The sequence below is a fragment of the Oryctolagus cuniculus genome, chromosome 15 (assembly GCF_964237555.1).
Source record: "Oryctolagus cuniculus chromosome 15, mOryCun1.1, whole genome shotgun sequence".
Lineage (NCBI taxonomy): Eukaryota > Metazoa > Chordata > Mammalia > Lagomorpha > Leporidae > Oryctolagus > Oryctolagus cuniculus.
In genome coordinates this window covers 81,098,455-81,170,543 of record NC_091446.1, presented here as the reverse complement: position 1 = coordinate 81,170,543, position 72,089 = coordinate 81,098,455, and the positions used below count along the sequence as shown (strand labels likewise).

Below are 72,089 nucleotides of genomic sequence, written 5' to 3'. Positions count from 1 at the left end.
TGTTGATTGCTGCTTTTTATTATTTCTCTCTTTTTGTTTCCCTGCTTTGGATTTAATTTCCTCAGGTGAGTACTTAAATCATTAGTTTGAAACCTCTGATTTCCCCCCAGTATAAATATTTAATACTGTACATTTTTTTCTAAGCACAATTTTAGCTGCATCCACAAATTTTCCATTCAATTGAAAATATTTAATAATTTTCTGTTTTAGTTTTTGAGTTTGAAGCTGTTCAGAATGTCTTTTCTTGTATTTGTCTTATCTAGTCTTTACTCCTCTTTCCTCTGTTTCCCATCTTTTGGCTTAAAGTTTTCTATGTCTTCATTTTATTTCATTACTGGCTTCTGCTGCTGCTGCTCTTCCCCTTCCTCTCACATACTTCTTCTTAGTGGTTGCTGTAGGCGTCACAATAGTTTATCATGGTCTATTTTCAAATAATACCATTCCACTTCACATACAGTATCATAACCTTCCAACAGTGCATCCCACATAGACCGTATGCTATGATGTCATTTTACTTGTACATATGCTGTAAGTACAGCAGTATAATTGTTGCTGTTTTTGCTTTCGGCAGTTATCTTTTTAAACTCTTGTTCTCACGGCTTTTGAAAAAACTTTACTATGTAGCCTTTATTTTTTTGAAACAATTTTAAATTTATAGACAAACTGAATGGATAGCACAGATAATTCCTATACATTCCCTCATCCTCAAGGTTTGTCTTATTACTAATATTTTACATTAATTTGGTGCATTTGTTAAAAATAATGAAGCAATGGCTGTCCGTTATTATTAACTACAGTTCAGAGTTTACACTAGGTTCACTTTTGTATTGTACATTTCTGTGAATTTTGCCAAAATCTGTAATGTCATATATTCACCTTTACAGTGTCATACAGAGTAGCTTTATTGTGCTAAAAATTCTCATGCCTCCACTTGTCTCTCTCTCTCTTTTTCTCTCTCTTTTAAGATTTATTTATTATTTGTAAGGCAGAGTTACAGAGAGGCAGAGGCAGAGGCAGAGAGAGAGGTCTTCCATCTGCTGGTTCACTCCCCAAGTGGTCGCAACAGCTGGAGCTGGGCTGATCCAAAGCTAGGAGCCAGAGCTTCCTTCAGGCCCCAACCTGGGGTGCAAGTCCTTGGGCCATCCTCTCTACTGCTTTCCCAGACCATAGCAGAGAGCTGGGTAGGAAGTGGAGCAGCCGGGACTAGAACCGGTGCCCATATGGGATGCCGGCACCGCAGGCGGGGGATTAATTTACTGTGCCATGGTGCCGGTCCCATGTAATTTATTCTTGTATATTCAATATTGAATCCCTAGCATCTAGTTAAGCATAGATGTGGAATTTGAAGAATAGAGTGCCCACTGAGTGACAGTGACAGTGATTGGATGAATAATAATATGTCAGAGTTATGAAAACTCCAGTGGTCTAATAGACAATCTCTTGCCTTTTGTGTTTGACCAGGTGAACAACAGTTGTGTGCTGGCACCCAGGATACTGAGTAAGCCCTCTGCTTGTTGACAGCAGGACACGAAGGCTCAGTATCTGCAGAAGCAGTTTCCCCGTGTCTAATTCAGGCTGGGGGACAGCATGTCTTCACCTGAGGATGTCAGAAGAGAACCTGGTGCGTTCGTCTCCAGTGTCTACCTAGCGGTGTGGGAGTAGGGAGCTGGGGCAGTGCCTTCAGTCTGTTACTGTGCTTAGGGCCACTTGTGGATCTGCTCTCCTGAGGAGGCTGAGCCTCGGGGTCTGGGACCTGGAAGCCTCTGTTCTGGGTTCTGTAGAGTCCGCAGGATGAGACTGCAGGGTTTGACTTTATCTCTTTCAAATAACACCTTTTTCCATGATTATAAATATAACAGGTTTACTGTGAAGAGAACGTAAAGAAGACAGTAAGACTAGAAATGACCTGATAGTCTGCCACACAGCTCTGCCTGTTTCCATACGTTTCTTAGCTGTGACCTTAGGGCGCACACACCTGCAAAGCTTTCGGTGCACGTTGCTGGCGCGGTGTCCTGGTGAGGGGCGAGCTGCCTTGCAGACGCCCTAGCGTGGTCATCGTGGAGTCTCAGCGTAGTAGCCTTCACTGCAGCACACCTCTTCTCAGCTCCTCTCTCCCCTCTGCTCTGCCCTCTGGGTCGGTAGTGCTGGCCCCCTCTACAGTGTCCTCCCTTCCTTTATTGAGGCACAAACTTAATAAATAAAAAGCAGGTGTATTTAAGGTATGCAACTTGATGTTTTGGTACATGCATCTACATTGTGAGACAGTCATCACAGTCCATCTGATTAACATATCCAATACGTCACATAGTTGCCTTTTTCTTTCTTCTTTTTGTGATGAAAACACTGGAGATCTGTCCTATTAGCAAATTTTAAATATGCAATTGTGAAATTTAGGTACCAAGTTGTATGCTAAGTCTCCAGACATTTGCTCTTGCATAACTATACTTTGTAGCTTTGACCAATTCCCCCCTAGGCCTTGGCAGCTACTGTTCTATTGTCCGCTTTTGTAAATATCACCATTTTAGATTCCACATGTAAGTTAGATCATTCAGTGTTTATTTTTCTGTGTCTGGCTTATTTCACTTAGCATAATGTCCTCCAGGTTCATCCATGTTGTCATAATGGCAGGATTTCCTTCTTTGTTATGGCAGAATAATAACCTCTCAGAAAAAAAGAAGAAAAGACTAGAAAAACATGATCTTATACATAGGGGAATAAAAAGGTTCCACTAAGAGACAATCGAAGCTCATAAGAGACTTTGGTAAAGTTGCAGGATATAAAATCATATTTTTGCAAAACTTGAAGAAAAAGAAGGAGAGGGATTGAGGGAGGGAGAGAGGAAGTATGGTTATCTTCTTAGCATTATACCTGTGAGGGGCCGGCATTGTGGTATAGCAGGTAAAGCCACTGGCGACTATTTACTATCTTTTCAAAGATTTATTTGAAAATCAGAGTTACACAGAGAGAAGGAGAGGCAGGGAGAGCGAGGTCTTCCATCTGCTGGTTTACTCCCCAGTTGGCCGCAGTGGTCGGAGCTGTGGCGACCAAAGCCAGGTGCCTGGAGCTTCTTTCAGGTCTTCCATGAGGTTACAGGGGCCCAAAGACTTGGGTCATCTTCTGCTTTCCCAGGCCTTAGCAGAGAGCTGGATCGGAAGTGGAGCTTCTGGATCTTGAACCAGTGCCCATATTGGGTGCCGGCACTGCAGGCGGTGGTTTGCTTGCTGCGTCACAGGCCTGGCCCCTGTCTTTTCAAATTGATTTTGTAATATGCCATGTCACACAATTTTTAAATCATGATATTTAAGGCTGTCATGGTATGGAAAACAGTACTCTGAGTGTTTCAGTTCTGAGATCAGAGAAAGATGTCTCCTGTGGCTTTTTGTGTGTGTGTGTGTGTGTGTGTGTGTGCTATAATCTATTTAAATTTCAAACTAAATGCACATAGGGTAAAACTTCAAAGAAATGTGTGAGAATGATAAGAATGATAAACATTTCTTTCAGGATAGTGCTTGTCTCAGTGGGAGGTGAGCACACAGAGATACTGACTAAATTTTATATCACAGTTTTATCAAGGATAGGCAGTTTTATCTATTAAGGATTCCTGTGGCTTCTTATCTGATTCTGTGCTGTGAAATTAATAAAATTATTAGCAACAATCATTAATAATCTTAGCCTTGAATTTCCCTTGGATGATGCATATAACCTTTAAAAAGCCTGAAGCAACCTTCCATATAGATTAATATTATTTATGAAATGTAAATAATATAAAAATTAAGGTGAGCCTTTGGTAATAACACACTTAGTAGAAAAGTAGACCCTGAGGCACAGAACTGTATTCTGTATATTCTGGTGCATAGGTTCTGCAGGCTGTGTGTATTCAGGATGTATCTGATGAGCACCTTCTCGAATAACATGGTGATAATACGCAACCTGAGTAGTACGGTTGCAAAGGCCCCAGATCAACTTCCTGTGCATACTCTTTGAAAGCAGGATCATCTTTGCTGTGTGTGTTCAGAACTGTGGGGAACAGAGATGAATATGCTAGGCGATACAGAGGAGGTGACTGACACACAGGAAGCAGGCAGACTCCCGCAGGCGGCCTGGCCTTCCTCACGGAACTCCACCTTTCCTGCGGTGTGGTCCTTCCACCTCCTCAGTTCTTTCCTTCTCTTTGTCCAGGAAAACATGATGGCAGACACGCGGGTGCAGACGACCTGAATTTGCCTTCTTCCAGTCAGAAAAGGACTCCTGACTCACAGGTAACACTCACAGGAGAGGATCTCTGCCAACCGATGGTAGCTAGCACCTAGCCACTCACCGAACTCTGTGGGGAGTAGGGGTTTATCTTGTTCTTCTCACCACAGTGATTTCTCAGTCACTTGACGGCTGACAGTCACCAAAGTAGAAGATTGAAAGTCTTAGAAGTTTGAAGAAAGCTTCTTTCAAGGCTGCTCTGAAATTTTACTTTTTTTTTTTGATGTCTGTTTTGTTTTGTGTAACTAATTCAGATAGAAAATAAATTTCACATGAACTCTGAAGCACCTTTAGATGTGTTGATGATGAATGTTTTCATTGATAGAGACGATCTGATGCAGTGTTTCCAAACCCTGGGAAAGTAGATGGCTGTGAAAAACCTGGCTAAAGCCTCCTAACACACCTGCCCTTTGGAGGCGCTGCCAGAATTACAGCACAAAAAGGGAAATGCATTTTAATTTTGTGGGGTCCTTGGATATGTATTTATTTATTTATTTGACAGGTAGAGTCATAGACAGTAAGAGAGAGAGACAGAGAGAAAGGTCTTCCTTCCATTGGTTCACTCTCCAGATGGCTGCTATGGCTGGAACTGCGCCGATCCAGCCAGGAGCCAGGTGCCTCCTCCTGGTCTCCCATGTGGGTGCAGGCGCCCAAGCACTTGGGCCATCCTCCACTGCCTTCCCAGGCCACAGCAGAGAGCTGGACTGGAAGAGGAGCAACCGGGACTAGAACCCGGAGCCCATATGGGATGCCGGTGCCGCAGGTGGAGGATTAAACTAGTGAGCCACGGTGCTGGCCCAGTCCTTGGATTTTTTTCTTTCATCTTGTGAACTAGAGGTTTGAGACTTCCATACTGCTGCTGTCATTACACACACTTCCTGTGAGTTCCAGCAGTAATGGAGATAAAAAAAAAAAGTACCTTCACTTTCCTAACTCAACTGCCACCTCACTCAAGGCTGGCAGGATTGCTGCTTTTATATTATTACATTTTAAAAAAGTTATTAATTCAATTTTTTTTTGACAGGCAGAGTGGACAGTGAGAGAGAGAGACAGAGAGAAAGGTCTTCCTTTTCCGTTGGTTCACCCCACAATGGCTGCTGTGGCCAGCACACCGCGCTGATCCGAAGCCGGGATCTAGGTGCTTCTCCTGGTCTCCCATGCGGGTGCAGGGCCCAAGGACCTGGACCATCCTCCACTGCACTCCCGGGCCACAGCAGAGAGCTGGACTGGAAGAGGAGCAACGGGGACAGAATCTGGCGCCCCAACCAGGACTAGAACCCGGTGTGCCAGCACCACAGGCGAAGATTAGCCTAGTGAGCCGCAGTGCCGGCCTATTAATTTAATTTTAAAGATTTTATTTTATTTGAAAGGCAGAGAAAGGGAAAGAGTGAGAGAAAAAGACATGTTTCATCCACTGGTTCACTCCCCAAGTGACTGCAGTGGCCAGGAGCCAGGAAATCTATCCGGGTCTCCCACATGGGTGGCAAGGACACAGCACTTAGGCCGTCTTCTGCTGCTTTCCCAGGCACGTTAGCAGGGATCTAGATTTGGAAGCAGAGCAGCTGGAAATAGAATTGGCATTCTCCTAGGAGATGCGGGTGTCACAAGTGGTGACTTAACCTGCTGCACCTCAACACCAGCCCCTAAGAGTGCTGCTTTTTAGAAACAAAACTGTAGCTTGATTATTTTCTCCTGCAGCATTCTGTCCATTCTGTTAGGTGTAAAGAGGACTTCATGGTCAGCATCACACCCTTGGGTGGGATTCTCTGACTGTTGGTGCAGTATTGGGTTCTCAGTCCATTGTTCGATACATTATATTTTTCTCATCATAATGCTTTTCCACTTGAATACAAGGATCTGAAAGTCAGGAGCTTCGCAGAATGTCCCGAGTGGATATATATATATCTCCACTTTATCTGTCTCTACTTGACTCCTTTCTAGAACTGAGTGCATTTTGTCATTTAATTTCTGTGTTTAGTTTTTGCTGAATTTTATGATTTGGCCTATTTAAGATGAGTCTTGACATTTTTACTTTCCTTGTATCTTAGAATATTCCTGGTTGGTTTTTGGAGTGTGTTTGAAAAATTAGCTGATTGTATCAGGATTTGCTTTTCTTGCATTTCTTGAACAGTTTGATATTGTGGCTACTTCATGTCATTTCAGCTGATACTGTCCTCAGGAATTTCCTAGACTCATAGATTTGTAGGTGCTTAGACTGGAAGACAGTTAAATATATTTTTTTAAAAAAATTAACACTCATTTTATGAGTGAAGAAACTGAGATCCAGAAAGCTAAATATTTGTTTATGATCCCACAGTTCTTCAGCTACAAAGGGAGAAAAGAAACCATTCCCTCTCTCTTTGTAGTACTGTTTTCATTTTGTCCTCACAAGTCCTTGGTATATGCAGTGTAGAAAAACTAACTTAGGCGTCTCTGAAGAAAATTCTCCAAGCTTTTAAAATTTGACATTAATTCGATTCAGTGAGCAATCTCCAGAAGACCTGGCATCTTGATAATTTATTGTATTTCTCCTTGTTACTTCTTGGTATTGTTAGCCAGATCACATGTCATTCAGTCAGATGTTTTACAGTGCTAAGCGAGCCTTCAATTTGAATTGCAGTCATCCTGAACCATTTGTGTCTTTGGAAACTATAATCAAATTGATTTGAAGCATGACTTGAAAGATGTCAGGTTTAAATTGTTTTAGGACTTCTTGCTCACGTGAAGACACTTTTTCTAAGTAATTGAGTTGTACTCAAATGACTTGTATATTTTTTAAGATTTATTTATTTGTTTGAAAGGCATAATTATAGAAACATAGAGGGACAGACAGAGAGATCTTCCATCTGCTATTTCACTCCCCAAATGGCCACACAGCTCGAGCTGAGCCAGTTTGAAACCAGGAGCCAGGAGCTTCTGGCTCTCCCACATGGGTGGCTGGGGTCCAAGGACTTGGGCCATCTTCCACTGCTTTCTCAGGCATATTAGAAGGGAGCAGGATCAGAAACGGAGCAGCTAGGACTTGAACCAGTGTCCATATGGGCCGCTGGCATCGCGGATGGTGGCTTTACACATTACACCACCACAATGCCACAAAGTTGGCCCCACATATGACTTTTTTTTTTAGCATGTCTTGTAGGAGAGGAGAGGGATGATGTTGGTATGATAGCACTGTCCCACTTCTTTTCCTCCATCACAGTTCTTTTCCACAAGCTTGCCATTCCAGTTTTAATTATCCTGAAATTAAGTTTTACAGATTTGTTTTGTCAGTCATAAATTGATTTTCAGGATTAGGTCAACTCTGTAGAGCTCATTTCATCTAATTTTGTTGGTTAGCTATGTAATTTAATGAGAAGAAATCTTAGGAGGGCATTTTTCCTGTGATATTTCAAAATAAGACAATTTAATAGATATGCACTAAACAAATTCAAAGAGAGCTGATGTAGCTATGGTAATAGCAACAGAGACTTAACACACAGAATGCATTAGACACTAAGAGGTTGCTATATAATGCTAAACCTTTAGTTCATAAGGAAGGTAAATTAAACATTTCACATGTATAAGCATCAAATAATAGCTCCAAAGTTTATGAAACAGTACAGTAGTCCTCTTCATGGGGATACATCCCAAGACCCCCAGTGGATGCTTCAATCCACAGATTCTTCTAAATCTTATATAGACAGTCTCTGACTTAATGATGATTTGACTGACAGTTTTTTAACTTTAGGATGATGCAGAGTAATGTGCATTCAGTGGAAACTGGACTTTGAATTCTGAATTTTCATCTTTTTTGGGGGCTAAAAATATTCAGCACGAAGCTTTCTTGTGATGCTGCCATGTAATCCTGAGGATAAACAGCTTGATTTTCAACTTATGATTATTTTCAACATATGTTGGGCTTATGAGGACTTACCCTGTTGTAAGTCAAGGAGCATTTGTATTTACCATTTTTTTCTTATACATACATGCTTCTGATAAAATTTTTTTTGACAGGCAGAGTGGACAGTGAGAGAGAGAGACAGAGAGAAAGGTCTTCCTTTTCCATTGGTTTACCCCTGCCAATGGCTGCTGTGGCTGGCGCGCTGTGGCCGGCGCACCACGCTGATCTGAAGCCAGGAGCCAGGGGCCTCCCCTGGTCTCCCATGCGGGTGCAGGGCCCAAGGACCTGGGCCATCCTCCACTGCACTCCCGGGTCACAGCAGAGAGCTGGACTGGAAGAGGAGCAACCGGGACAGAATCCGGCGCCCCGACCAGGACTAGAACCCGGTGTGCTGGCGCTGCAGGAGGAGGATTAGCTTATTGAGCAGCGGCGCCGGCCCTGATAAAATTGAGAATATTTCTTAAAGATTTATTTATTTTGGAAGTCAGAGTTACAGAGAAAAAGGGATAGACAGAAAGAGATCTTCCATCTGCTGGTTCACTACCCAGATGGTCTCAGTAGCCTGCACTGGGCTGGACTGAAGCCAGGAGCTTCATCTGGTTCTCTGGTGTGAGTGGCAGGGGCCCGAACGCTTGCTTTTCTCAGCTATTAGCAGGGAGCTGGATCAAAAGTGGAGCAGCTGAGACAATGTTTTTAATGCATAGCTGTATCATATTAATGCGTAATTAGACAAACAATACATCATTTATTCCTAATTCAAATGAAAAATTCATTTAATTTCTGTAGAAAATTCCCAAAGTCCTTTTTGTGTGCATGAGGTTTGATCAGATAATTCAAAAACTTATTTGGAAAAACAGAAGGCTAACAATAGGCAAGACAGTATTAGCAAAAGAAGGAAAATGTGTATATGTGATAGAAGGGTGACTAGCAATGCATGTTATCAAGACCTCTTATAAAGCTTTAATAATTAAGAAAATGTAGAAGTAATATAGGAATTGGCAAATAAGATCAATGAAAGAACATAGAAAGTCTAGAGAAAGAGTGATGCATCTATGGGAAGTTTATGGCAGATAGCATTGCATATCAGTGGTGATAGAATAGTCTGTTCAGTTAATGGTGCTGGTCTAACTGGCTATTCCATTAGGAAAAATACAACTGTGTTACTACCTAGAAGTAAAGGATAACAAACTCTTTCCTGCTTTATAAGAAACCTCTTGTTTCTCTGAAAGCTAGATGAGTGTGGAATATCAGCTGTGTTGCCAGCATCGGTTATGACAAAAATAATTTCAGGATTGGAAATCCTGTGACAAGGATGATAGGTGTCAAATTGAGAGTATAGGTGAGGTGTTCTTTGAATGTGGGAAAGTCCCATGCTGCAGTCCTTAGAGATTAAATTCAAGGACTGTTATGGAAGATACTGGTTCTTGTGCACATGAGACCTGTAAGCCAGGGAGACTCCTGAACCCACTCTTGTGGTTTCCCTGCCTTGCTCTTAGCTGACCTTGTTGGCAGTAGGACGCCTGATGTTTATGCCTAAGGCTGTCCTGCTGATTTGTTGTGCCATCTCTTCTTACCCTTCCACAAAGTTTACCTGGTACCAGGTATAACCTGTTGGATCTTGTGAATGGCAAGGTGAATGGAAGATCATTGTTGGTGGTTGAGTAATGGGCCAGGTACCCTGTACCCTGAAATTGATTCTAGATGGATTAAATCCCCAAATGTGAAAAGCAAAACTTAGATTTTAGAAAAATTTATGTGAGAAGTGTGTTTTCTTACTCAACAAATGAAAATATTTTTAAAAAATTACTAACATGGCTGGCGCCGCGGCTCAATTGGCTAATCCTCCACCTGCGGCGCCAGTACACCGGATTCTAGTCCCGGTCGGGGCACTGGATTCTGTCCCGGTTGCCCCTTTTTCAGTCCAGCTCTCTGCTGTGGCCAGGGAGTGCAGTGGAGGATGGCCCAAGTCCTTGGGCCCTGCACCCTCATGGGAGACCAGGAGGAGCACCTGGCTCCTGGCTTCAGATCAGTGTGGTGCGCCGGCCGCAGCAGCCATTGGAGGGTGAACCAACAGTAAAGGAAGACCTTTCTGTCTGTCTCTCTCACTGTCCACTCTGCCTGTCAAAAAAAAAAAAAAAAAAAAATTACTAACGTAAAACTTTTACATTTAACAATTTATATAATTTGTTTATTTGAAAGAGAAAGAGACACAGAAAGACAGACATACAGACTGAGAGAAATATCCAGCAGCTTGTTCACTCCTAAATGCTTGCAACAGCTGGAGCTGAGCCAGGCTGAAGCCAGGAGCTTGGAACTAAATTGAGGTTTCCCAAATGGATGGTAGGGACCCAACTACTGGGCGCATTATTCACTGCCTCTCAGAATGTGTAACAGCAGGAAGTTGAAATTGGGAGGGGAGCTGGGACTTGAACATGGACCTAAGATATGGAATGCGGGCATCTCAAGCAGCATCTCAACTATTATGCCAAACACCTGTCCCCTGCTTGTACCTTGTGGTGGGATACAGTGCAATATTTTAACATATGTACACAGCATAAACTGATCAAATCAGTTAGTTGGCAATTGCATCTCCTTATTTCTTTTTATAATGTTTGGAGCCTGTGAACTCCTCTTTTAGTTCTTCATACAGTATGCAATAAATTACTGTGAGTTAAAGGTGCTCCATTGTGCTGGTGGAATACTAGTGTGTATTACTTCTCTCTAACAGTGTTTTGGTATCTGTTATCAAATCACTCTCAATCCCTCTTTACCTCACCCGTCCCAGCTTCTAATAATCATTACTCTAAGTTCAGATTGACAGGGTTCTTTCTTTTTATTTCTACATAGAGGATCTTCAAATAATTATATTTTACATATTATTCAAAATGACAATTATTCTTTGTCCATTAGGATTACTTATTTATGTATTTATTTGAGAGGCAGAGAGACAGACAGGCACACAGAGAGCACTCCCACCCACTGGTCCACTTCCCAAATTCCCACAAACTGAGGCAGGGCCATGCCAAAAATGAGCCAGGAACTCCATCTGGTCCTCCCATGTGGGTGTTAAGGGCTCAGCCACTTGAGTCAACACTGCTGCCTCCTATAATTTGCAGTAGCAGGAAGTTGGAGTTGGGGGTGGAGCCAGGACTTGAACTTGGCACTTCCATATGAGGATGTGGATGTCTTAACTGACAGCCTAATGACTAGGCCAATTACTTGCCTCATGTCTAACAGAATTTAATACATTTTATGAGAGTCATATTGCTAAATGTGTATTTCAGGAAATGTATATTTATATTCGGCTAAAAACTTAAGTTACATATTTTGGCTTGTTTGGTGAAACTTGTACATTTGGTAGGAGTGCCAGGTAGCTGTTTCTATCTTTCTATTAACATTTATTTTTTGTTTTATTTCTTAATATAAACACAGTACACACATAGTTTATTTCTCACAGTTATCCTGACAAATGAACATTATTCAGGAATGTACTGTATAAAGGTAAGAAGAAAGATACAAAATATTTTAAATAATATACAGAAATATTGCAGTATTAAAAATGCATGTGCACTCGTTCACTGTGTAGACTATGTTTATTTATTTTTAAAGATTTATTTATTTTATTTGAAAGGCAGAGTTAGAGAGAGGCAGAGTCAGAGTCAGAGAGAGAGAGAGAGGGAGGGAGGGAGGGAGAGAGGTCTTCCATCTGCTGGTTCACCCCCCAGATGGGACTTGAGCTGACGCCCACATGGGATATCCGTACTGCCAGCGGCGGCTTTAACCTGCCGCCGCAGCTCTGGCCCCTAGACTCATTTAAACAGTTGTTTAAATAGTAATAAAAGTATAATCTTTTGGATCTTTTGCAGACTACAAAAGATTTGGATTTTAGTTCCTTTATTGAAAATCTTATTGGGGCTGATGCTGTGGCATAGTGGGTAAAGCCACCACCTGCAGTGCCGGCATCCCATATGGGCGCCAGTTGGAGTCCTGGCTGCTCCACTTCTGATCCAGCTCTCTGCTACGGCCTGGGAAGGCAGTTTGAGAGGACCCAAGTCTTGGGCCCCTGCACCTGTGAGGGAGACCTGAAAGAAACTCCTGTCTCCTTGCTTTGGATTAGTGCAGCTCCGGCCATTGCAGCCACCTGGGGAGTGTACCAGTGGATGGAAGACCTCTCTTTCTCTCTTTCTCTCTCTCCCCCTCTGCATTTCTGTAACGCTGTCTTTCAAATACATAAATAAATCTTTATAAAAAATAGGAAACTACTGAAAACAGTCAACCTTTAAAAAATCTTATTATTCTTTTCAAGAAGCTATAGAAATCATATTTCTTCTAACTATTTTTCTGAAGTCATGGCTGTAATTTGTTTCTTTTCTTATGTCTTTAGGTTTTAGAAAATAAAGTTTCCTGAGAACAGTTAAAAGCCTGTCATCAGAATTGTGAATGTCATCTTCAAGAGACTTCAGAAAGGCACAACTAAGATGCTTATGTAATGAGTTTTCTGCTTATTCATATTCAGAACTGGCCTTGTGAATAAAGACAGATGGCCCTCAAATGTTTGATAGTTGTCATGGTATGTCTCTTTGTAAACCTGATTTAGCTTTCTTAGAAATATGATGTGTTTATGATCTCATAAATAGCATTAACACATGAAAAATATATTCTTGAGGGAGTGCATTTCTTTATCATCTCAAGAGTTACACAGCTTCAAATTCTTTTTGTAAAGGCAATGTACTTAAAGTAGCATAAAATTTAGTATGTTGCTAAATCTTATTAGAAATTTAGTTTATTTCCAGCAAGAAAATTATGTACTAGAAATAATAGGTCTGTTAGTATAGTGAATTCTTAGTAGTACATGTGAAAAAATAAATTTAAAGAATATTTAAAAAGTGAAAATTCTTTTGACTGGCGGAGTGGACAGTGAGAGAGAGAGAGACAGAGAGAAAGGTCTTCCTTTTCCGTTGGTTCACCCCCCAGTGGCCGCTGTGGCCAGCGCCCTGTGGCTGGCGCACCACGCCGATCCGAAGCCAGGAGCCAGGTGCTTCTCCTGGTCTCGCATGTGGGTGCAGGGCCCAAGGACTTGGGCCATCCTCCACTGCCTTCCCGGGCCACAGCAGAGAGCTGGCCTGGAAGAGGGGCAACCGGGACAGAATCCGGCGCCCCGACTGGGACTAGAACCCGGTGTGCTGGTGCTGCAGGCGGAAAATTAGCCTATTGAGCTGTGGCGCCGGCCTAAAAAGTGAAATTTTTTAGGAAAACAAACATCAGTTTTTTGTGCCTATAAAATGTTTAAGTTTAGGTGTTATATACAGAAACATATCAAATAAAGAAACATTTTATTGAACCATATATCCTTTGGAGACTTATCAGCAATGTTAGTATAGTCACTGGAATAACACCATTTAATAATTTCCCTATTTTTTTTTTAAAGATTTATTTTCTTTATTCGAAAGAGTTACAGAGAGAGGTAGAGACAGAGAGAGAGGTCTTCCATCAGCTGGCTTACTCCCCAGATGGCTGCAATGGCCAGAGCTGCGCCGATCCGAAGCCAGGAGCCAGGAGCTTCTTCCGAATCTCCCATGTGGGTGCAGGGACCCAAGGACTTGGGCCATCCTCTACTGCTTTCCCAGACCATAGCAGAGAGCTGGATTGGAAGAGGAGCAGCCGGGACTAGAACCGGTGCCCACATGGGATGCCCAGCTTCAGGCCAGGGCTTCAACCAGCTGCGCTGCAGCGCTAGCCCCAGTAATGTCCCTGTTTAAAACGTGTGCATGTGCACTTATATATGTCTATATGTATAAAACATATATACAATTTTCAGAAGTGCATTAAGTGAACAAGTACTAAACTAATACTTATTAAAAAAGGCATCTTGTGATTCTATTACATACCAAGCACTCTCTATTACTAGAAAATATCACATAGCTTTTGTTCTGGGGTCCACACTTCATGTAGGGAAGTAGATACATTAAAGACAAATTGAAGTACAATGTAATAAATGTTATTGTGGAGTCAAAATGCAAATATTGTAGATAGAGAAGACAGAGAGCTATGTGAGTACACAAGGGGAGTTTCTCCCAAGAAAAGGTACTTTGGTTGGATTTAGAACTTAAATAAATGGAAACCAGCAGGTAAAAAAGTAGAGAAGAAAATTTCAGTCTAGGGGAAGAAGTTTGAACAGAAGTAAGGACTCGTGAAAATGTCTTACTGATGCGAGAAACACTGTGTGTCAGGAGTTGTAGGTATGTGTGAGCCAGAGTGCCAGGAAGCGGGAGAAGGTGAGAGGCAGAGCCGACAGTACAGTGTGGAGCAGGTGTGAAGGAACTCGGTGTCTGTGCAACTGAGTGCACATTTTATTCAGATTCAGTCTGGTAAAATGAAAACGAAGCACAGGATTCCCTCCCTCCCTCACTCCCTCACTCCTTCTCTCTCTCTCTCTCTTTTCTTTCTTTTTCTATTTTTCTTTTTTTCTATTTTTATCTAGAAGGAGCATTACTGGTAGCAAAAAGACTAGCTTGAAGTAGAAGGATATAGAAGCGAATTAAATGTTTACAATAATCTAAGAAAAGATGAGGAAAAAAGAGGAATCTGGAATTGCCCACAGAAACAAAGGAAAAACGCATTTGTTTTGCTAATAAAGCATAAAGTGCTTGTAGGGAAGTCACTCAGGTGATGCTGAAAACGTTGGCTGGGCCAGATTGCTAGCATCCTAAACTCTGGACAGTAGGGAACCTCAAGTTACCCTAAAGTTGGTCTTGAATTACCCTGTAGCAGGAGGAACTAAATTTGTATTTTAGAAAAAATTTTCCTGGATATTGAAGATTAGATCCAAAAGTCAAATTAAGAGGGATTTGCTGAATGGGTTGTTAATGGAAGTGTAATAAGAGCCAAGCAGATAGCATAGGTAAGTAAATTGAATAGTGAAAAGTTGGAAAGGAAACAGTATGGGCTAATATTTTAAAATCTATTAGCAATTGTTAGCTACAGACAGAGCTAAAAGTGTTTCCTGTTTTCCAGATGAGATAATTGAGTATTTGTATGAAATGAAAAGACCATAGATAAGGAGAATTGTATATTTAAGAAAAGATAGGTTAGAGAACAATCCCCAAGTGGAGGTAGATGGTACAGAGAGGAGAGTGTGGAAGAATTAATTCTGAACTGGGAAGAAGTAGAGTAATGCAGACTGTTGATGCACCTAAACACATGTTTTAAGAGTAAATCCTGGCTTGCATTTTCTAGATGGGGCAGAGAATAGATAAGGACCACTTTGAGGGTAGTGGCTTGGAATTAGCTGTGGTGTGAGAATGGTGTGGGAAACTGACAAGGAACCTCTCAGTGTTTTCCAATGGCCGTCTGCTGATATTAGAAACCCCAGTGACTCCAGTACTTCCCTCTCACAGGCTAGGTAAAGGAGGAGAAAAGTCACTGTGAATCTATCGAAGGTAACTAATTTGTAAGTCAGGAAAAGGTGAAAGGAGATAGAGATGTGATCAGATATTGAAATTTTGAAATTATCTCAAAAGTGGGATAGTACCAGTCAAAAAAATAGGAAGAGAGCAAGGCTGAACTGAAATGGAGGTTCAATGGCAATTGAATAATTAATAGAGATTGTTAGAGATTTCTTTCAAAATGTATATATTCTTCAAAACCATCTATACACTTTTTTTTCTAGTCAGATGATTATAACACGTAGTGTGCCAGTGGCTTCTGTGACAAAAACATGTCGAGCAGTGATGATGATAGAGCCTGCAGGGCCATCCCAGACTGTGTCCCCTGTCTTGGCGGTGTGACATCACCCTATGTGTAGTAGCATATTATGAGAAAGGCCCTATTTCAGTGATATGCACAAACATTGCTAATGCAAGGGAAAGAAAAGGCTAGGAAAAATTCTAAAAATGGGAAAATGAGGAAGTGTTTTTCTTCTTCATTCTATTTGTTGAACTCTGCTTAGTGTAGGGATAATCTTATAAGTATAAAGTTAACTGAAAATAGATCTTTATAAAAATTAAGAATGGGAATAGGAGAGGGAGGAGGAAGACTAGGAGCATGGGCGGGACGGAAGGTAGTGTGGGAAGTAGCACTGTGTTCCTGAATCTGTATATAGGAGAAACATGACATTTGTATACCTTAAATAAAACTTAAAAGGAATGATAGAAAAGAAGTAATTGGTACAGTCCTGGTGTTGCAAGGTACCTTGGGGTCATCACCCAAATCTCCCAGAGTGGGAGTAGAATTCTGGGGGCTGCTGCACCCAGAAGGTAAGGGGAAACCCCTGGTCAGGTAGAGTGAGTTAGTATAGTCCCGGGGCTAACGCGCTGCAGGGGATTTGTCCTCTGCCCCACGAGTTGGTCTGACTCTGATCGCCTCTGGTAGCCGTGGTGCAGAGATCAGTTGTGCACCATTTCACAGCTGAGCCCATGCTCTGCTGGGGTGCAAGAGGGGATGGAGGCAATGTGGCTTCCCTGCTCAGAGCCAAGATGTCACTCAGACACTAGTCAGCTCCCCAGGTTGAAGTTACAGTCTGTGCGGCTGCGGCTGGCAGCCCCTCACAGCAACGTTATCCTACCTTCACTTGGTAAAGAGGCCAGTGTTAATGAACCTTAACCTCTGCCTTTAGGGTGACAGGAAATTCGCTGCCTTTTGGCTGGATTTTTAATCGGTGATAGAAGAAATGTGTCTGGGTACAAGTTTGCGCCTTTCCTGCCAAAGCTGCCACTCCCCTCTCCAAGTATATCCCAGGAGGAAGGATATCTCAAATCCTTCACTCTTTCTCCAGTGCTGCTCTTAGCCTGTGATGAAGTCCTTATACACATTACGTTTTCATTAGTTACTTTTCCCCTTCATTAAATTCAGCTTCATCTGCCTGCTTTCCTTCTCAAAATACCTGATTTAATTAGATATTGATTATATTATTGTGTACTTTTTTTTAGACTTTTATTTAGTAAATATAAATTTCCAAAGTACAGTTTATGGATTACAATGGCTTCCCCCCATAACTTCCCTCCCATTCGCACCCCTCCCATCTCCCGCTCCCTCTCACATTGCATTCACATCAATTCATTTTCAATTATTTTTATATACAGAGGATCAATTTAGTATATATTCAGTAAAGATTTTATCAGTTTGCACCCACACAGAACATAAAGTGTAAAATGCTGTTTGAGTACTAGTTATAGCATTCATTCACATTGGACAACACATTAAGGACAGAGATCCCACATGAGGAGTAAGTACACAGTGACTCCTGTTGTTGACTTAACAATTTGACACTCTTGTTTATGGCGTCAGTAATCTCCCTAGGCTCTAGTCATGAGTTGCCAAGGCTATGGAAGCCTTTTGATTTAATTAGATATTGATTAAATTATCATGTACTTTTGAAACTTAATTTTGGTTTTCTTTGTTCTTCAGACTTATTGTTCACCACATACTGTTGTTTTACCATCTCATTTTTGAACTCTTAAAGTAATTCCATTTCTTAGTGTTTTCTCTACAGATGTTGTATACAAGGTGATTTTAGGTTGTCTCCTATTTCATAACAGGTTGATAAACATGTATGTCTGTCTTTTTCTTCAATTTTGATTGAGCATGAAGGGGTTCCTTCTGATTTCCAATCAAATCTGGGGTCTTCTATATAAGCTACATTTGAAAGGTTGCATTTTGCCTGAGGAAAATGGTGACTATGCTGAAGGAGTATGGGAAAAGCTGCATAAAGCTCAAAGGTTGTAGAAGAAATATGGTGTGGCAAATACAGATTCCTTTACCCAACATGGACCACTCCCTTCCCCTAGGGTACCTTCCTGTATGGCCTAGGCAAGAAAAGTCACATTTCCAAAACTTGCTTGTAGCTAGTGTGCCCTTGGCACTCATTCAAATTCGCTTAGCCAAGATACAAGTATGTAGAGAGGCTCCGGTTTTGCTTGTACATACGGTAGCAGATGTGGCATTCCTAGTCCTCATTATAGCTAAAGTGTAGTATGTTACTAGAGCCAAAGGTTGTGGTGGTGACTTTCTAGTTCTTACATTTTTGCTAAAGTGGTGTTATCCAGGAGCCCACCGAGGCACAGGCAGCACTTCTTTTGGCAGACCACTTTGTATTGTTTGCTCTTGGATCCTTACGGGAAGTGCACCTGCTCTTCAGGCTGGCCCGAAGAGGATGCCAGCATCGAATAGCTAGATCCAAACACTTTCTGTAATCTGGATGGTATGATTGCCTTGATCTCAGCTGAGCCTGATGCTGAATAGAATTCTTGGACCAAGAATTTTTTCTTCAAGAAGAAGAAGTCTAAATCAAAGTGATGTTAACATATAGGAAATATGTTTTCCCCTATAATGAAAGTTGTTTTTTTTTTTTTTTTTTGACAGGCAGAGTGGACAGTGAGAGAGAGAGACAGACAGAAAGGTCTTCCTTTGCCGTTGGTTCACCTTCCAATGGCCACCACGGCCGGCACGCTGCAGTCAGCGCACTACACTGATCCAAAGGCAGGAGCCAGGTGCTTCTCCTGGTCTCCCATGGGGTGCAGGGCCCAAGCACTTGGGTCATCCTCCACTGCACTCCCTGGCCACAGCAGAGAGCTGGCCTGGAAGAGGGGCAACTGGGACAGAATCCGGCGCCCCAACCGGGACTAGAACCCGGTGTGCCGGCGCCGCTAGGCGGAGGATTAGCCTAGTGAGCTGTGGCGCCGGACGAAAGTTCTTAAGTAGGTGAGATTCCAAGTTCACTATGATGAGCTACTTAATGGTATCATCAAGAACATAGTTTGGAGGTGGGAATTCAGCTTAAACACCTGTTAATATATATTCCACCTCGGAATACCTGGGTTCCATACCAAGTTCAAGCTGCAGACTCCAACATCCTGCTAATGGAGTTCCTGGGAGGCAGCAGAGATACCTCGAGATTGGGTTCCTGTTGCCTGTGTGGAAGAGCTGGATTGTGTTAGCCTCCTCCTTCAGCCTCATGAGTTCTAGCCCTGTGCACATTTGGGGAGTGAGCCTGTGGATGGGAGCACGCTCTGCAGCTGTCTCTCTGCTCGTCAAATACACAAGATTTTAAAAAATTCTTTATGTTTTCATATTCACTATGCTCAACTCATCAACTCATTTATTTTATTGTCACAAGAGAGCATCTTGTGATAATTAGGACCTTTCGCTTTGTTTATGTCTTGATAGAGGGACAGGGTAGACGAGAGGCTGTCTTCTCTTTCCCAAAAGCCATGCATGAACTTGTTTCCCATGCACCCAAATCACCTGTTTGTGAACTGTTCTTTGGCAAGGCTATTGCTGTGGATAATTGTGAGTGACTTTCATTAACCATCAGAGTAGAACCACTGCTGGGGACTTGACAGCAGTGTCTTCTAGTCACTCTCCTTTGTCTTTCCTCTCTTTTTTCCAGGAAAGCTGGAGCACAGTGGGCAGCTCTAAGGTTTTTTATTTTGCTGTTGGGATCAAAGATGGTCAAAAAGACTTCTACACTTAGAATTCCATCTCCTCTTTGGGGCTGCTTAGACCTTCTCTCACACTAAGGTTAGAAATATGTGCGGGAAATTCTAGAATTTCTGACTGCCCCAGTCAACAGGCTCTCACTCCCACCCCTGCCACAAGTTTCTGAATAGAGTGAGAGGTCCAGACAGGTTGCCTAGGGATATGCAAATTGTTAGAAAATTCTGTCTGTTTTTATAATTGTTTAATTGCTTCTTGTATTTTTTTGCTATTGACTTAATTTTTGTACATATTTGTTTTTGGAAAGAGATTTTTAAGAAGTTTAACTTGAACATTTGACATCAGAATTCTGAAACTTTACAGATATTCTCTTAGTACTGACTTTCCAAAGTTACTGCATTTTGGCCAATAGGTATGATGAGAAAATTTAAAATATTGAAACCCAGATTGTCAATAGGAACTAAAAGATCATCATTTAAAAAATGCTATATCTGTTATTAACTGGAATATGTTCTCTTATTATTGATTATGAATATCCCTATGTATATATTATTCAGTCTTATTAATTACAGTATACAGATCCTCTCTGTCCTGGGGTATAGGGGTGTGTGTGTGTGTGTGTGTGTGTGTGTATGTTTGATCAGTGTTAGAATAAGATGTGTGGTGGCATTTGGTCTCAGGAAGGGCAAAAGTTCTTTCTTTTTTCCTGATCCGGTCTTGTACATTCTTGCCGTGGCATAATTATCCATCCATATATCAAATTCACATTTTAAAACAGAACACTTCTCACTCTACCACATCTGTTGTGTTTACACACTGAAGATTTTCACCAAGAATAGTAGACTTCATGTAATTCCCAAAGTACAGAACTGTGATTTTTTTGAAACAAAGGTAGTCTCTTTTATAGTAGTAAATTCTTGGAAAAGTAAACTTCCTTTGACCATCAAATGGCTGTGCCATCACTAAGGATAGAACAATAAATTCTCCCTTCACATACATGCAAGTCACTTACACATGTGAATTTTTCTTTTTGTTAGAGATACACAAAATTGTTTCTGAATGGGAGCTAGCTCAGTTGGCTAAGGTTCGACCATTAATATCTAGTTTTAATGGACAAACAACCATCAAGGATTGTTTGAAAATGCTTGAGAAAAAAGTAGCAGAGTATGATATCATCAAGAAGTTTACAGTAAATATTTTGTTCTTAACAAAAGTCTATATGGTTTCTATTTCTATTTTTTAAGTGATTTTCTTTGGTCTTTTTTTAATTGAGTGCATTGGTTTCATTTTCAAATATTATATATTTTTAAAGTTACAGGTGTACATGGTTACAAAAAATCATAATTATGAAAGAGTATAAGATCGGTAGAAAACCCCCCCCCCCAACCTCTTTCTCTTTCTTTCTCTTTTGACTTTACAGCTCCTTTCTACTGATAAGTTTATCGTGGAATCTTTCAGAAAATTGTTGGCATGTATTTTATTTACTATTCTACCTTGCAAAATTTTTTTCCACATAAGATAAAATTTTCCAAATATATTGTCGGCATATCTCATTCTTTTTAAATGTTGCATGGTACTTAATTATAATTAAAATACCTTAATGTTTTTAAATACTATCTATATTGGACATTTAGATTGCTCTCATCTTTACTATTATAAAGATGTTTTCTTCAACGATGAGTCTGATGTTTATCTAATAATCTCAAAGCATCATGTGACAACCTCTCCCAATTACCAAGCTATATTTTAGCTAATTTATTACTGTTTTCTCTCACTAGACTTAAGGCAGAGTTGACAAAGTCAAAGTGAAACACAGCAGCTACTATCAGTGAATAAATGCCTTTATGTTTAGTAGATTCATTCAGATCTAAAATAACTTTATGATTCTAAAAGCAATAAGAACCTTCCCAAGATGGTCAAAAGAATTTTTCTGCTCTTTTCTGTGGGGAGAGTTGAGAGATGTGCATTGATGGATTCTTATGAAAATCAGGGAGATGAACTCCTGTTGGACATCTTAAGAGTCAATACCAGCAATTCAGAGCTATTCCTGAAGATCCTGGTTATGCACTTTCTATCCTTATTTGTACAATAGTTCTCCAGGATACTGAAAGCAAGTTGCCTTTAAAAACAGCCTCTTGGGAATGTAAGAGGATTGTACCTTAATATAGGGTACATATAACATTTGATATGGCTTGAACTTTTTATTCTGTATACAAAAAGTTGACAGCTAAAGAGAAACAAATAAGTAAATCTAAATGATGAAAATTAATCATGTACAGCTTTTTGCTTTTCTAAAAAAGTAAACTGTAATCCATCCAAACACTAATGCCCACTGATCTAATCTCCCTCAATATCAGTCTATTTAAGTGACAGTCATAGAAAGGTTCTTTGATTTATCCTCCACATATTTCTAGAATTTATAGAGCAGATTCTTGGAGACTCATCAAGAAAGGGAGAGAAATCATTTATTTCTCTTTCACTACAAATGCTGAACACTAAATGGGTGAATTCACACATCTCAGAACACTGCAGATATTGGTAGTCTTCACTTTACGTGGCTCCAATATACACAGATATCAGTTACTGTGTCTCCTTAAATAACACCAGCTCTGAAACAACTATACAAATTTCAGTTATCATGATATATTAACTGTGAACAGTTGCATGAAGTTAACAAACACTACTACTAACTCTTTATTCCACAAATAAAGTATGCAGATAAAAATGTGCATCATAAGCTTTGAGTAAATGTGTCCCTTCCTTCAAGGTATGTTGGTGATTGGTCACTGCACCTGTTACCCAGTTCATGCACAGACAGCAAAGCATACAGCTGTGTTACCTCTTGTCTTCCAGTAATAAGCACACATGACATTTTACAAAAGTGGGTAATCAAAAGAGAGTTGGCTATTAGAGATGAAACTTCAGCAAAGAAACAAAAAGTGACATTCAAATTGAATGTAAATGGAATAATAGAAGAAATAGCTGAGTGGGGACATGTTGACACTGCTGCTCTTCTAGTGCAGCCAAAGGGAATTGTTGAAAGGGAACTTTTCAACATTAATGAAGAAAGAGGTTGAAACAAAAAGGATGAAGGGCAACCTAGGGGAACTTCAGATTAAACAAATTTTGAAGCTGTGTCATGTCAATGTAGGTGCAAAGAATAAAATGGCAGAAATTGATCCCAGTTTAGAAAGGAGTATGACAGTTAGCCAAGGCATCGAAAAAGTGCTCACTCTATACTATAAATTATATAAAGAAAAAAACACTGCTCAAATTATTCTTGGTAAGCTTTTTTTTTTTTAAAATAAAGTATATGCCTTATTTCTAATGTCTTCAATTACAGTGTTCTAAAAATATACTGGTCTTACTGTTTTTTTATTTCTGTAACTATTTAAAACTAGCAGTAAGGGAGCTTTTAACACTGACAATTTAAAAAATAATTTATTCAAGAGGGAGGGAGGGAGATGGGGGAGAGAGGGAGAGGGAGAGGGAGATTCCCTTCTGCAGATTCAGTCCCCAAATGTCTGCATCAACTGGGGCTGAACCACTGTCCCACTGTCGGTGGCAGGGACTCAGCTACTTAAGCCATTGCCTACTGCCTTCCAAGGTGTGCATTATTTAGGAAGCTGGTATCTGGAATGGATCTTGGACTTGAAGTGATGCTACAGTATGAGATGTGGGCATCTCAACTGCCATCTTAACCACTCTACCACCCCAGCTTTGACAGTTTTTAAGGGCCATGAAGCAATCTATTTTCCAGGGTGGGTGTTTGGTGCGGCAATTAGGATTCCATTTGGACCACTCTTATATCAGACTGGCTGAGTTTGAATCCTGGCTCCACTCTTGACTCCAACTTCCCGCTAATGTGCACCATGAGAGGCAGTGAGTAATGGCCTAAGTATTAGGGTCTCTGCTGCACATGTGGGAGATTGACATAAAGTTCTAGACTCCTGCCTTCAACTTGGCCCAGTTCAACTGTTGTGGGCATTTGAAAAGTAAACTAGTGGATACACAGTCTCTGTCTTCTGTCCAATCTCTCTCTCTCTCTGTCTCTCTCTTTGTCTCTCTCTGTGCCATAAATACATAAAAATAATAATAATTCAGTAACAATAATTTTCTTGTTGATTATTAAGATCCTCTTGCAGAATTTTGGATTGCAAAACCATATTTGGGTCAGCACTTCTGGAAAAAGAAAGAATGGCCTTTCTTATGTAGTCCAGGAATTTACAATTGTTAAGACAAAATCTTGCATTTCTTTAGCACCTCACAACTTAAAAAGCACTTTAAAATAATAAAGGGGTGGGACTACACTATATGTGAGGCTGTCGGCTCCTGGCCCAAAATGTTTTTTGTACTGTTTGTTTCTGGATCAGGATTTACTCAAATTAGTAATAATAGTGACTAGATATCAAGCTTTCTACTTTTCAGAGCATGTTTACATATATCTCATTGAGTATTCTTTGTAATCACAAGAAGATGTCAAGGAAGATGGTATTTGAACTTCAGGATTCAAGACAAAACTGGGATCCATTTTCAATTGGATTTATACACTTATGATCAATTCTATATTAAGTAAAGAGTTCAATGTTAATTGGAATTTTAAATAGAATCAAGATCCTGAAGCAAGCGATGAAACATGGTTTTACCAATACTAATTCGAAGACAAAATACCATCAAAACAATGATTGCTAAGAGGTGGAAGTGGTTCAGTCAAAGTAAAAGCACATCAGTCAAGAACAAAGATCATGGCAACAGGTTTTTGGGATGTTCAAGGAAATTTGCTTGTTCACTTACTGAAAGGCTGAAGAATCCATTTGCTTCTTAGGAGGTGCTTTTGACAAAAGTTTGCCAAAACTTTAACAGAAAAACACCTGGCAATGCTTCACCAAAGAGTCATTCTCCTCTGTGACAGTTATTCTGCTCATTCTTCTCATCATACATGGGCAACTGTGGGGAGCAACTCGGACTAGACTAAGTTACTGGAATTAAGACTTATTCTATGCATCTGCTCTCCCACAATATGGCGCTGGGAGAGGAGGAAACAGCTTCTACACAGCTGCCTCCAGTTCAACCAATAAACTGTAGGACATGCTCCTGATTGGAGGAGAGCAGCGTACTCGGCGTGTGGGTAGCAGAGTTGGGATTGGTGGAAGAGGACTATAAAGGAGGAGTGAGACAACATGCACCAGGAACATCTAAGGGGAACATCTATCTGAAGGAACACCTGTGCAGCCCCCGAGAGGGCCGGCCGGCGGTGTGCCGCTCCCCCGCGGAAGTGGGGAAAGCGGCAGGGGGAACCGCCCTTCCACGGAGGTGGAAGGGACGGTAGCCAACCCGGGAAGAACCAGCAGCAAACCCAGGGAGGGCCGAGCAGACAAAAGAACAGCGCAGGGTCCTGTGTCGTTCCTCCACGAAGACGGGGAGCGACAGGCAACCTTACAGGAGTTAACAGGAAATCACTGGGCATCCACCTTAGCGTTCTGATTTTCTCACTTCTTTTTGTTTCAGAATCTTAAAAAATTCCTTAATGGCTACCCTTTGTCCCAGCCACAAATGTACAAAAGACTGCAATTGACATGGTTAAATTCCCAGGAACCTTAGTTCTTGAAGAGATAGACTAAATGACTGGTATCATTGCTTACAAAAGTGTCCTTAACTTGATGAAGATTATATTTAGAAATAAACGTTTTTATTTTTATCTTTTAGGTTTCATGAACTCTTTGAAGTTCTCTCATATAACCTACCAAAATGGAGCCATGAGACAGTAGAAAACCAGGGGAAACAATAACAAGTAACAACATTGACTCTCTAATAAAATGTCTCCCAACCAAGAAAACCCAAGACCTGATGGCTTATTGCTGAATTCTACCAAACATTTTAAAGAGGAAATATACCAGTTCTTCTCAGACTAACCCAAAAGGTTGAATAGGAAAGAACTCTGAAACTTATTCTACATGACCAGTATTACCCTAACACTAAAACTAGACCAGGACACACCATGAAAAGAAAGTTACAAACTAATAACCCTGATGAACAGATGCAAAGATTCTCAAGAAAATACTAGCAAACCAAATCCATCAGCCCATAAAAATATCACATCATGTAATCAAGTGGGATTTAGCCTAGGAATGCATAAGCATGTTTCAACATATGCAAATTAGGCAGTTCAGCACATCAACAGATTCATTGACATAAGCTACATGATCATCTCAATGGGTACAAAAACTAAGTTGATAAAATTCAACATCCCTTCATGGATAAAAAGAAATCCTCAAATATGCCTGAAACAGTGAAGACTGCATATAACAACCTACAGTGAACATCGTACTTCCCGGGGAAAAGCTGAAAGGTTTTCCTGCTCTATGACACGAAGGAAGAAGTTCTTCCTTCACTGACACTGAAACAGTACTGGAAGTCTTTACCAAAGTGAAAAGCAAGAGGAAAAGTAAAGGTGGGTGTTGTGTGGTTGTGGGGAGACACAATGGCCATGGAAAACTGGCAACACACATTCTTCCCTTCTGTTGTCATTTTTTTCCTGGTTTTGGCAAACACATCCTACACTGGCAATGAGTGAAGTTTTAAGGAAAGAACTGTAGTACTACTAGAAAAAAAAAAAAAACCAACAACAAGAGAGAGAGTCATTTAAGGGGATAATAGAATGCCCAAGGAAAAATTTTGTTTGGGAGAAATTGTATTTTTCTTGGAAATTTTCTCTTGCAAATGAGTCCTAAAATCAACTCTCCAAAGCCTACTTAATAAAGTACAAAATCCAAGTTGTAATACATTTTTAATCCAACTCTACAAAAATGGGACCAAGCACATCCATGGGAAACCTATAGCCAACCTCTTGCTCAACGGAAAAACACAAATTTGTGCACTGTAAATTCAGGGCAAGTTCCTGCCCCAGGCCCAGTTTGGTTAGGCTTCCGGCTTTTTCTCTTTCCCCAGGCCTTCACGTGACCTCACCCTTGTGCCTGTAGCCCCTACCTCCTGCCCCCCACCCCATACCCTACTGTGAACATGTCTCTCACTAGGTACAGAATTTTTTTTTAAGATTTATTTGAAAGTTACATAGAGAAGGAGAAGCAGAGAGAAATCTTCCATTGCTGGTTCACTCCCCAATCAGCCACAACGGCCAGAGCTGTGCTGATCCAAAGCCAGCAGCCAGGAGCTTCTTCTGGGTCTCCTACACAGGTGCAGGGGCCCAAGGACTTGGGCCATCTTCCACTGCTTCCCCAAGCCATAGCAGAGAGCTGGATCAGAAGTGGAGCAGCCGGGACTTGAACTGGTGCACGTATGGGATGCCAGCACTGCAGGCAGCGGCTGTATCCACTACACCACAGAGTCAGCCCCTAGTTACAGAATTCTACATTCAGAATCATCTCCCTGCAAGCTTTGAAGAGGCTGCCCTGTTGCTTTCCCATACTTACTGACGCCACCACGCACCACTAGCCTGATTCTGCTTTGCATCTCTCAAGCAGCTTTTTGATTTTTCTAGTCATATTCCAGACACCCCAGTGTGTTCCTATCCCCTGCCCAGGAGTCGTGTCTCTCTTCCACTGGGAGAAATGATGAGGCAGTGTTACTGCTCTGACCCAAATGATCCACTCTTCATGGTGGAGGTTCTTCTGTGCCCCACTGTGGGAGTTAACTGGGGTGGGCTCAGCCGTCACAGCTGCACTCTGCCTTGTTCCAGCAGGCTCCCTCTGCGGCTGATTGGCTCCTGAGTCCTATCTAACTACAAATTTCGTGTTCCGACAGTCCTGCCCCTTGCCCCAAGTGTGTCTAGCTGGCTTTGTATGTAAGTACTCTGAGGGCATTAATTATACTCGTTGGAAAGTCTTCTGAATGCCCTGTGAGTTGTATTTCCTTGCATGCACTTTCTCTGTTTCGTTGTGTCCCCTGTTCTAAGACGTCCGGCCGCACAAGGGGAGACTGTTGACTTCACGTTCACAGGCACTGAGCTCCGAGCACACATGCATCTTTAATAAAGCACAGGCAGGACAGGGCGTGGGGAGCAGAGGGCGGCTGGGTTGGGATCTGGGAGGAGGGAGCGGGGACTCCCTTGGACAGAACAACTTAGAGGATGGGCCAGAGGGGCGGGGCAGCAATGGGTTTTGGATTTGGTTAGCAAGAGCCAGGGGAAGAGAAGAGAAGGCTATGGCAGGAGCCAGGTCAGTGGAAGACATTGGTAAAGAACACCGGAAGTCCGAACACGTGGGTGCCGGAGGCGGTCTGCCTGACACGCAAGGTTGAGCCAGCTAAGGGGCTGAAACCTATGCACAGATAGACCTGTGGCGCCGGCTGCTCCAGGGCAGGCCTGTGCTCCCGGGCGGGGTGGAGGCTGTGGTCTCCCTGCGCTGTAGCTTCCGGAACAGTGAAGAGTGGGGCCAGGCTGCTTGCTGGTCTGACGGGGTGGCGTGGCTCCTCGGTGTGGTTTGGCTGCCTGTGCTGACCTGCTCCCTCTGGAGGGCCTGCCCTGCTGAGGCTGCCTCTTCCTGCAGGGTGGCCTCTTCCTGCAGGAGGAGCTGTGCGTGCGTACGCCCGGGTCTGGATTCTCATGGGTTTCACGTAAGCCACGGGTTTTGTGGGTTGGGCTGGTCCTGGGGAACCATCTGCTTCCGTGGGGTCTTCCTGTCGCACACCCGAGTGGCCTGGCTCCCTCAGAAGCGCAGCAGAACCTACAGAGAGAAACAGAGAGTGAGAAGAGGAGAAAAAGCCTTTGGGGAAGGGAGAACAGGAAGGCACTTGAGGGATGGCCCGGAGACGCTCTGCAGATAGAGGGAGGGCCACAAGACAAGCCCTTGCACGTGGGCCGTCAGCTCTGCCCAGGACCCCTTCAGGGCTCAGCACTTCCCATGATTCCATTTGGTCCCTGCAGCGGCCTTGTCTGTTGGATATTGCAGCCTGCATGTGACCGAGGAGTGAATGGAGTTGGGAGTGCACTGGAGAGATTGTTGAATAAATGGCGTGGTGCTTGCCCTCACTTAGCGTAAACTTCAGCAGACAAGATGAGAGACCCAACAAAGACATACAGTGAGGCTCGCGAGCGACAGGTCAGGAAGTGCAGAACTGGGGGGAAACAAGAGAGGTGGCTCTGGGTGCAGAATGCGTCATTTCAGCTCCCTGCGCCTCGGTTCACTTTGTCCAGAAGCAGTATCATGGTGTGCCGACCCCTGCTGGTTACAGGCACTGCTTAGCTGAGTGCCTGGCCCAAGTGTGCATTCCAGCCTGTATGGGTAGGGGGGAGGTCAGACTTGTTTTGCTGTAACAAAACAGCTTTTATGTTTTTGTAACATAAGCCGGGACCTTAGTGCAGGGGATGCTGGAGGAAGGAGAGCCAAGATGGATGGCAGGAAGGGGCAAGCCCCTCTAGACACTTCTCAGCTAAGCTATTCTGGCCCCAAGCAAGGCTACTGGAAGACTGACTTTTCCTTTTTTTGCTACTGGAAGATTTTAAGCAATGAGGTGATGTCATTACAGCTGGACTTCAGAACGTGAATGTGGGGACTAGGCAGGAAGTGGGCATGCCCAGGGACAGGAGATTTGAGGGACCTGAGGAAAAGTGACAAGAGCCAGGGACCCCCCTTCCCAAAGCAGCCCTCTGTGGCCTGGTGACTGCTGGGCAGGGGAGACTCTGAGACCACATCCAGTGTCTATCTCCTGACGCCATTTGTGTGGCGGGAACTCTCTGCCCTCTAACCACCAGGGAAGGGTGGGAAGCCATTTCCCCAAGGTAGGGATCAAGGGAGGCGTGTAGGAGTGGGTGACGGAGAGGTGCTCAGTATCACATTGGTCATACGGAGATACTGAGGACTCCTTAGCCCTGTGAGTCTGGCGCACAGTCTGGACCTGGAGTCGCCTGCATCTGTGCCCTGGTGGCACAGATCAGCCAGGGATGTGAGAGGGCCCTTTGGGACACGCGTAGCATTCAAAGAAAAGCCAGGGAGAAAAACCAAGAGGAGGCATCCGGACCCCTTGGGGAAGAAAACCAAGGCGGGAGCAGCCTGCTGGGGCTGCTAAGTGGGACACGGCATGTCTGTCCCGAGGCCATTGTAACTGCCCGGGGGAAGGCTGTCCCTGAGGATTTGTGAGGGCAGCTCTAGGGCAAGAGTTGGGGCTAAATCAGTCTCCAGGGCAGGGAGTGTGGGAGAGAAAAATGGTGCAGGTGATCATGGGGAAAAAGAAGCCAAGATCACACGACACCTGAGGGGGGCATTCCTGCCCACCCTCCTGCCCCTGCCCTCACCCAGGTTCTCGGCTAGGAAAACTCACAGCCACATGACTTGCCTCCCTTCACTCTACAAGCCCGTCAGTCTCAGCCCGGACGGGAAGGGTGTGAGACAGACATGTGCTCTGTGGGGTTTTGTGGCCGTGAACAGCCCTGTGCAGCTCCTCTGACAACATATCTGCGTGCAGGGAATGGCAGAATCAGAAAGAGACACAAGTCGTGCCCACGTCTGGAGCATGAAAGAAGAATTCAGGGACAGATGACAGAATAATAGATACAAAAGGTTAAAGTCTGAGTGTTTGAGCATCAGAAATCAGAATCATGGGAGACCCAGGGCATGGGAAGCCTATGCTTTATCGACCCGTCGAATAGTGCTTAAGTGACCCGTCAGAGCCATCTGCATCTACCCTCCACCACTCAGTCCCGTAGCCCACTGTGGCTGCGATGCAGCCCGGAGGCGTGGGTGAGCTAGAAGGGGTCTGGGGCCTGCAGGGGGCCTCGCAGGTAGGACTCTGAGGACTCCATCTGACCTGCAAGAGTCAGTGTGACCAGACACCAGTCCAAACAGCGATGGCGTGAGTGGCAGCACGCCCTGAGGGCCACGGCAGCCTTTCCGATTGCATAACACTACGTGAACCCTCTGCCCTTTCTTGGCCTAGATGCACCCCCAGAAATGGAGGTGGGGAGGCTGCCTTGAACTAGCTGAAGCAAGCAGAGTCCATAAACCCCAGATAGCAAGGAGCAACCCAATAGGAGAAAATAGCGAACAGTCACAGGCAATCTACAAAATGAGCAAAACAAAAGGTCTGTATACATCTAAGATGCTACACCTCACATATTAACAAAACAATTTAAATCAAAAAAACTGAGATACTATCATGCATCTATTAAAGTGGCAAAGACGAAAAGATCCAGGATATTCCGTATGAAGAGGTTTTGGAGAGCAATTTAGTAAGAGCTGCCCAATGATCAGACCTTCCAGAAAAAGAGCAGGGGGAGGGTGCTTGATTCCTCACAGATGAAGCGGTGTGCAGCTCCAGTGACAACGACAGTGTGAGGTTTACACAGGGGTGAAGGGTCAAGTGATGGAATCATCCGAATGCCTCAAACTAGACAGACATCTACAGAAGTTTTACCCGTGACAGAGCTGGCCTTGCACAGCAACTGAGGACTTTGCCTGGGAAACCTGAGCAGCCTAAAGGAAAACTAAACAGCAGACACCTGAGCACCCCCAAGTTGACAGACCGACCCTATGAAGTCTGTGGCACCGTGGCCAGCACACCCCAGCCATGGGCCCCGAGCTCCCCCTTAGCTTCGAAGTGAGCAGCGAGCAGAAGGCTGCCAGCAGCAGAAGACTGTCCCCTGAGAGGAGAACCTAGACAAGCCACAAAGGCCGGCTGGGAGGAAGCAGTTCCTGCCATACGTGAAAGCTGCTCTCTAACTGATTCCCTCCAGAGAGGAGCGGGGAAGCTGTACCCATGAATCAATTATACTGGTAAAGACACTTTTAAAAGGGAACATTTAGGAAACAAATACTAGAACTTTTAAATTTAAAATATGATAACAGAAATTAAAATCTCCATGGAAGACATGAAAGCAAAATTGAATATATCTCCTAGAAAAGAGCAACAATCCAGAATATTGAAAAAGAAAGGTAATAGAATATAAGGAGAAATAAAGGCATATTACCATAAAATTTCTAAGTGCTGTAACAAACAGAACCCTAGAGCAGAGGGAGAGAGTAGGGGAAAGGAGCGGGAGTCAGCATGTCTAAGACATCTCCAAAGCAACGTTAGAACGTAGAGGATAGTGGAAAATGTCTTCAGAATTTCAGGGAACACATTTCTCACCCCAAATTCAATACCCAACCAAACTACCACTACGAATCCTTGTCACACACGCAAGGCCTTTACAATTTTTCTTTTAATGCATGTATTAGTGGGAGCCTGTTAGAAAACTTACTCTAAAAAAATAACGAACCAAAGAAGAAAAAGCTATAGGAAATGGGATGAAACTTAAAAGAAGGAAAGGAACTGCTTGTTATCGGCAAAGGGAGACCCCAAAATCACGGCTGGAAGCTAGCTTAGAGCAGCCAGTGTAGGTTGGAGCCAGTCTAGGCTGAGAAGGCGCAAATGATAGAACGCTTGATGGTGTTGGAATTCAAACAGCTGGGGAAGAATTTCAGGGAATTACTGATCCGCAAGCAAAAATAATCCAAGACAAAGTCCTGGAAAATTTAAATTGTGCGAGAGGGGAAAAGACATCTTAGTATTCCTCAAACATGACATTTTCAGCTGAGTTCCTCTGGGAGGTAGGGTGGGGCAGAAGGTGAGAGAGGGCTGGAATGGGTGCGTCAGGGCGTAGAGGGCTTTGCTGGTGCTGGTGAGAAAACAGGAATGGATACACTGGAGCTGATGCTCCTACAGCCAGCAGGGAAGCCCATACACGGTCTAACACGACAAACAAAAATCAGTACTGTGCAGAGATTATTTCCAGAATGAGAACTAATGTTAAACTGTTTAGGGGCCGGCTCTGGCACAGCAGGTTAATGCTTCAGCATCCCAGATGGGCACTGGTTGCAGTCCCAGCTGCTCCACTTCCAGTCCAGCTTCCTGCTAATGTGCCTGGGAGGTCAGCAGAGGATGGCCCAAGTCCTTGGGCCCATGCACCCATGTGGGAGACCCAGAGGAAGCTCCTGGCTCCTGGCTTCAGATTGGCCCAGCTCTGGCAGTTGTGGCCATATGGGGAGTGGCCAATCAAATGGAAGACCTCTCTCTGTCCCTCCCTCTGTAATTCTTCCTCTCAAATAAAATCTTAAAAAAATCTGGAAAAAAATCAATAAAGCCAAACGTTCATTCTTAAAAAAAAAAAAAAAGAAAGAAAGAAAGAAATGGTTTCCTCAGATGTAAGCTGATTATCCTTAAGGTGTGGGAAAATGAGAAAGGGCAGGGACTGCTGTGTCTCCTAATATGCCATATTCAGACCTCTGTGTTACACAAAGAAACACCGGAAGTATAGGGGGGAAGACAGGAAAAAATCAAAAAGAAAGCAACAGGCATTTGGCAGTACCTTGATCACAGGCCATGGAGCACAAGCAACGCTGTTTCTGCGGTCTTTGTCCCTCCATAAGGAATCTGAGTGGGTAGAGAGAATTAAGCACATTAAGCTGGGGCCAGAACCACACCCTTGTTTTCCAAGCACCACACAGATCCCGTCTCCCCACAGCACCACTCACGGTGGGCACCGCTGCTCGCTGCCCTCCATGAGCCTGGCTGCATGTGGGCCACAGCTGAGGGGGCTGTGTGAAGGCTGTGGGCTTCAGAGGACGAGGAGAGGTGGCCATATTACACAGGGACGGGCCTAGAGCTCAGCTGGCCAATTCATTCCCATTCCTACAGGTAATCTCATGGGAGACATGAGATTAATGTTGGTCAAGTGAAGGAACAGTCCCACCCTAGAGGAAGAGGAACAGATGGGGGAGGGGGAACACAGCCCGAGAGCAGAGTCCTACTGGCTCTTCCAGGGCTCCCAAGATTCTGTCCCCACAGGGACAATGCAACATCTGCCCGTCTCCATGGGGACTCCCAGACCAGTACCTGATCTCCGTGAGGTGGTGTTCTTTGCAGCTGGTCTTGAAGTCTGAGAAGCAGGAACCACTTCAAAGAGATCCTTCAAGGAAGAGAGGCCTGAGGGTTTGGAGTCTCAGAATAGCCACAGGATCAGGGCTGTGGTCCTGATGTCAGCCTTCCAATGTAGCTCTCACCAGGCAGGAAGGAGGGAGCACGGAGCAGGCTGTGACCACCCAGGAGCCCTGCAAGAAGCTGACTGCTCTGTGCTTCGTGCCCATTGTCTTTATATAGCTTTGTCACTCATCAGTTTGAGACGTGATTGGACAGAAGTGGAGAGCAGGGGTGGGACCAGAGTAGGTGGAGCCATGATAGGATAGGCTGGCTTGAATTGGGAAGATCACTACTGGGCTAGTCTTCTGCCTGTCAAATGGGGCCCTGCCATGATGAAGTTGTTCATAGGTGTAAATGATTGGTTGGTTGATGGATTAACCAAATCATTACAGGAGAAAATGCATACATAATTTTGATTTAGTTAACTGTTAGTGAAAGGGAGGTGTGGTCCCCAGGGAGTGACTAATAGACAGATCTCATTAGGTCTAGAGGTGTGGGTGGAGGGACATTTGGGCTGAGATTTGAACAATTAGTTGACTTCAACCAGGTTGGGGGTGGGGGCAGGGAGGGGATGCACTACAGTGGAGCACAGGCTGAAGCCCAGATATGAGTGGGAACTCAGACCATTTCTGGAATGGAGGGGAGGCCAGTGCCAGCCTGAGGGGGCTCTTGGGAGTGGGGGCCAGGGACACCGCTTGATTCTGGGCTCGTTCTGAGGGCAGGGAGAGCCTGGAAAGGTGTAAGGCAGCGGACAGTGATTAACCCACCCTGTGGCATGAAGGACAGAGGGTGTGCAGATCCAGTCAAGAGAGGGAGGAGCATGCCGCAGCCCTCAGGTTGAACTCAGGGTCTTGGGAGACAAGCTCAGGTCCGGTAAAAGGGAGCTTTCCATAGCTGGGGAGACATTTACAAAGGAACCAAAGTTGGTGATGGTGTGGTGAGGCCAGGAAGGGTAAGGACACTGCCACGCTGATGGCCCCTCATGTCAGAACAGACCAGGCGCCTGCTCTGAGCAGGTTTGTGAGCCTGCTTGAAGGAGCTTTGGAGCGGCCATGGGGGAACATCAAGTGGCGTCTTTTTGATTGGTGAGGAGATGTGTGTGTGAGACACAGGCCGCTGAGGTTCCACGTGCTGGGCACAGAAGAAGCAGTGTCCAAGCGGAGAATGTGGGGATGAGCCAGGACACAGGACGGGAACCCGTGGTGGTGTCTGAGGCCTTCTTCTACAATGAGCACCTGAGCAGTGCAGTTCAGGTAGGCAGTGTGACCTTTTCTTTTTCTTTGTGAAAAATCAACTTGATTGAGGTATCATTTGTACACAATAAAATACATTTTTTTAATTTTTTATTATTTTTTTTGATAGGCAGAGTTAGACAGTGAGAAAGAGAGAGAGAGACAGAGAGAAGGTTTTCCTTCCGTTTTCACCCTCCAGATGGCTGCCACGGCCGGCACGCTGTGCCAATCCGAAGCCGGACTCAGGTGCTTCTCCTGGTCTCCCATGTGGGTGCAGGGCCCAAGCACTTGGGCCATCCTCCACTGCACTCCCGGGCCACAGCAGAGAGCTGGACTGGAAGAGGGGCAACCAGGACAGAATCCGGCGCCCCAACCGGGACTAGAACCCGGGTGCCGGCGCCGCAGGCAAAGGATTAGCCAAGTGAGCTGTGGCGCCGGCCAAAATACATTCACTTTAAGTACACAACTCAGTGTGTTTTGATTAACGAAGTTCATGGAAATACATATTACGAACAAATGCATTGATTTCAAAATACTCTTGCACCAGAATTGCTTGTCTGTTAATTCCCCTTGTCCCTGAACCTTCTGAAGTCCTCTAGTACAGTCTCCCCACCACTGCAATTACGGTGCAAGCATTTTCCTCACCTAGACAGCTCCCTGGGCCACTGCGCTGTCAAGCCCCTCCCTCAGCCTCCGCCCAAGGCAGCCCGTGATCGGCTTTTTATCACTATTAATTGCTTTTTGCTTGTTCCAGGATTTCATGTGGATGGAATCATACAGGGCGTGTTGTTGAGGCTTACTCACGTTGCGATATCCATGAGTAATCCATTCTCTTTATGGCTGAAGAACGTTACCTTACAGAATACACCCCAGTATGCTTAACCTTTCACGAATTGATGGACATTGGATTATTTCCAGTTCTGGGACGTTATGAATAAAACTGCCATGAACTTCTGGGCAGACTTCAGCTTCATTTTACTTTGGTAAATATCTACTTTGGGATTTCTGGGTTGAATATCAAGTATTCTTTTAACTTTATAACTTCATTTAAAACTTAGCAAACTGGAACCAGAACTGGCACTGCAGGTTAAGCTGTAGCTTGCATCGCCGGCATCCCGTATTGAAGTCCTTGTTGCTCTGCTGAGATCCAGCTCCCCACTAATGTACTAGGATAGCAGTGGGAGGTAGCCCAAGAGCTTGGACCCCACCCCCATAGGAGACCCAAATGCCGTTGTGGGCTTCTGCCCATCTGGGGAGTGAACTAGTGGGTGAAAGATCTTTCTCTCTCTCTGTCTTTCCCTTTTCTGTCACTCTACCTTTCAAATAGATAAAATAAATCCTTTTAAAATAAGCTGTTTAACTGTTCTCCCCAGTGGCTTTGTGATTTTACACTCCCTCCTGCCTGGGAGGAGAGCTCCGTTGTTCCACACCCTTGCTCTCCCTTGCTGACGTGAGCTACTATTGATGCTTCCCGTTTCAACTGTTCAGGCTGCAGAGTGGTGTTCCTTGGCTTCTAATTTTAGTCCCCTTCATGGCTAATGATGTGCGAGCATGTTGGTTTTTCTAAACAGGTGGTTTTTTTTAAAATTATTTTAGAACAACTTTCAGCTCACAGAAAATCAGTGAGAATTTCTGGTAGGGTATTGTCATATACCCAAAACCCAGGTTAGCCCATTGCTGACAACTTATATTAGTTGGGTACATTTATTATAATTAACAAACCAACAGCAACCATTTTTATCAACTAAATTCCCACTTTTTTTAGCTTTCATGCTTGTGCCCAGTGGACTTTTTCTGTCCAGGATCCCATCCAGGATAGCACCTTGCAATTAGTCGTGACTCCACCTGGCTGACGATTTCCCAGCCCACCCTTGTTTGAGGACCTTGACTGTTCTGAGCACTGGCTGGGCATGTTGTAGAATGTCCTCCATGATGGAATTTGTCTGGCGTGCTTCCGATGATTGCATTGGGACTCCATGTTTTTGTGAAGAAGTCGATGGAGGGAAAACGCCCTTCTCCACATGCCCTGTCCAGGTGTCTGCTGCCGGCGTGGTGGGCGGGCTGACCTTGAGGACCTGACGAAGGTGACTGTCAGATTTCTCTTTTCCCTTCTTCCCTTGCTGCCTCCTCGCAGGTTGCTACACACAGCCCACAGCTAAGGAGAGGGGGGCTTCCCTTCAACCCCTTGAGGGAATCTCCCCAAAGTAATTCTTCCGTCTGGAAGATCTGTTCTCTGCCATGCATTTGTTTATGTCAGCATGGACTCAAGGCTACATGTTTTCTACCTTGGGTTATAATCCCATTTTTAATCAGATTAACTGCTGAGTAAGAAGCAGGTGGAGCCAAGATGGCGGAATAGTGAGGGCACCCACCGATAGTCCGGGAAAATTTAGTTTAATAAAAGTGGAGTTACAGTAGCCTCAGAAAAAGGATCAGGAAAAAATTGCAGAGGAAACTCCTCCAGATCTAGTGGCTGTGACTCGGAGGACCTACGGGGAGAGCAAGGTCGCCCACCGCGTGGAAGCCGAGCTGCAGGAGCCGCAGGGTCTGCGTGCCAGTGCAAGAAGGGGAGGGGATGTCACACAGACACCAGTGGGGAGAGCAGGAATGCCCAGGGCTCCGAGTCCACACATCAGCGCTGGAAGGGGAGGTGAGCTCAGTAACCCGAGACATTGGCAGGGAAACGGCGGTCAGAATCTAGAGGGGAGCGGGAAAGTGCACCAAACTGACTACAGGAGAGAAGGAAAAAAAAAAGGTGGGGGGGTACTGGTACAGACGAGTTTCTCTCTCCGCCAACCTTGTAAAGGCGAGCAAGAGACAAAGAGCAGGCCCCACTCTGGATACACATAACAACAGGGGAGAGCTAAGGAACTGAGGCGCTACAATCCAGTAGCCTAGGCAACCCAGTGGAGTCCGCAGGAGACACTGAGCCTGCACAGACTCTTTGGGTAGAAGCCAGAGATTGGAAGCTAAATACCATCAATTCTGCTCAGCCATGCGGTATTACTTATCTCCTGAATAAAAAATAAATAAATAAATAAATAAATAAATAAATAAAAAGAGAGATTTACCACGCATAACCTGAGGATGTCACCTTTGCACACCCGTAACCCAGAAGAACCAAGCAGTGCTCTCAGGCCACACCCATCTCAAGCCTCCAAGGCTCCTCCAACAGCAGACAGTCCATTTAACACAGACATAGTATATATATAAAAAATAACTCACAGTGAGGGAAGAAGAATTAACAATGCCAAGCAACAAACACAAAAATCGAGGGAACAAGATCAACAATGACACTATGACGCCTCCAAATAAACAAAACACCCCAAGCCAAGATTATGAAGATGATGAGATAGAAGAAATGCAAGATACAGATTTCAAAAAATTTATGATAAGAACATTTAGAAGTTTTCAAAAGCAAATCCTTGAACTACAGAAATCCTTATTGGACAGGATTGAAAATCTCTCTTTTGAAAATGAAATTTTAAGGAAGAATCAAAATGAAACGCAGAAATTAGTAGACCAGGAAAGTATGATAGTGAAGAGAAATCAAAATGAAATGAAGAGCTCAATAGATCAAATGACAAACACATTAGAGAGCCTTAAAAACAGAGTCAGTGAAGCAGAAGAGAGAATATCGGACTTAGAAGACAGATCACAGGAAAACATACAGTCAAACCAAAGAAAAGAAGAGGAAATTAGAAATCTAAAAAATATTGTTGGGAATCTACAGGAAACTATTAAAAAAAAAAACAACATTTGGGTTCTAGGAGTTCCTGAAGGCATGGAGAGAGAGAAAGGATTAGAAGGCCTTTTTAGTGAGATACTAGTGGAGAACTTTCCGGGTTTGGAGAAGGACAGAGACATCCTAGTACAGGAAGCTCATAGAACCCCTAGTAAACATGACCAAAAGAGATCCTCACCACGACACGGTGTAATTAAACTCACCACAGTGAAACATAAAGAAAAGATCCTAAAATGTGCAAGAGAGAAACATCAGATTACTCTCAGAGGATCTCCAATTAGACTCACAGCAGACTTCTCATCAGAAACACTACAGGCTAGGAGGGAATGGCGAGACATAGCACAGGTGCTAAGAGAGAAAAATTGCCAGCCCAGAATATTATATCCTGCTAAGCTCTCATTTGTGAATGAAGGTGAAATAAAGACCTTTCATAGCAAACAGAAATTGAAAGATTTTGCCGCCACTCGTCCGGCCCTGCAAAAGATACTTAAAGATGTGCTACACTCAGAAACACAGAAACACGGCCATCAGTATGAAAGAAGGTAAAGGAAGAAAACCTACCAGTAAAAGAGCATGGGAAGCTCAAAGCATATACTAGAAAATATCTCTGGGAAAATGACAGGGCAAAGTCACTATGTATCAATAGTCACATTAAACGTTAATGGAATTAACTCTTCAGTTAAAAGACATCGATTGGCTGATTGGCTTAAGGAACAAAACCCAACTATTTGCTGCCTACAAGAAACACATCTCTCTAACAAAGATGCATGCAGACTGAAAGTGAAAGGTTGGAAAAAGATATTCCATGCCAACAGAAACCAAAAAAAGCAGGTGTAGCCATATTAATATCAGACAAAATAAACTTTAATACAAAAAAACTGTTAAGAGAGACAAGAGGGGCACTGTATAATGATTAAGGGTTCAATTCAACAGGAAGATGTAACTATTATAAATGTATATGCACCTAATTACAGGGCACCAGTCTATTTAAAAGATATGTTAAGGGACTTAAAGGGAGACTTAGATTCCAATACAATAGTACTGGGGGACTTCAATACTCCACTCTCAGAAATAGATCATCCAGACCGAAGATCAACAAGGAAACAGCAGATTTAATCAACACTATTGCCCAAATGGATCTAACAAATATCTACAGAACTTTCAATCCTACATCTAAAGACTTCACATTCTTCTCAGCAGGGCATGGAACCTTCTCTAGGATTGATCACATACTAGGCCATAAAGCAAGTCTCAGAAAATTTAAGAGAATTAGAATCATACCATGCAGTTTCTCAGACCACAGCAGAATGAAGGTGGAAATTAGCAACTCAGGAATCCCTAGAGAGTATGCAAACACATGGAGACTGAACAACATGCTCCTGAATGAACACTGGGTCATTCGAGAAATCAAAAACTTTCTGGAAGAAAATGAGGATAACAACACAACATATCAAAACTTATGGGATACGGCAAAAGCAGTATTGTGAGGCAAGCTTATAGCAATAGGTGCCTATATCAAGAAATTGGAAAGGTACCAAATAAATGAGCTTTCAGCGCATCTCAAGGACCTAGAAAAACTGCAGCAAACCAGACCCAAATCTAGTAGGAGAAGAGAAATAATTAAAATCAGAGAAGAAATTAACAGGATTGAATAAAAAAAAACATTACAAAAAATCAGCCAAGCGAAGAGCTGGTTTTTTGAAAAAATAAACAAAATTGACACCCCATTGGCCCAACTAACTAAAAAAAGAAGAGAAAAGACCCAAATCAATAAAATCAGAGATGAAAAAGGAAACGTAATAACAGACACCACAGAAATAAAAAGAATCATCAGAAATTCCTACAAGGACTTGTATGCCAACAAACAGGAAAATCTATCAGAAATGGATAGATTCCTGGACACATGCAATTTACCTAAATTGAACCATGAAGACATAGAAAACCTAAATAGACCCATAACTGAAACAGAAATTGAAACAGTAATAAAGGCCCTCCCAACAAAGAAAAGCCCAGGACCAGATGGATTCACTACTGAAATCTACCAGACATTTAAAGAACTAATTCCATTTCTTCTCAAACTATTCAGAACAATCGAAAAAGAGGGAATCCTCCCAAATTCTTTCTATGAAACCAGCATCACCTTAATCCCTAAGCCAGACAAAGATGCAGCACTGAAAGAAAATTATAGACCAATATCCCTGATGAACATAGACGCAACAATCCTCAATAAAATTCTCGCCAATAGAATACAACAACACATCAGAAAAATCATCCACCCAGACCAAGTGGGATTTATCCCTGGTATGCAGGGATGGTTCAACATTCGCAAATCAATCAATGTGATTCACCACATTAACAGACTGCAGAAGAAAAACCATATGATTATCTCAATAGATGCAGAGAAAGCATTCAATAAAATTCAACACCCTTTCATGATGAGAACTTTAAGCAAATTGGGTATAGAAGGAACATTCCTCAATATAATCAAAGCAATTTATGAAAAACCCACGGCCAGCATCCTATTGAATGGGGAAAAGTTGGAAGCATTTCCACTGAGATCTGGCACCAGACAGGGATGCCCACTCTCACCACTGCTATTTAACATAGTTCTGGAAGTTTTAGCCAGAGCCATCAGACAAGAAAAAGAAATTAAAGGAATACAAATTGAGAAGGAAGAAGTCAAACTATCCCTCTTTGCAGACGATATGATTCTTTACTTAGAGGATCCAAAGAACTCTACTAAGAGACTATTGGAACTCATAGAGGAGTTTGGCAAAGTGGCAGGATATAAAATCAATGCACAAAAATCAACAGCCTTTGTATGCACAAGCAATGCCATGGCTGAGAAAGAACTGATAAGATCAATCCCATTCACAATAGCTACAAAAACAATCAAATACCTTGGAATAAACTTAACCAAGGACGTTAAAGATCTCTCAATGAGAATTGCAAAATCTTAAAGAAAGAAATAGAAGAGGATACCAAAAAAATGGAAAAATCTTCCATGCTCATGGATTGGAAGAATCAACATCATCAAAATGTCCATTCTCCCAAAAGCAATTTATAGATTCAATGCAATCCCAATCAAGATACCAAAGACATTCCTCTCAGATCTAGAAAAAATGATGCTGAAATTCATATGGAGGCACAAGAGACCTCGAATAGCTAAAGCAATCTTGAACAACAAAAACAAAGCCGGAGGCATCACAGTACCATATTTCAGGACATACTACAGGGCAGTTGTAATCAAAACAGCGTGGTACTGGTACAGAAACAGATGGATAGACCAATGGAACAGAATAGAAACACCAGAAATCAACCCAAACATCTACAGCCAACTTATATTTGATCAAGGATCTAAAACCAATTCCTGGAGCAAGGACAGTCTATTCAATAAATGGTGCTGGGAAAACTGGATTTCCACATGCAGAATCATGAAGCAAGACCCCTACCTTACACCTTACACAAAAATCCACTCAACATTGATTAAAGACCTAAATCTATGACCTGACACCATCAAGTTATTAGAGAACATTGGAGAAACCCTTCAAGATATTGGCACAGGCAAAGAGTTTTTGGAAAAGACCCAGGAGGCACAGGCAGTCAAAGCCAAAATCATCTATTGGGATTGCATCGAATTGAGAAGTTTCTGTACTGCAAAAGAAACAGGAGAGTGAAGAGACAACTGACAGAATGGGAAAAAAATTTTGCAAACTATGCATCAGATAAAGGATTAATAACCAGAATCTACAAAGAGATCAAGAAACTCCACCAAAACAAAACAAACAACCCACTTAAGAGATGGGCCAAGGACCTCAATAGACATTTTTCAAAAGAAGAAATCCAAATGGCCAACAGGCACATGAAAAAATGTTCAAGATCACTAGCAATCAGGGACATGCAAATCAAAACCACAATGAGGTTTCACCTCACCCCGGTTAGAATGGCTCACATACAGAAATCTACCAACAACAGATGCTGGCGAGGATGTGGGGAAAAAGGGACAGTAACCCACTGTTGGTGGGAATGCAAACTGGTCAAGCCACTATGGAAGTCAGTCTGGAGATTCCTCAGAAACCTGAAGATAACCCTACCGTTCAACCCAGCCATCCCACTCCTTGGAATTTACCCAAAGGAATTTAAATTGGCAAACAAAAAAGCTGTCTGCACCCTAATGTTTATTGCAGCTCAATTCACAATAGCCAAGACCTGGAACCAACCTAAATGCCCATCAACGGTAAACTGGATAAAGAAATTATGGGATATGTACTCTTTAGAATACTATACCGCAGTAAAAAACAATGAAATCCAGTCATTTGCAACAAAATGGAGGAATCTGGAACACATCATGCTGAGTGAAATAAGCCAGTCCGAAAGGGACAAATATCATATGTTCTCCCTGATCGGTGACAACTGACTGAACACCAAAAAGGAAACCTGTTGAAGTGAAATGGACACTATGAGAAACGGTGACTTGATCAGTATAGCCCTGACTGTTAATGAACAACTTAATATGTTATCCCTCTTAGTAGTTTTTTTTGTCTGTTCTACTTAATACTACTGGTTTATCTGTAATTAATACACAGTTATTCTTAAGTGTTGAAATTTAACTGAAATGTGATCCCTGTTAAATATAAGAGTGAGAAGAGATATACAATTTGGGACATGCTCAAGCTGACTTGCCCCAAATGGTAGAGTTAGAAACATACCAGGGGATTCCAATTCAATCCCATCAAGGTGGCATGTACCAATGCCATCTCACTAGTCCAAGTGATCAATTTCCGTTCACAATTGATCATAATGAAAGGACTAAGAGTCAAAGGGATCACATAAACAAGTATAGTGCCTGCTAATACTAACCGATAGAATAAATAAAGGAGAGAGCGATCCAACATGGGAAGCGAGATACTCAGCAGACTCATAGAATGGCGGATGTCCTAAACAGCACTCTGGCCTCAGAATCAGCCCTAAAGGCATGTGGATCCGGCTGAAAAGCCCATGAGAGTATTTCAGGCATGGAAAGCCAAGACACTCTGGCAAAAAAGAAAAAAAAAACCTAAATGAAAGATCTCTGTGAGTGAGATCCCAGTGGAAAGAACAGGTCTTCAAAGAAGGAGGTACCTTTCTCTGAAGGGAGGAGAGAACTTCCACTTTGACTATGACCTTGTCTAAATAAGATAAGAGTCGGTCAACTCAAAAGGCTTCCATAGCCTTGGAAACTCATGACTGGAGCATAGGGAGATTACTTATGCCATAAACAGGAGTGTCAATTTGTAAAGTCAACAACAGGAGTCACTGTGCACTTATTCCTCATGTAGGATCTCTGTCCTTAATGTGCTGTACACTGAGATTCAATGCTATAACGAGTACTCAAACAGTATTTTTCACTTTGTGTTTCTATGTGGGTGCAAAATGTTGAAATCTTTACTTAATACATGCTAAACTGATCTGTATATAAAGAAAATTGAAAATGAATCTTGATGTGAATGGAAGGGGAGAGAGTGGGAAAAGGGAGGGTTGCAGGTGGGAGGGAAGACATTGGGGGGATGGGAAGCCAATGTAATCCATAAGCTGTACTTTGGAAATCTATATTCATTAAATAAAAGTTAAAAAAATAAATTCTGAACATATTTAAAAAAGATATTAATGACATTCTTCACAGAAATAGGAAAAACTCACAATTTATGTGGATCCACAAAAGATTCTGAATAAGCAATACAATATGAGCAAAGAGGGCAGGTGGGAACAGGTGGAGGCACTGTAATTACCTGACTTCAAAACTTGCTACAAACCTATAGTAATCAAAACAGCATGATAAATGGCATAGGAACCAATATATAGAGCAGTGGAGTAGAAGGAAACAATCCAGAAAGTAACCCACATAATTCCAGTCAATCAACTTTTTAAAAAATATTTTATTTGAAAGGCAGAACTACAGAGATAGGGAGAAAGAAGGAGAGAGCAAGTGAAAGAGAAAAAGAGGAATCTTCATCTGCTGGTTCACTCCCCAAATGGCTGCAATGGCTGGAGCTGGGCCATTCCAAAGCCAGGGACCAGGAGCTCCTTCCAGGTCTTCCACGTGGCTGTAGGGGCCCAAGAACTTAACCCATCTTTCTCAGCTCTCCCAGGTGCATTAGAAGAGAACTGGATTTGAAGTGGAACAGCTGGGGCTCAAACCGACTCACCTATGGGGTGCCAGCATTGCAGGCTGCGACTTAACACATTGTGCCACAGTGCTGGCCTCCAGTCAGCCTATTTTTGAAAAAGGAGCCAAGAGCACATGTTGGATAAAAGACTGTCTCTCCAATAAATTTTGCTGGGAAAAGTACAGAAGAATGAACCTGGATTCCTACTTCTCACTATATGATTTCAAATAGATCAAGTGTAAATGTAGAACTCAAAATTATGCAAGTACTAGATGAAAATATAAAGGAAATACTTCTGGACATAGATTACAGACACAAGCAAAAATCTTTTGGGTAAGACTCACTCCTTCCCTCCCCAGCCCTGCAAAGTACAGGAAACAGAAACAAAACTAGACAAATGGGATTATATTTAAGCAGCAGCCTTGGTATAGCAAAGGAGATAAACCAGAGTGAAGAGATAGCCTAGGGAATGGAAGAAAATATTTTGTAAAGTATTTGATAAGTAGTTAAGAATATTTAAGTCCAGAATATATAAGGAACTCAACAACAACAGTAAGAAAAATAATCTGAACTAAAAAGGGCTAGAATAGACAACGTCTCAAACCAAGACATACAAATGGCCAACAGGTACATGAAGAAATACTCAACATCACTAAATGTCAGGAAAATTTATCATAACCATGATGGGCTATTCACCTCATCCCACTTGGAATAGCTACTATCAGACAGAATAATAAACATTGGCAAAGAAAAGGGGAAGGGATAGAAATTAATACAGCCAGTATAGAAAACAGTATAGAGGTTTCTCAATGAACTAAAAATAGGCTTAAGATCCAGCAACTTCACTGTGAGATTTATAGTCAAAGAAAATGATATATCAAAGAAACATCTGTGTATTTGTGTTTATTGCAGCACTATTCAGAATAGTCAAGAGGTGGAGTCAATCAAGATGTCTATTGATGAATAAAAAGATTTAGAGCAATAATTTATATATACATAATGGAATATTTAGTCATTAGAAAAGGATGAAATCTTGTCATTTATGGCAATGTAGATGAAACTGAATGTTGAGTGAAATAAGCCAGGCAGAGATAAACAGTATTTGGCCACTGTAATGTTTTAAAGGTGTTATTTATTTATTTGAAAGGCAAAGTGGCAAGAGACAGAGAAGGTCTTTCACACACTGAGTCAGTCCCCGAATGGCTGGAACAGCCAGGGTTGGGCCAGGTTGAAGCCAGGAGGTAGGAAGTCCACCTGGGTTTTTCACATAGGTGGCAGGAACCCAAGTACTTGAGCCATCATCCATTGCTTCCCAGGCACATTAGCAGAGAGTTGAATCAGAAGTGGAGTAGCCAGGACTCAAACCGGGACTCTAATAGAGGATGCAGTTGTCCCAACAGGCAGCTTAAGCCACTGTACCACAACTGAAGTACTGACCACACAGAAGTAGAAAGTAGAATGAAGGGTAGAGGGGAGAGGTAGGCTGCAAGAGTGGATGAAGATAAACAATTTCTAGGTGAGAGGAATAGCTGTGAAATTTTATAGCACAATGGGTTAGTAGTCTGCTTTAACAATACATCTCCAAATAGCTAGAGCAGATTTTGAAGCTTCCCAAACACATAAAGTAATGTTTGAGGTGATGGGAATGTTAACTACCATTATTTTATCACTATACATTGTATACATGTATCGATTTAGGATAATGTACCCTATTAAGTATAAGTGCTATGTCAAAAAATAAAAAGTATTGTACATTGTGGGGAGCAACTGGGAGCAACTCGGAGAAGACTAAGTTACTGGAATTAAGACTTATTCTATGCATCTGCTCTCCCACAATATGGCGCTGAGAAGGGAAACAGCTTCTACACAGCTGCCTCCAGTTCAACCAATAAACTGTGGGACCTGCTCCTGATTGGAGGAGAGCAGCGTACTCGGCGTGTGGGCAGCCGAGTTGGGATTGGCAGAGGAGGACTATAAAGGAGGAGAGAGACGGCATGCACCAGGAACATCTAAGGGGAACATCTAAGGGGAACACCTGTGCAGCCCCTGAGAGAGCCGGCCGGCGGTGTGCCGCTCCCCTGCGGAAGTGGGGAATGTGGCAGGGGGAACCACCCTTCCACGGAGGTGGAGGGACGGTAGCCAACCTGGGAAGAACCAGCAGCAAACCCGGGGAGGGCCGAGCAGACAAAAGAACAGCGCAGGGTCCTGTGTCGTTCCTCCACGAAGATGGGGAGCGACATAATGGTGCCGTGACTCGGATATGAAGCCTAGCCAGGGCTTAGTGTCGTTCCTCCACGAAGAGGGGGAGCGACAGTACATCCCATTTATATATGCAAACTAAAGTACTGAGTAGTATATCAACATTGGTTCATCTAGTGTAACAAATGTACCACAATACAAGAATTTCATTATAGGTCAAACTGTCTCAGAATTGGAAAAGGACGTGGTTATATGGAACTCTTTGTACTATATTCTTGATTATTCTGAAAACTTAAACTGCACTAAAGTAACTTATCTTTATTATTTCAAAAGCCATAAAATTATTGAAGAAAAATATAATAGAAAACTTTAGTATTCTTAGATTTGGCAGCATTTTTCTAAATATGACACAGAATCTTTAAACTATAAAAAATTAAATTGAACGTAAAAAATTATTCTTCAAAGCATACTGTTTTAAAATCAAAAAAGCAAATATCAGAGTGGAATAAATGAGAAAACATTTACCTGGATAAGGACTTGCACTTAGAATTATATAAAGAATTCCTACAATTTGGTAAGAGGACAAATAACCTAACAATAAATGAACAAAAGATTTGAGCAGCATTTATCCAAGGAAGAGAAATATGTAACAAATAACTTTATGAAAATATAATGAACACCACTAATCAATAGGAACTTGCAAATTAAAACTGCAGTGAGGTGTATCATACTCACTACACTGTAATAAAGCTTAACAGATTCTTATAAACATACACCTATCATATGACTCAGCAGTTCAACTCCTACGTACTTACCTAAAAGAAATGGAAGCCTATTCTTACATAAGGACTTGCACCACGGCTCAATAGGCTAATCCTCCACCTGTGGCGCCAGCACCCCAGGTTCCATTCCCGGTCGGGGTGCCGGATTCTGTCCCGGTTGCTCCTCTTCCAGTCCAGCTCTCTGCTGTGGCCCGGGAGTGCAGTGGAGGATGGCCCAAGTGCTTGGGCCCTGCACCCACATGGGAGACCAGGAGAAGCACCTGGCTCCTGGCTTCGGATCAGTGTGGTGCGCTGGCTGTAGCACATTGGCTGCAGTGGCCATTGTGGGGTGAACCAACAGAAAAAAGGAAGACCTTTCTGTCTCTCACTGTCCACTCTGCCTGTCAAAAAAATAAAATAAAAAAAATTTAAAAAAGACTTGTATTTGAATGTTCATAGCAGCTTCATTCGCAAAAACCAGAATTGGAGTGCTCTCAAATGTCCATCAGCAGGAAACGGAGTAAACACGTTTCTCTGTTTCTGTACAGTGGAATATGATTCAGCAATAAAAAAACAACTACGTAGTGCTACATTCAACAGCATGGATGAGTCTCAAAATAATTATGCTCAATGAAAGAATCAGTCAAGATAGCATGTCTGTATGTTATGGGCCAAAATGTGTTTTTTGAACATTTGTATGTGGACATTTAACCTCCAGCACCTCTTAGTGTGACCTTACCTGAAGATACAGCCTTTAAAGTGTTAATTAATATAAAATGAGGTCCTAACTCAGTCTGGGTGGTGTCCATACACAAAGAGGGAATTAGGACACACTAGAGACATCAAGGATGTCAGCCCTGTGACAAGGCAGCAGAGGTAACCATCACACGCCAAGGAGAGAGAACTCAGGGAAAACCAAGCTTGCTGCCACCTAGCTTTCAAAACGGAAAATGTAGCCCTAGAAAACTAACATGCTGCTTTAGTACATACAAAACTGAGGACATTAAACTAACCTATATTGGCCTATAATGAAACTATAAGCTATAAAAAATTAAACTATAAACTATAACCTATAATTAAACTAACCTATATTAGCATGAAGTGTTTCAGTGGGTGTCTTAGGGTAGAATTGGGGCAAGAAGAACAGATGACAAGGAGGCATGAGAATATTTTTGCAGTGATAAACGTGTTTAATTTTCGTTATTGTAATGAGTTTGTGGATATACATGTATGACAGGAATATGTCAATAAGCAAAGAGATGGTTTGTGAGTATGTATTTCACTTTAAAAAATTTGGACATTTTCCAGTATGATATAGATATTTGGAAAAACAAGCTTTTTGTTAAATTTTTAAAAGAGATTTATTTATTATTTATTTAAAAGCAAAGTTACAGAGAGGCAGAGCAGAGACAGAGAGAGGGAAGTCTTTCATCCACCGTTCACTCCCCAAACGGCCACAATGGCCAGAGCTGGGCCAATCCGAAGCCAGGAACCAGGAGCTTCTTCCCGGTCTCCCACGTGGGCGCAGGGGCCCAAGCACTTGGGCCATCCTCCACTGCACTCCCGGGCCACAGCAGAGAGCTGGATTGGAAGTGGAGCAGTTCGGACATGAACTGGCACTCATGTGGGATGCTAGCACTGCAGGCAGTGGCTTTACCTGCTGCACCACAGTGCCAGCCCCCAAACATAAGCTTTTTAAAGCACAGACTCAACAAATATCTGCACTTTAATGAGGTCACTGTATGTGTTTATTGCTACTATTGCAAATAGTAATTGAGGTCGTAATATTTTTATTACCATTGTTTATTAATAATCCATCAAAAGCAGTAACATTTAATACTTCCATCATATGGTGTTGGTACTGTTAGTATCTTTATTTAAAAAAAGTTTAATAATTTTCTCATAGTCATATAACAAATAGAAAGATCTGGGATCCAATATGAGACTTATTTGCTATGCTACCTCTCCGTATCAATTATTTTTCCAGATTATGAGATTTTTCTCTGCAGTGTATCTTCTATTTTGGCAGACCATTTTTGGCACTTCAATGATGAATTTGTCACTTTTTATGTAAACATGAAGCTGTATTTTATAAGCTAGTTGTTTTGTAGTATTTCATTTCTTTTCCATCTTTTCTTAATTTGAGGCCTCTGTTATGATTTATTGTTATTATTTTTTGATTAGAGGTGCTATGGGTAGTTAATGTAGTCTCAAACTGTGCCTGTCTGCAACTTTACCTCCTTTTTTAATCCTGATAAATGAGTATATTTGTTGATTTTTGAATTCTGGAATTTTAGTTCTTTTCTCTCAATTTTCTCTGTTAACTTCATTGTATTCTAGTTTTGTGTGTTTTAAATAAGAAATATGTGGTTAACTCTATTTGTTAAGAAATTTTTTTCCTTCTGATATCTTTAATTTTTTCCCTGGACTTTAAGAATTGTTGCCAGGTGTGTATTATTTCCATTAGCCTCAATATAAAATTCATAGCTCCTTTAAACTAGTCTTCTTTTAGCTGTAAGAAAGTCTCTTCAGTTAGTCATCATACCTTTCTGTTTTCCTAGAACTCCTATGATTTATAGGGCTGATTTTTGGGGTCTATCTTTTAAGGCGTTCACCTTTTCCCGGACTTTGTTGTTACTTCTTTGTAGTTTTGCTTCTGCTTTCTTTATTTGTGCATTGGTTTTACACTTTCTCTCCTTTAATACTCTTTTAGGAAACTAAGTTTCAAGAAAGATTTTCCTGCAAGTTATCTATTTTATGTGTCACTTTGGCTAGGCCATAATACCCAGATATTTGGTTAAATACCAGTCTGGATGTTGTTCTAAAGGTATTGTTTAGATGTGATTAGCATTTAGGTCAGTAGACTTTGAGTAAAGCAGCTTAGCCTACATAATGTGAATGGGCCTCATATAATTGGTTGAAGGAATTAAGGAGAAAGCCTGAAGTTCTCCAAAGAAGGAATTCTGCCTTCAGACTCCCTTTGGATTCAAGACTTCAACATCAACTGCTCTCTGAATCGTTAGCCTGCTGGCCTGCCTCACAGAAACTGGACTTTCCAGCCCCCACAAATCACATGAGCCACTTCCTTAAAATAAATCCCTCTTACTGTTATATGGAGAGACTGTGGATTCTGTTTCTCTGAAGAACCCTGAGTAGTTCAGAGACTGTACTGAAAGTTGTTGAAGGAACAAAATCTTCAGGATGAGTTTTATGAATTGGTTCGGTGGTTCAGTAAGATTTAAAAGCATCACCGACTTCCTGGTGATAAACAGAGAGCTGATAATCCATGGTGTGATGTGACAGTACAGATACCCAAGTAGTTTCATTGGATACTCCTATCCAAATACTTAAAGAAACAGGAATCTGAGTGACTATGATATCATGGACTTTTTTTTTTTTATTTTTGCCAATCTGGTAAATACAGTGTGATTGGGTAGGTGAGCCTAATTGCGCTGGACAAAATGGGATAAGAAAACCATCTCGTGTATTTGATTTCCCAGCTCAAGCCTCACATTACAAAATATGAAAGCTTCTGCCCCGAAAGAAACCCTTAAATCCTGTAACCACAAAACTGAGGTTGCTGAAAACCAAATCGAGTCTCACAAATGTCTGAATTGCAGTGCAAATTGAACCCCCAGCCTTGCAGGGTATCTGCAGTTAAAGTCAGGGAACTGACGAGAAGGAATGGGATCCTGAAAACTGGAAGAGAGACAAATGAAAAGAGCCTGAGGAAGCTGGGTGCGTCAAACCCCTTGACTTGGGTGAGTCTTCTCTGCCAATAGAAGCAGCCACTTCACCCTCATCTGAAGAAATTAACCCTACTTTGCTTGAGGAAACTTTTCTGAGCTCCTCTCAGGTTGTTACCTTTCAAGACAATGCCGATTCTTCCCAAGACTCACAGCCACCAGTCCTCATTGCTTCTACATCTATAAGTAGACTCAAGTCCCAGCAGGCCCTGGAAGGTAAGGTGTAAATTATGACCCTTAAGGAGGTATACTACATTTTAAAAATACCACATGAGAGTTTTCTAATATATTCATAGAGAGTCTAGAAATTACTTTTTTTAAAAAATATTTATTTATTTATTTGAAAATCGGCATTACACAGAGAGAGGAGAGGCAGGGAGAGAAAGGTCTTCCATCTGATGGTTCACTCCCCAGGTGGCCACAACAGCTGGAGCTGGGCTGATCTGAAGCCAGGAGCCAGGAGCTTCTTCCTGGTCTCCCATGTGGATGCAGGGGCCCAAGGACTTGCGTCATCTTCTACTGCTTTCCTGGGCCATAACCAAGAGCTGAACAGGAAGTGGAGCAGCCAGGTCTTGAACTGGTGCCCATATGGGATGTCGGTGCTTCAGGCCAGGGCATTAACCCACAGCGCCGGCCCCCAGAAATTACTTTGAGAACGGATATTAAGGGTGTGGGACAATGGTAGAAGGAACATCATGTTGAGTCAGGCAGTATTTATTCCTGTGAAACCACTAAGAAGATATTTTGGATATAATTTAAGAGGTTAGAAACAGTTTATTTGGTTTGTTGTCTGAACCATAGTCAAAAAAGCGGCCTATTCTAAATGAAGATAAAATCCCAGAACTGCTTTGATATACTATAAAAGAAGAGATCCAAAGACTTAGGGAGATTGGAATGTTAGATTGAATTTATCATTTAACATCTGATCACCCACCTCAGGAGGGACCAGAGGACATACAATTCCCATGACTGCGAGAAATGTATTTGTGAGAGGAGTCTAAGCATCCTTGAAGAGCTCTGAAGTCACCGTTAGGTCAGAAATCACACTGGAAATCGCTGCCACTGATATGGGAAACTTACATACAGGAGGTGTAATTGGATCCCACACAGGGACCCTGTGCTGGGCATTCAATAGCCAAGGGCAAGGTAGATGTTACTGTAATGGAAAGCAGAGTGAAAGCAGCAATCAGATCAGTTGGACCTATTGAGACCTATAGTTGGTGATATCATGCTGTTCCTAAACATGAAGTACATTGGGAATTATTCCGTTCTTTCTTGATCTGGGTAAGCAGGAGAGCTCTAGATCAAGTGAACAAAAATCTAACTTGAATCACAGACACAGAGAATCATGGCCCCTCAATCATTTCCCAGACTCGAGCCAATTTACAGATACAGAACTTCTTGAATGAATGGAAGGCCAGACTTTGTGAACAAAGACCCTGGTATATTACCCAAAATGTATATTGTTAACCTTTCTTCTAGCCTTACCTTGAAGTATCTACAGCTTTTTAATGGGGAAAAGGAAATAACTGGACTTTAGCTCTGAACTGACACTAATTCAAGGCAAACCAAAATGACACTTGATCCATCAGAGTAGGGTCTTATGAAGGTCAGGTGTTAAATGTAGTGTTAGTTCAAGTTCATCTCACAGTGAGTCCAGCAGATTCGTAAACTCATCTTGTGGTCAGTTTCCCAGTTGTGGAATGTATAACTGTAATAGACATACTCAGCAATGGGTCAAACACCTAAATGGGCTCCCAGAACTGTGGATTGAGGGCTATTATGGTGGGAAAGCCCAATTGAAAGCCATGAGAACTGCTTCTGTCTAGGAAAAATAGTAAAGCAAAAGCAATACTGCATTCCTTGAGGAATTTTAGATATTAGTGCCATCATCAAGAACGGGAAGGATGAAATGGTGGTGATTCTATTACATCCCAGTTTAATTTACCTATTTTGCCTATACAGAAAGCAGATGGCTCATGGAGAAAGGCAGTGGATTATTGTGAACTAACTCAAGTGGTGACTCCAATTGTAGCTGCTATACCAGATGTGGCTTCATTGCTTTAGAAATTCAACATCTGGGGGCTGGCACTGTGGCATAGCGGGTAAAACCGCCGCTTGAAGTGCTGGCATCCCATATGGGCACCGGTTTGGGCCCTGGCTGCTCCATTTACAATGCAGTTCTCTGCTATGGCCTGGGAAAGCAGTGGAAGATGGCCCAAGTCCTTGGGCCCCTGCACCCGCGTGGGAGACCGGGAAGATGCTCCTGCCTTCTGGCTCCTGGCTTCTGATCTGCACAGCTCCAGCCATTGCAGCCACCTGGAGAGTGAACCAGCAGATGGAAGACCTCTCTCTCTGCCTCTCCATCTCTCTCTGTGTAACTCTGCCTTTCAAATAAATAAATAAATCTTAAAAAAAAAGAAATTCAACATCTCATTCCTGTTATATAACTTTATCTGGCAGATAACTTTTTCTTCATATCTATTAGTACAGACCACCAGAAGCAGTTTGCTTTCAGCTGGCAAAGTCATAAACATACAATCGCTGTCTTTTTTTTAAAAAAATATTTATTTATCTATTTGAAAGTCAGAGTTATACAGAGAGAGAATGAGAGGAAGAGAGAGAAACATCTTCTATCCACTGGCCCACTCCCCAGTTGGCCAAAACAGCTAGAGCTGTGCTGATCCGAAGCCAGGAGCCTTCTCTGGGTCTCCCACACAGGCGCAGGGGCCCAAGGACCTGCGCCACCATCTACTGCTTTCTAGGCCATTGTAGAGAGCTGGATTGTAAATGGAACAGGTGGGACTCGAACCGGTGCCCATATGGGATGCTGGCACTGCAGGCAGCAGCTTCACCTGCTACGCCACAGTGCCAGCCCCTCTTCATGTCTTACATCAAGAATATCAGCTTTCCAGCTTTCAGTCATAACTGAGTTCATATGGATCTTAATCACTTCCCACATGATCTCACACTCATCTATCACATTGATGAGGTGCTAATTTCACCTAGTGAGAAGTAGCAAATACTGTACTTGTCCATAAGAGATTGGCATATCATAGGGTAGGAAATACATTCAACAAAAAGTCAATGGCCTTGTACCTCACTGAAATTTCCAAGGGTTTGGTTGTGTGGGTGTGTTGAAATAATCCCTTCTAAGGTGAAGGATAAATTGCTGCATTTGGCTCCTCATACAACCACAAAAAGAGGCACAGAGCCTAGTAGGCCACATATCCCTTATTTGAATGTGACACTCTGGCCCACTTACCGAGCAAATTGCAAATTCTAGTTTGAGTGGAGCCAAGAACAAGAGAAGACTCTGAAACAAATCCAGGTTTCCGTATAAACTGTCTAACCAGTTGGGCCATATGATCCAGCAGACCCAATAGTACTTTCAGTGTCAGTGGCTGATAGGAATGCTATTTGAAGACATTTGTGTGCTCCTACAGGTGAAGTCACAGCATAGGCTCATAGGATTTTGGAACAAGCCCTGCAATCCACTGTAGATGACTACTCTGCTCTTGAGGAATAGCTTTCAGACTGCAACTGGACCTTGGCAAAGACTGCTTACTAGAGAACAAAATAGCACATGTTTAACCATGGGCCACCGCACCACAAAGTTGGATCTGCATAGCAACACTTCATCTTCACATGGATATATTTATGATTGGGCCTGAGCAGGCCCTGTAGGCAAAAGTAATTTATATGAAGAAACTGCCCAAATGCCCATGGTCCCCACTCCTGCTATATGACCTTTTCTCTCCCAGTCTATACATACTTTCTCTTGAGGTGCTTCTATAATCAACTGGCAGAGGAAGAAAAGACTTCAGCATGGTGTACAGATACTTTCTGTACAAAATACAGGTATCAGCCAGAAGTGGGCATCTGTGTTATTACTCTTCCATCCCCCCTTTTCTTGTCACATTTCTGAAAAACAGTGGTAAAAGGAAATACTCTCACTGGAAAAAATGTGCACTTGACTGTTTATTTTGCTTGGAGAGATGACTGGCGGTACCAATCCACACCAGTTCATGAACTGTGGCCAGTGCACCTTGAAGAAGCATAAATGGAAAATTTATCCACAAGAAGACCTGTGGATAAATCTTGCTGAATGGACAAAATAAAGAAGATCTTTGATGAGCATTCCACAAAGGATGATCCCAGAAGAGGAGGACTTTAATATCAAGTGGATGGGATGCCCCATTCTGTGGATATCACCTAGAAGATCTCTCTAACCATCTCTGTTGTCACCAAGGGTCTCAGGAACATTGTGTCCATGATGGAAGGGTTGGAGATAATGGATGCATTAAGAAATATGATTTTCTATCTAGCAAGGCTAACCTAGTCACCACAGAGTGGCCAATCCACCACCCACAGAGACCAACAATGAGAATATGGTATGGTACTATTCCTTGGGGTGATCAACCAGTTGTGTGATGGCAGATTGATTACACTGGACCACTTTCTTCATGGAAGGAACAGTAGTTTCTTGTTACTGGAATAGATAATTGAATAGATAAGTGCTTCTGTCGAACTTACCATCTGTGGTCCCACAGAATGTCTTTTGTCCATCATGGTATTTTTTGCAAATGGCTTGTGGCATTGGGCTCATGCTCATGACAGCTACTGGGCCTTCCATGTTACCCATAATCCTGAGCAGCTAGCTCGGTAGAATGAAGGGCCTTTTGAAGACTCAGTTACAGTGTCAGCTAGGTAACCATACCTTGCAGAGCTATGGCAGTGTTCTTTAGCACTCTGTGTATGTTCTAAGTCAGTATCTGATGTGTGAAGCCATTTCTACTATAGCCAGGACTCAGGAATCAAGAGGTGGGCATGGGAATGGCACCACTTAACTATTATCCCTAGTGATCCACCAGCACGATTTTTATTCTTAGATGATATCATCTAAGTGATAGTCCTGTGACAAAATGCTTTTTTGGCCTAGTGATTTTAGTGGCTTTTTCATTAATGTTGCTTGATATCCGAGGCTTTCTGTCTACAAATTTGAATCTTGGGAAGAAGCAGAGCATGGAATTATTTTGGGACTATGAAGCCTAGTTTTACTTAGAGTCAAGAACTGCTTCCTAACATGGAAAATGTTAGTTAGTACAGGTTCTTTTTCTGAAAAGCACGAATATAATAGCACCTGCTGAAAGGGTTGTTTTGGGGTTGGTGAGGTAATGAATCCAGAGAACCATGCTGTGGGGACCTGCTGGGCATGTTTGGATTCTGTTACAGTCTGTTGGGTTAGGGTGCTCTCCTGTCAGCACTTGGGGTATTTCTGCTGTGCCTTTGTTAATGTCTCACTGTAATTTCTTTATGTAATCTCTTTATCATTTTAATGTATCCTTTAGCATTTTTATCATTAGTGTCATATTTTTCATCATTTTCCCCCCTGAATTCTGGAAAAATTCTTTAAACCAATATTATAAATCTCTAGTAGTTTATTTCTAGTCACGTCCCTCTTTAGTGGTTTGAGCTGAGTAATTGTGGTTTTTATCTGATATCAAGCTTTTATTATTTTAGATGATTTAATTTTCACATTTAATCTCCCTTTTCTTTTTTTTAAAGATTTATTTGTTTGAAAGGCAGAGTTATAGAGAGGAGAGAGAGAGAGAGAGAGAGAGAGAGAGAGAGAGAGAGAGAGAGAGATATCTTCCATCTGCTGGTTCACTCCCTAAATGGCTGCAATGGCCAAGATTGGGCTAGGCCAGAGACAACAGCACAGAGCTTCTTCCAGGGGTCCCATGTGGGTTCACTGGCCCAAGCACTTGGGCCATCTTCCGCTGGCGCAGTAGCAGAGAGCTGGATCAGAAGTGGAGCAGCTGGCTCTCCAACCAGCACCCCTATGGGATGCCGGCATCACAGGCAGCAGCTTTACCTGCTACTTCACAATGCTGGCTCCTTAATCTCCCTTTTCAAAATTAAAACTGCTTTTATATTGTGAAATAAAACATACTGGTTAGATGATAAAATACTGCTGATTTTTTGATGAGTACTTTCCAGTTTTGTTATTATATTGTCTATATCATATATATGTATATGTTATATATACATATATATATATGAGGGTATCATGAAAGATCCCAACTAATGCTATTGTTACCTCCTTTATAATTCAGCAATATATGTTTGTCAGAAACCTAACAGATATTATCCTTTTAAATATTGAAATAATTTTCTCTTGATGCCAGAGGAGTTTTTGATGTGTTCTTCTCTTTTATAAAGGAAAATATTGGCTCTGCTTTCTCAGAATGGTCTCCCTTTTTGAAATACTGGGTGTCTTTATATACCTAGCAGTTGTTTTTTCCTATTCATTCGTCTTTACAAGGGGTTGGATTCTGTGTGCTGTGTTGGAATTTGAGAAGGTCCCCTTCAGAAATAGCATAAGTCTCCATTCTGTTGCTGCTGTCGTAGCATATAGATGCTCACATGGTCACGAGCAGTAAGGAGAGGTGATCGGTGAGGGTGATGCACGGCAGGAAGGCCTTCCTTCGCTGTGTGCACTTCTGCAGAGTTCCAGATTCCTCTGTGAAGCAGCTCCTGGGCCTGGGAAGGTTATTAGTGGTCCTGGTAGCTGGGTTTCCCCTTGTGTTTGCTCTGACAGTCCAAGTTGGATGAGTCTTCTGTTATTTGGAGCAAATGCTCTCAATTGCATGCTTTTCCCACAATACCTTTAGTTTGATTAGCACTCTGCTTCACAAGTTAAAGGTTGAAGGTGTATTTAAAAGATGGCTGCTGTGTGTGTGTGTGTTCATTTTTGGAATTCCTTTAGTCCTAGGATTTGTCTCCAATCAGCTGTCACAGCCCGCTTGCAAGTTTTCCAAATTTGTAGGAGAATGTTATTCATTCACTCTCACAGAGGGCTCCTCTTTTGTTGTGCTTAGTTGTAAAATAGCAGATAGCTCTCTTAGCCTAACCCTAACTATAATATATCTAACAAATCTCTCAAAGTATCTGTACACTGATGGCATTTTTCTCTGTTTATTAAAAGCTGGTTTTAGGGCTGGCACCGTGGCGCAGTAGGTTAATTCTCCACCCGCAGTGCTGGCATCCTATATGGGTGCTTGTTTGAGACCCGGATGCTCCTCTTCCAATCCAGCTCTCTACTATGGCCTGGGAAAGCAGTAGAAGATGGCCCAAGTGCTTGGGCCCCTGCACCCACATGGGAGACCGGGAAGAGGCTCCTGGCTCCTGGCTTCAGATCAGTGCAGCTCCTGCCATTGTGGCTACTTGGGGAGTGAGCCAATGGAGAGAAGACCTTTCTCTCTGTCTCTTCCTCTCACTGTCTGTAACTCTACCTCTCAAATAAATAAATAAAATATTTTTTAAAAACTGGTTTGTATTTAAAACTATTCTGAAATAAAAGTTTATTTAAAACAATATTCTACTTGATGCAAGGTCTGAATTTGTTTTCTCAAGGCTTATTTAGTTTTAACTCTTTAAATTTCCTATTATGTTTTTAGTGGCCAAATATTTTTACTAATTTTTGAATGTTATACATTATTTGTTATAATCTGGGTCTTCCAAAATAATTTATAGCAATATGAATTTCACACAGTGCTACAAATTACACAAATTTGGATTTTGAATTTGTACTCTAAAATTTTAGGTGCCTTATTTATCTAATGTACATTTTATTCAAAACAACTTATTTTCGTATCTGTACCCTGTCTTATCGTGTAGTTTTATCATTAAAAAAACCAGGTTTTTAAAAAAACTTCTTCGATTTTCTTAGATTATGCCAGTGAGTCTTGGGAAGGAAAAATTTAAACTCATGGACTCAAATAACACTTTTGAAAAGAAATTGTTATGCTATCTTCTCTATTGGCCAAAGAGATATTCTAATGAATTTGCATGTGTGAAATACTTTCATGAAGTCAGAATTTTACTGCATCTCCTGTTTTTCCTTTGTCTACCAGATGTTTCTGTTTCTGTAATAGATGATTCAACATGTGTTCCTCTTGGAAGAAGCAAAGACTACATCAATGCTAGTTATATTAGAACAGTCAATTATGGAGAAGAGTATTTTTATATTGCTACCCAAGGACCACTGCCAGGAACCACAGAAAACTTTTGTTAAATGGTTTTGGAAAATAATTCTAATGTTATTGCCATGATAACCAGAGAGATAGAAGGTGGCGTTGTCAAATGCCACCATTACTGGCCCAGTTCTTTGAAGAAGCCTTTGGAATTGAAACATCTTCCTGGAGAACTACCAGATACTTGAATACTTCATCATTCAAATGTTTAAAATTGTGAAGAAGTCCATAAGTTTTTAAAACTCAGCAGTAGATCTATGTCTCACCACCGTGCAGATGTGTAAGGACTAGTTAGGAGTAGGATGGAATTTCATCTGAGAACACTTTTTAAAGTAACCTTTTGCTTCCTCCTGGTACCCAATACTGTTACCACCACTTCTGGCTTCTGCTTAACCAGACTCTGATTGGAGAGAAGAAAAAATGGACAAGGAAAGGTGGGGCAGGGAGAGGGAAGATTGGAAGCTGTGTGATCTGGGATGCTGTGTGATCTTCGGCTGCTTCTGTGGCAGACATGAGCATATTGTGTCCTTAAGGTTGGTAATCACTGTGCCAAGCTCTTCCTGTACTTACTGAGTAGTGGACAGATCGGTTCACTCACTGATACTTCACCTTCTGTGTTCAGTAGTAATAATTGAGATTTCTATAGGATACTTTTGGGGCTCAGAAGGTAAGTATTTAACTTTATTTGGGGGCTTAGAGAAAGATTTACTGGAGGATGTGGCATCTGAATTAAGTATTAGCCAAATAAGAAAGATGGAAGGAAATAGTAGAAGATCAAGATATAGAATAGCATGAGGTATGTATAGAGAAATGTAAGTTAAGAGTTCTTAGAACATAAAAGTTTAGTTACAAGATTAACAAGAGAGGAGATGAATTTGTAGAAATTAAGAAGGGCCTGACAAACTTCAGCTGAGGAGCATTAACTAATATGAAGACAACTGGAAGACTGAAGAATTTTAGGAAGAAAGTGGCATGATCAACTAGAGCAATTTACTTTGAGATGGGAAGCATAGACACATGTTTTCCAGATAAATTTGGCAGACTGATGCATGACTTATGATTTATAAGTGACAGAAGGAAAAGTTGATAATTATGGTATTCAATATGGTAGCCATATGTGTCTATTTAAGTGAGTTAAATTTACATACAATGATAAATCCAGTTCCTCCTTTGCATAGCCACATTTTCAGTGCTTACTAATCTCATATTGTTAGTTGCTACCTTTTTGACAGCTTAGATGTATAGTATTTGCATCACTTTAGAAAGTTCCCACCTTGCCTTGCCCATTTTTTCTTCTCTCCAATCAGAGTTTGGTTAAGCAGAAGCCAGAAGTGGTGGTAACTTAGTATTGGGTACCAGGAGGAAGCAAAAGGAAGTGTTGGTCTAGAACAATTCATGGATTTCTTGCTCCAACAGATTTGTAAAGTTGGAAATGAAGGTTTTATAGGAGAAAGTGATCAGTTACATCTCGTGGATTGGATTAGCAGGTAGGTGATCGCATGTGTTCAACAGGACTGATGGGGGTGGAAGTTGAACCAGAATCATGAAGAGAGTGGTGAAGTTTAGAATAATCACCAAAGTTGATTGGAGCACAGACAATAACCTGAAAAGGTTGCTGAGGTTGGAATCGTAAGTTTGTGGTAGCAACATGATATGCAGCTATGTGATTCTTTTCTTTCCAGCAGAACTGTGGGATTCCTGGAAATTGCGAGATTGACCCACGGTAGAATTTTAGCACAAGTGGTGAGGTTCAAATGATTGAGTGTTTGGCAGTTTCAGCCATGAAGTATAAGTTGCTTAAGGATGGGACTGGGATCAGGGGCCAGTCAACTAGGAGTAGATGGGGGAACAGAGGACTGGAGAGCTCCATTTGGTGCCCGTGTTGTGGAGGTGAAGCACCTATGAAGCTGTAGCATAAGAGCTGCTGATCAGAAGTTGATGTTGGAGAGGTAGAACTGAGAAATTTCTTGGTCCTGGGCACTACAAATGATGTTGAGTCCAAGGAGTGCTCACCATTGCGGGTTCTAGAATAAAGGTGGTAGTCTTCCCTGCAGGAGAGATAGAATGTTGTGAGGTAAGGGTGTCTATTGGGCTATTGAGACAATGGATTTGCCTTGAGTGAGACAATGGATCTGTCTTGAATAATGTCAGAAAGTGTTGAAAGGGAGAAGGCTAGGATCTTCAGTGAATATTGAGGACTTATTGGGAGGTTTGGCCACTGGGCGATAGAATAGAGAAGATGAAGCCGAGAGGTATGAAACTCCAAAGGAAGAGGGACTTTCATACCAGGAGAAGAAATAATGGATTGGGTAAAGGAATGTACAGCAAGGAGTGCCCTGGATCCCTATTTCCATTTCCTGGAGATAGAAGACAGATGCAGTCTTAATTCTTAGAGTATGTACAATCCAGTGGGGAAGAGACACCGAACAAGTCAGTTCCATATGACGTGTGTACTTGGAGACGATAGATCAAGTGGGAGACATGAACAGTCATCTGTCTGTATGTATTTAAATGCTGAGATTGACCTCTAGAACTTTGGGTGTAGAGGATGGTGGTCTTTGGGCTAAGGACCACAAGCCTCAGAGCCATGGAGTTCATGACCAGAGAGTCTACATGGAACTGGGTCAGGACATCAGCGAGGCTGAGCTTTGTGCAGATTCTTAGTGGTCGGTGCTGGCAGAAGGGATTTGATAATAGAAATATGTGATTTGGGTGACAGCAATCTTTACATGATTTTCAATGTATTATTTCCACCATTCCATTTCATGTACCAGTGATTCAAACTGGAATTTTCTATTTGCTTTTTCTAAAAAAATATTTATTTATTTGAAAGAGTTACACAGAGAGAGGAGAGGCAGAGAGAGAGAGAGAAGTCTTCTATCCGCTGGTTCACTCCCCAATTGGCCTATATGGCCGGAGCTGCACTGATCCAAACCTAGGAGCCAGGAGCTTCTTCCAAGTCTCCCACGCGGGTGCAGAGGCCCAAGGACTTGGACCATCTTCTACTGCTTTCCCAGGCTATAACAGAGAGCCTGATAGGAAGTGGAGCAGCTTGGTAGTGAACTGGCGCCCATATGGGATGCTGGCGCTTCAGGCCAGGGCGTTAACCAGTTACACCACAGTGCCAGCCCCTAGGCCCCTATTTGCTTTTAAATTAGATATTTTGAATAAGACACATGGACTCCACTGTCATTTACAGATCTGAGGTACATTCTGCCATTATCAAGTGCTGGGTACTTTAGAAAGCATCAATTAACCAAGGTGACATGGGAGATTTTCTATATTTATGATTCTAGGTAGAAAATTGTATTAAATAAATTAGGGTGGGGGAGAAGGGAAAGAGGGAGCAATGTTTGTTTGTGTAGGGCTGACAGATCTGCAGGACAGGGCAGACACTGGGATGCCAAGAAAGAATTGCAGGTTGAGTTCAGAAGCAATCTGCTGGCACAGTTCTTTCTTGTGCAGGAGACATCAGTCTTTGTTCTTTCCAGGACTTCAGCTGACTGGGGGAGGCCCACCTACATCGTGGAGGGTAACCTGTTTTACTTAATTTGCTGAGCTAATGTTAATCACATCTGAAAAAAATGCCTTCAAAAAATGTCTGGAATGTTTGATCGAATATCTAGGTACTGCAGCGCAGCCAAGTTGACCATATTATCCCTCATAAATTTCCATAGACATCCAGCACTAGAAGAGGGCGGTGAGTACCAACATCTCTTTTAAGGGAACTGAAGAGGAACCCATCCTGAGCTTCCCCAGTGGGGTCTGCACGCTGGGGAGAGGCTGGTGCTCCCTTGGTGGGGTACGGCCTGCTCATGCTTTCTCTGTCACCCCTGAGGACAGCTCCACCATTCCATTTCAGCACAGTTGTAGGGGCAGCAGTCTACGCTCCTGGTCATTAACCACCCTCTCCCCATGCCCTCTCCCTGGTCAGCACGCCCACCTATTTTAATTAAATATGCTGTATAATATTAAGCTAGGCTAGGCTGTCTCTTGGTCTCATTCTTCACCTATCAGCCCACCTTTTCCTCTTGAGTGTTTGGAAACCTCCACTTTTCTACAGAGGTGCAGAAGGAAGCCAGCAGATTAGGTATTGGGAGTCCTGCATTACAGTCCCAGCCTCAAACATGTGACCCTTCTGACCCAGTGTGTGTCTCTCAATCCTCCTTATCCTCACCCTTAGGAGATGAGGATAAAACAGCACTCACCTTAGAGGGTTGGTGTGAGGATTAAACAAGATAATTTATGTGATGTCCTTAGTATAGCACCAGACACATCTAAGTGCTGAATTCGTGTCACTTTTTTGTATTCTTATTTTTATTATCGTTATTGTGTGTTCCTTTATAAAACAGAGAAAACTTCTATTCCTGCACCTTCTGGAATTCTTACAAACATCAGGGTTAGGCTTGACTACTCTTGAAAACTCTACATGATACCAGTATAGTACCTTCCAAGGGCACTCCAAAAAGTTGGTGGAAAATGGAATTAAAATTATGAGTTTTGTTGCAAACCCAGTTTTGAAGTTCATGCATAGTCTTTCATAACATGCAATTTCTTTTAGATTTTTTGCTTTTATTTGAAAGGCAGAAAGATCTCCCATCTGCTGGTTCACTCCTCAAATGCTTACAACAGCTGGGTCTTGGCCAGGCTGAGGCCAGGAACCAGAAACCCAGTCCAGGTCTCTCATGTGGATGCCAAGGACCCAAGTACTTGAGCCATCACCTGCTGCCTCCTTAAGTGTGCATTAGCAGGAAGCTAGAATTAGGAGTGGAGCTAGGACTTGAACTAGGCATTCCAGTTTGGGGTATGGATATCCCAACTATCATCTTTAAAAAAAAATCTATTCTTCCTGAACTTTTCTTTTAATTAAAAAACACTTGTTAAGAATAATTGTCAAAAAAAAAAAAAAAAGAAGAATTGTCCAAGGACCGATGCTGTGGCTCACTTGGTTAATCCTCCGCCTGTGGCGCCCACATCCCATATGGGCGCCGGGTTCTAGTCCTGGTTGCTCCTCTTCCAGTCCAGCTCTGTGCTGTGGCCCGGGAGGGCAGTGGAGGATGGCCTGGGTGCTTAGGCCCCTGCACTTGTGTGGGAGACCAGGAAGAGGCACCTGGCTCCTGGATTCGGATTGGTGCAGAGCCGGCCATAGCAGCCATTTAGGGAGTGAACCAGCAGAGGGAAAACCTTTCTGTCTCTCTCACTATCTATAACTCTCTCTGCCAAATAAATAAATTAAGAAAAAGAATAATTGTCCAGAAATACGGACTGCAGTGTGACATTTCAATAAGTGTACAATGTGCACTGATTAAATCATGTTGATCAACATTTTCTCCCCCCACCCCTTTTTTTAAGATTTACTTATTTATTTGAAAGGCAGAGTTACAGAGAGGCAGAGGCAGAGGGAGAGGTCTTCCATCTGCTGGTTCACTCCACAAATGGCTACTATGGCCAGAACCGAGCTGATATGAAGCCAGGAGCCAGGAGCTTCTTCAGGGTCTCTCACATGGGTGCAGGGGCCCAAGGATTTGGGCTATCTTTTACTGCTTTCCCAGGCAATAGCAGAGAGCTGGATCAAAAGTGGAGCAGCCAGGACTCGAACCAGCACCCAGGTGGGACGCCAGTGCTGCAGGTGGCCGCTTTACCTGCTATGCCACAGTGCAGGCCCCAACATTTCCCCTTCTTAGCCTTCCTTCTGATTAGAGGCTTGGAGGTCCTGTCTTCTACTTGTTTGTAAAATACATGCTAGATTATTTTGCACTGTACTCAAGGTACCATTGTATTATTATTATTAGTGGGGGTGGTGGCATATTAGAAATTGAATGAGATTGCTATTTAAGAGATTGATAAATACCTCTTTGCCTCTCTCTTTCTCTCTTTTTCTCTCTCTAACAGATGGGAGCTAAGCACTTTGTAAAACACATGCAGTTCATCAAGTGGCCAGACCATGGCACTCCTGCCTCAGCAGAATATTTCACAGAATTTGTTTGTAATGTGAGGAAGAGCTACCTTCCAGGACCCCTGATTGTTCACTGCAGGGCTGGTGTAGGCCGCACGGGAGTGTTTCCATGTCTGGATGTTGTATTCTGTGCCTGTCGCTCCCCCTCTTCATGGAGGAACGACACTAAACCCTGCCTAGGCTTCCTATCCGAGTCACGGCACCATTATGTCGCTCCCCATCTTCGCGGAGGAACGACACAGGACCCTGCGCTGTTCTTTTGTCTGCTCGGCCCTCCCCGGGTTTGCTGCTGGTTCTTCCCGGGTTGGCTACCGACCCTTCCACCTCCGTGGAAGGGCGGTTCCCCCTGCCACTTTCCCCACTTCCGCGGGGGAGCGGCACACCGCCGGCCGGCTCTCTCGGGGGCTGCACAGGTGTTCCTCTTAGATGTTCCCGGTGCATGTTGTCTCTCTCCTCCTTTATAGTCCTCTTCCACCAATCCCAACTCGGCTGCCCACACGCCGAGTACGCTGCTCTCCTCCAATCAGGAGCAGCTCCTGCAGCTTGTCAAGTTGGCGAGAGGCAGCTGGGTAGAAGCTGTTTCCTCCTCTCCCAGCGCCATATTGTGGGAGAGCAGATGCATAGAATAAGTCTTAATTCCAGTAACAGCCTAGTCCGAGTTGCTCCCCACATGTGCCATTGAAAAGAACTGCCCCGTAAGTATGTCACTCAGGCAGAGAAGCTGGCACGGCTGTAAACACAGTGCTTGTAACAGCCTGGCGGTAAGGGGGGCTAGCAGTTGGCCTCCAAGAGCAACTTAAGGAATTGAAAGCACCTTAGCTTTGCATGTCTGCTTCTCACTCACCTTGCTGCAGGTTCTTGGAGGTCACGTGAGGGTTAAAGTACGCCATGTAACTAAAAGGTTTAAAAGGTTTAGGACAGTGTTTGGAACATAATAGAAATACAGTAAATGTGAATTCATTTGCCTTTTCTTTCCTTCTCTTGGCACACATGGATTTAAAATTTTTTTCTAGTAAATGTTGATAAAATGTTCCTGTGTTTAATGAACAGAATATAATATGTATATGAACACACTGGAAAAAATGTAGACTTCAGAGTTATTGAGAGGTGCCAGGGTTTGGCTGCCAATTTTGCCACATATATTAGATTTTGTGACTTTGTATAAATTGTTTATCCTTTCTTAACCCCAGCTTCTTATGTGTAAAATACTGATAATAATAGTTTTGGGCTTCAGCCAGTCATTAATTATCACTTACTTTTCTCCTAAATTTGGAATAAGCTAAGAGACAGACACAGGAATCAGATATATGGTCATTTCCTTTATTATTGACTAAACTGACTAGACCATGTGACTTGAACTTGGTGGCCAAAAAGGCTTACTTACTCAGCTGTTTCCTTGTGCTGCAGAAGTGGGGAGGGAGGGCATCTATTTGCTGAGCAGGCCCTGAAGAAAAAGAGACTCTTAGTGATTAAAAGGAAAGTGAAAATTCATCAGGAAAGAGGCAACAAGAAACTTGTCCTGACACCCATAGGCTACAGGATTTATGTTGTTGTCAGAACAGGTGTCGCACCTCAACCCTTTCAAGGTTTTTTTTTTTTTTTTTTTGACAGGCAGAGTGAACAGTGAGAGAGAGAGAGACACAGAGAAAGGTCTTCCTTTGCTGTTGGTTCACCCTCCAATGGCTGCCGCGGCTGGCGCACTGCAGCCGGCGCACCGCGCTGATCCGAAGGCAGGAGTCAGGTGCTTCTCCGGGTCTCCCATGGGGTGCAGGGCCCAAGCACTTGGGCCATCCTCCACTGCACTCCCGGGCCACAGCAGAGAGCTGGCCTGGAAGAGGGGCAACCGGGACAGAATCCAGCGCCCCGACCGGGACTAGAACCCGGTGTGCCGGCGCTGCAAGGCGGAAGATTAGCCTACTGAGCCACGGCGCCGGCCCCTTTCAATGTTTTATATAGTTGTACCCCAACAGTGACAGTCTTTCCCTATGGCCACAAAATGGCTGCTGTGGTTCCAGTACTCCTCAGACCATCTCGTAAAGGAGTAGAAAAACCGTCTCTTCAAGTTACTCCTTTGAGGACAGAAGAACCTTGCCTTTTTTGGAAGCTCGGGCCAGTATCTCCCAGCATTTCACTTTTCTGATTGAGTTTCAGCCCCTTCTCTGCTCTAATAAGTGTGGTTATGTTGATGCACTTAAGTCAGTCAGGACTGCTGTGGGCCATGTGGTTGAGAATGAGAGAAGAATGACCTTAGAGGGTAAGAAAATCAAATGATTTGTCCTGTGGGAGAGCACATAAAAATGAGGAAAAGACAAGCTACAGAAACTAGTTGCGGCCGGCGCCATGGCTCACTAGGCTAATCCTCCGCCTTGCGGTGCCGGCACACCAGGTTCTAGTCCTGGTCGGGGCGCCGGATTCTGTCCCGGTTGCCCCTCTTCCAGGCCAGCTCTCTGCTGTGGCCCGGGAGTGCAGTGGAGGATGGCCCAAGTGCTTGGGCCCTGCACCCCATGGGAGACCAGGAGAAGTACCTGGCTCCTGCCTTCGGATCAGCGTGGTGCGCCAGCAGCAGCGGCCATTGGAGGGTGAACCAACGGCAAAAGGAAGACCTTTCTCTCTGTCTCTCTCTCTCACTGTCCACTCTGCCTGTCAAAAAAAAAAAAAATCCTTTGACCATTTCCTAACTGTGTTGATTGTTTTTGTGTTGCTGAGTTTTTAAAGTTGCTGATATATTAAGGATGTCAGACAGTTCTTGACAGACTTTACAGGATTGTGCTGATATCACCGTGGCCTTGCCATGCTGAGTGGCGCTCGGAGTGCAGCAGTGGGACTCTGCCGGCACGCCCAGCAGCAGGAGAGATGGTCTCTACCTTGCTCTGCTGATCGCATTCCTCCGTTGCACTAGCACCAGATTGCCGTAAGTTTCCAAACAGCCCATGTTTCTGGATTCATGCCTGGGGGTGGGCACCGGTTCAGCCTCAGTCGTGCCATTCTCCACATGCAGGTGCGGAATCTGGTGCCGACGCCTGCTGCCCAGCGTCTCCACTGGTGCCGGCGCCTACTGCTCAGCGTCTCCACTGGTGCCGGCGCCTGCTGCCCAGCGTCTCCACTGCACTCGACGGGGCTCTTTATAGGAGAAATGCTGTGCTGCTCTTGGGGGCAGAGAACGTCTTCTGTGCTTTTCCAGAACCACAGTGCTGCTTTTAGGTCTCGCTTTGGATAACCAAAAGGTATACACACGGATAACTTTGGTATTTCTTCTGGTGAGCTTCCCAATTTCTCCTGAGAAACATGTCTTCCTTACTCACTGAGCTACGTTAAAAATAGAGTGCATTTTCTTGTGATTAAGACCTTGAGATCTTTTACTAAAAAGAGGTACGGGGCACTCATCTGGTAATCCAGGGTTTGTGTTTTACCTTCTGCGTGGCTAATACAAAATCACTGTGGCCTTGTTAACAGTTCAACATCCAGGATACAGTGACTGTGGGGAGCAACTCGGACTAGACTGTTACTGGAATTAAGACTTATTCTATGCATCTGCTCTCCCACAATATGGCGCTGAGAAGGGAGTAACAACTTCTACGCAGCTGCCTCTCGCCAACTTGAGTGATGACCTGCAGGAGCTGATCCTGCTCCTGATTGGAGGAGAGCAGCGTACTCGGTGTGTGGGTAGCAGAGTTGGGATTGGTGGAAGAGGACTATAAAGGAGGAGAGAGACAACATGCACCAGGAACATCTATCCGAATAACACCTGAGCAGCCCCCGAGAGAGCCGGCCTGTGGTGTGCCGCTCCCCCGCGGAAGTGGGGAAAGTGGCAGGGGGAACCGCCCTTCCACGGAGGTGGAAGGGACGGTAGCCAACCCGGGAAGAACCAGCAGCAAACTCGGGGAGGGCCGAGCAGACAAAAGAACAGCGCAGGGTCCTGTGTCGTTCCTCCACGAAGACGGGGAGCGACAAGTGACCCACATGAGACAGCAGCGTCGTGGCGTGATTCAGACGAAGGTAAGATTTCCCCACACAAGTTCTAGGGCAGGTGATGGACTTGAAGGTTGACGTTGTGCAGCAGTTCACAGTTCGTGGGCCTCTTCCCTCAGTGATCCCACTGAAGTCTGGTAGGCGTCGCTTTTGCACTGATACTCCTGATGAAGTGTTTCAGGTTCAGAGCGACAGAAGTCTGCCCACAGGGTCCCCTGGAGAGCCATGGGTGGAGCCAGGGGCAAACTGAAGTCTTCAGATGCCCAAGTGTGTGCCTTGTAATCATGTCCTATACAAAGCATTACTTTTAATAAATTTCAAGTAGCAGTTTGAGATACTGACTTGCCACTACAATGTCAAAGTTATTGGCATGTTACAAAAATTACCGTTTATGTCATAGATTAGTTCATCAGAACAGAAGACCAAGAGAATATAGATAATTGATTCATATAAGAGACTTGTTAGAATTTGAGTTAGCCGGGGAAAACGTAAGGAAGTTGAGACTGAACCATTTGCCTCAGTTCAGTTAAGCCTTCAGTTAACTGGCTGTAGAATGAGAGACCAAGAACTATATCATGGTGATTTATCTCACTCATATTTTTTAAAATGTTTTTGCATAAAGAGTCATTGTTTAAGTGTTGGTAGGTAAATGTTTGCTTTCTTTAGGAACTTTTCTGTGTAGTTGAAAATTACAAATGTTTTCTCTGAAAGTAGAGATCAGTATTAAATTACTTAGCATGGTACTGTTTTTTGTGTGTACGTATATAGGAGCAATATAGCTTTTGTTACAAAGTTGTGCTTGAAGTTCTTCAGAAGCTTTTCACTTTGGGTTAAAAAGACTCCTGTTGCTTTGTGCTTGAGATGATGAAGTGGCTTGGAACTCCCTTGCACAGGATACATGGGAGCTGTGCCAAGGGTTTGGCTATGAACAGAACGTGCTTGTTGGATCCACTGATTTTCTTCCTGAAATCTCACTCAAGGCAGCATCAACTGATGTGGGGTGAAAAGTGTTTACCCATGGATCTTATTAGACAATATCAAAATACCCTCCCAGGCTTCCCAGTGAGACAAAAGTAACACAGCCTAGCTATTTGATTGAAGGGGTTACAGAGCCCAGTAAAGAACCTAAAACATATTCATTAAGACTTTATTTGGAAAAGTGACTAAAGGGAGCTGAGGATTTCCAAGACTTTATAAGCCCTTATTCTGGGAGAATATAGGGCCAATTAGCTGTTGGTTCACTGCATGATTTTTAAAGGCATTTTCAAACAAACATTTATCCATGTTTATTAACAAGAGTGTACTTCTAACTGGTAGTTGAAAAACCCAGTTGAAAACAACCCAATTAGTGGATTACACATTGAATTGGGTACACATTGAATTCCTTTTCCTTATCATTCCACACTCCTGTGGGGCTCCAGGGAACTCTGGAGGAGCTGGACAAGGCCCGGTTGGTTTGGGAGGTGTTTCATGGGTGGACCGAGTTCTCTTCTCCATCCTGCAGGCACCTTGGTGAACAGTCCAGAACTAAATAGATGTTTACATAGGAAGTCCAAGAGGAAATGTTTGCCTGCCTGAGTTCGTTCCAGTCCCACCCTAACACTTAACGTATTACTCAGTCTGCTTTGTTAAAAGCAAATACTACGTTTTACTTGCCTATTACTCTGCCCATTAGTTAACCAATAAACTTTGATATAAGCATTATTACGTAATTCTGAGTCATTAGTGGTATCTGTTATGTGGGATGAATTTTCAAACCAAGATCTAGGATATTTTCTTTCCAAAATTCCATTAAGTCATTTCTTTCCATTACTGCCCCACTCTGCTGAAACATCTAGAAGTTGGATTTGGGAATTAGATTTTGGGAAACCAAATTCATACTTATTAAATGAAAACTTCCTTACTCTGTTTTGAAAAGATCTTGGCCATTTTTACTATAGGACTTGGCCTCATATAATTACAGTGCTATTTTGGTTGAGGAGTTTTGGTGACCATTTAGAGTAATTATAAGCTACAAAGCAGTTGATAGATGTCTTTGCACAGTGTAGTTCAGTGCAGATCAGAATATTTGATGTGTTGATAAAATTTGTAATATTCTGCAAATCTTCAATTTTTAAGTGGTTTCTTTTGGCTGAATGAATGCTTGAATTGGTTAAACTGGATAATTCTCATTTAAAAATAATTATAAGCAAGAAATGTATTTAACATTAAATCAGATCAATGATTCTAACTATTTACTTTGTTCATATAAATAATAGTGCTAACCAATTTCATTTTTTTCTTTTTCTTTTTCTTTCTTTTTTTTTTTTTTTTTTGACAGGCAGAGTGGACAGTGAGAGAGACAGAGAGAAAGGTCTTCCTTTGCCGTTGGTTCACCCTCCAATGGCCGCCGCGGCTGGCACACTGCAACCAGCGCACGGCGCTGATCCAATGGCAGGAGCCAGGTATTTATCCTGGTCTCCCATGGGGTGCAGGGCCCAGGTACTTGGGCCATCCTCCACTGAACTCCCTGGCCACAGCAGAGAGCTGGCCTGGAAGAGGGGCAACTGGGACAGAATCCAGCGCCCCGACCGGGACTAGAACCCAGTGTGCTGGCGCCGCAAGGCGGAGGATTAGCCTAGTGAGCCGTGGCGCCGGCCCCACTTTCATTTTAAGACTGGCTTATAATATTTGTATCTATTTTTTATTACGGTAAAATAATAGGCATACTATATAACAAACTTCTGAATAAGGATTCTATGCTGTTATTTAAATTTCATATGGATTGCCTGAAGTGTTTTTATTTATATGGGTCTTTTTTTTTTTTTTTTTTTTTTTT

General features: G+C 42.8%; 1 protein-coding gene, 1 long non-coding RNA gene and 1 pseudogene across 2 annotated transcripts in view; all 3 read left to right on the top strand.

Annotated features, from left to right (window-relative positions):
- Window positions 1-12,686, top strand: part of LOC103345001 (uncharacterized) — a 17,170-nt gene extending 4,484 nt beyond the window's left edge. The window contains exons 2-4 of the long non-coding RNA XR_515461.4: window positions 1,462-1,621; window positions 4,180-4,259; window positions 12,519-12,686. This is a non-coding gene — a long non-coding RNA (uncharacterized lncRNA). The remainder of the gene's footprint in view (window positions 1-1,461; window positions 1,622-4,179; window positions 4,260-12,518) is intronic.
- A 3,165-nt stretch (window positions 12,687-15,851) lies between these two features.
- Window positions 15,852-70,105, top strand: LOC100348037 (tyrosine-protein phosphatase non-receptor type 20). Its single transcript, XM_070057152.1, is given in 7 exon segments — window positions 15,852-15,872; window positions 15,874-15,906; window positions 18,860-18,869; window positions 20,605-20,756; window positions 65,239-65,431; window positions 69,240-69,298; window positions 70,040-70,105. Coding segments are annotated over 7 exon segments (534 nt in total).
- LOC138845486 (tyrosine-protein phosphatase non-receptor type 20-like) lies at window positions 59,388-59,586 on the top strand (annotated as a pseudogene).
- Window positions 70,106-72,089: the final 1,984 nt, after the last annotated feature.